We start from the raw sequence: 61,211 nt of genomic DNA, 5'->3' as shown, positions 1-61,211 counted from the left end.
CATAACCATGTCCATTCATAGGCTTGGAGGCTGCAATCTTCTTGTCAAAGCCAAATTCAATGTCCACTTCCTTAGTAGGCCGGAAGTCATGGTGGTTCTGATTCTGCTTCTGCTGCTTTTGCTGCTTGGAATGTTTCAGGCTGTGGCCGTGGCTCTTGCGGCCGCAAAGGCGTCCGAGGCAGCATGCGACGGCGGAAATGACTATGATTATGGCTAGAACAACAAACACTGAGCCAAATGAGCCATTTGAATGGTGAGGGGGTGACTCATATGTGTAAGTGGTTGGATACACTTGTTGGACAGGTTGTTGGAATTGCTGTGATTGTTGTTGCTGTGGCAGTGGTTGAACTTGTAAGGACATTTTGAATGTTTAGAACTTTAGAATTTGAGGGGTGACTGGTGATGGTGATGAGGGAATTGGTATATTAAGGGTTCAGCTCTTGTTCTTTGAGTGCAAACTAAGGTAGATTTTTTGGATTATTAACCTCCTCATGCACTCAAACTCAACTACTAGTTGCTAGCTAGTGTGGATTTGAAAATTTGACTAGTGTGTTTGATATATGTATAAGAGAGATATTCTTCTTTCTTTTCTTTTCTTTTTTATTTTTTTGAATTTGTAAAGGGAGCAGAGGGGGAACTTGCTTTAATAAAGAAGGCCAACAACAACTAAAGATATTCTTTTGTGATCTTTACTTGTTGTTTATTTTTTGCTTTGTAAGAAGAGAAAGAGAAAGTGAGATCTCTCTTTCTCTCTCTCTCTCTCTCTCTCACTAGGCCCCATGAATGTGCAGCTTTTGTTTACTGGAGGAGTGTTCTCGCTGACAATCATTGGAATGATGAGATAGTGCAGAGGGAAACAAGAAGAGCGAGCAAAGCATTTTGGAAGCTTTAATCATACAATATCACATATAGTATTAAATTAAATTTCTTTAGGTGGGTCATCATTCACGGATCAAAAGGGCCATCCATATTGTTTTCTTCATTGGGGCAGGGGATTGTTTTCTTGCTACAAATTAACAGGGTATATTATAATATTGAATTTTAATTGATTCATTTTTTTTCTGTTATTTAGTATAATATAGAATTTTATAATATTAAATTATTAATTAAAAAGAGAAGTGAATGTGGATAGCAACTATATTTTATTTATTCTTCAGTGGTTATTAACTTTTATTGCTGTTTAATGTTTGAAAATTATTGAAGACTATTTACAGTTTTACACTAACTGGATGCATTATGCAACATTATTTGTCATAATTTGAATAAACTACTATTTTTATTTTTAAAAATTCAAAACATTGATAAATTTATTTACAAATAAACAAAATTATTATTTTTATTCATAAAAAATAAATTTTTATTAATAAAATTATTTAAATTTTAAAAAATTATTTAAAATTTTAAAAATATTAATTTTATTTATTTATAGGTAAATTTATCGACATTTTAAATTTTCATAAATAAAAATAGTAATTTTCTCTCGTAAGTTCAACAAAAAATGTGGTTTAGCATGATCATGATGAAGTTCCAACTAAGCATAATAAGTAGACCCTGGTCAAGGATTACTCCGAAATCTGTGAAAGAAGGAACAGAGTGTGAGAGAGAGATACCATTTGTTTTATTAACATAGGGATTGGTGCAAAAGCATCAAAGCAATTCCAACAAACAAATACTAACAATTACAAGCGCTATCTTGTAAAGATAAATGGGGTCACCCTGTTCCCTTTAATTCTTTTTGACGGAGGGTGGTTCCCCTTGTTACTTTCACACAGATTCTGTGTACACTATATCGATATCGTGTACATTCAAATTTATATTTGTTAATTAATCATTTTCTAGATCAAAGTGCTTTTTAATTTAGGTGAACACTTACCTTATAATTAGAAAAGATGGCTAAATTCTCAAGGGTTTTTTATATAAATAAATAATAAAAATATATTATTTACCAAAATATGTACGTTCATAAATCGTTCCGAAAATACGCAGATCCAATTCAGAGAGGACAACCGTAAAATGGAGATCCACTCTAAATCGTGTCTGACGGCCACAAAATGGACCTAACACCTGTAACTCCCATGTCATTTTTGGCGTCTACGAAATGGAGGGCACCTAGTTGCCGGTGCTTGCGAAATAGCCATAACAGAAATCAATAAGGTTGAAATGGTCAAGCTACCATTGATTTTTTTTTTCTCCACGAAGGATTCTGTTTGGTGCTAAAGGCAATGCTTGTTGCTCGTAAACACCAACTTAAAACCATATCTTTCCACTACCAAAACACACTACATGGAATTTTCGACTAACCGAAGTTTTACAATGAACGCAAATAAACCTTAAAAATAAATATTACACATGTAAACAACATAGAAGCACATGACACCACTCTAATTTAATTGCAAAACATACACTTTAATGTTCAAATTATTATTTAGATAATTATCGAATGAATTAATTGTGATAATATGAAATTCATCCCTTCCGCTGCTATGGCCATTTCGCAGGCACCGGCAACTAGGTGCCCCCCATTTCGTGGATGCTGAAAATGATATGGGAGCTGAAGGTGTCAGGCCCATTTCGTAGCCGTTGGACACGGTTTGGAGTGGATCTCCACTTCGCGGTCGTCTTACCTGAGTTGGGCCTGCGTATTTCTAAAACGATTTCTATCCGCGCGTATTTTGATAAATAATGTATTTTTATTATTTATTTATATAAAAAAGCCAAATTCTCAAAGTAGTTTATGGGATTGAAACTATGTAGTAAAATTGTATTTTAGATTCTAATTATACTAATTATATTTCTAAAATTAAAAAAATTACACTATATTAATCTCTTATTCGTTTTTTTGTTAACGATGCACTGACGTAACTTGATGATGTGGATTTTTGGTGACATGTGTAACTTTTGGTTTGTCCACGTGTAACAGTATGATGATGTATCGGTCAGCGACACGTGACGTGTTAACGTAAATGGTTATGTCACGTGTCACAGTGCTATTTTGCTACGTGTCGGATTATGCCACGTCTCACAATATTATTTGTCCACGTGTCATCTACTATATCATCATTATATATGCACCAAATTGGTCCTTTAGTTTTGATCAAATAACTTATTTTAGTCGTTGAAATTGAATATCATATACTAAATTAGTCCCTTCATCAGTTTGTTCTCATTTTTTTGTAAATTTAAAATTCTTAATATTTTTTATACACTAATTTTAATTGTATTTTTTATTATATAATTTTTTATAATAAATTTTTCAATTAATAATTTTAACTTGTATCATTAGAACACATGTTAGCTAAATCCAAAATTTTATTATTGTTTTTTGTGTTTATTTGTAACTGTTTTAAAACTGTTCAAGTCATGGCTATAATAAGTGCTTATATTAATTAATAGTGTAGTATATGAAAAGGCCGCATAACTAAGTTATAGATAAAATAAATTATTATAATCGATAATATACATCTATTCTATTAATTTAGTGAGAAGTCAGTTATATGGGAAATCGAACATTCTTAAAACGGATGGGAATAGTAAATTTATAGTAGTTTAAAAATATTTTATCAAGTATTCTTAAAATATTTATTAAAGTGTTAAATATTAAAAAAATTTGTATTAAGAAATATTATTATACTTTTAACTTACACTCTTTACTAAATCAATATCAATATCTCATATAATTCTTTTAATAAAATATTATAAAAAAATTTGTATAATTAAAACTAAAATTTTTATAACATTTTATAAAAGTACTTTATATTTAAATAACTTGTGAAAAGATAAAATTAAAATTAGTGGATTCAAAGATATTAAAAATTTTAAATTTATAAAAAAAAGGACAAACTGATGAAGGGAGTAATTTGGTATACGACATTCAATTTTATGGACTAAAATGAGTCATTTGATGCAAAGTAAATGACCAATTTGGTGCATACGTAATGATGACATGGTGGAAGACACGTGAACAAATAACATTGTGACATGTGGCATAATTCGACACGTAGCAAAATAGCATTATGACACATGGCATAACCATTCACATCAGCATGCCACGTGTTGCCAACTGACACGTCGGCATATGGTTACAAGTGGCCAGACTATGAAGTGACATGTGTCACCAAAGGTCTACGTCATTAAGACATATGAGCGTGTCGTTAACTGAAAACGGGTCAATAATTAATATGGTGTGATTTTTTCAATTTCAAAGACGTAATTAGTGCAATTGAAATTTTAGGAACGATTTTAGTGCACGACGTCAATCTCAGATACCACTTTAAGAATTTTGCCTAAAAAAAATATATACTTAAACACTAAACACAGGATGTGGTTTAAGTATTAGTTTTTATTTTCAAAAGTATTATTTTTAAGAATATAATATTTTAGAATAAAATTATTTGACATATAATATTTTTATGTTTGATTTATAAAATTTAATATTTTAAACATTATATAATCATTTTAGAAATGAATAATTTATTATTTAGTTAGATTTAAATTTTTTAATTATATTCTGTAATATGTTAAAATTATTCTTAATTATTCAAATTAAAAGATTAATAACTAAAATTAAATATAAACCTAATTAAATATTATTATTTTTTTTACATTAATTTTTTTAATTTATAAAAATACCTCTAGGAATAAATTTACTAAAATATCTCTAATAACAAATATGTTTAATTAAAATCATTATTGATCCTATTTTTTTTTAATTTACTAAAATATTCTTAATTAACAAATATGTTTAATTAAAATTATTATCGATTCTAATTTTTTAAAATTTTCTAAAATATTTCTAATAACAAATATCTTTAATTAAGATTCACATTATCACAATTAAATTTACTAAAATATCTCTAATAACAAATATGTTTAATTAAAATTATTATCGATTCTAATTTTTTTAGATTTACTAAAATACTCCCAATAACAAATATCTTTAATTAAAATTCATATTATCACAATTAAATTTATTAAAATATCTCTAATCAAGATAGTGAACTCATAGTTTTTACCTCAACTCATTAAGCTAATTTAGAACTAGTAAAATATAAAAATATAGAAAAATTTGATAGCAAAAACTAATTTCATAGATAATAAAATAAATTTCAAATAAATTAAATTACCTATAGGATTATAAGTAATATATACCATAACAAATCAAAAGTCATAATTCAACACAAATTCACAACTCAACTCACGAATCAAAACACAAATTCACAACTCATAAGTTTATATGACACTAAAATGAAGTCAAGTAGCAAATAAACCAACCAAACTGCTAGAATGAACAACTAATTAACTAAAATCTAAACAAGTCATTTAATAATCATTCTATTCATCTGTTATAAAATTTTCACGAGTTTCACAAGCTTCCGCATTACCATCTTCATTATCAGGAGCAGGAGGAAGAGGTCCTTAAAGAAGTTCTTTAAACTCATCATCATCAAAGTAAGAAATTGCCAAAGGATCCTTAGAGGCACCAACAACTCTAATACCACTTGCTCCATTATTTAAATCAGGTTATGAAATTAGAGCATCTAAATCTTCTTCTTCTCCATCTTCGTCAGCAACAATCCACTCTTCATCAGAGTCCAACTCATCAAGACTATAGTCATAATTAAGACTTCTTCTAGTTTGTTTTTTCTTTACCAATTTTGAGTTTATCATCACAAACACAACATCATTAATGGTTTTAGCTTTCAAAAGGTTTTTTTTTTTTTGTAAATCTTTCGAAAGTATTAATCAAATCTTTCCCTCCAAAATTTAAAAGTTCTCTCATCTTCTCTCTCTCTTTCTCTATCTCTCTCATTGCTTCACTTACTTTATCTCTTTTATATATCATTATCAATGATTAATTACAAATTTTACAATCAAAATATACAATATCACATTTTCTAATTGTATTTAAATTAAATTAAAATTAAAATTAAAATATAGCTATATTATATATTATATTTATATATTACTAACTAATTTAATACTAAAATGTGTCACATGACATTCTCTTATTAAAATTTAAAGAAAATATTTTCCTCTGAAATTAGTAAACCTCCTTACATTCTCTTATCTACCACTCTTTTTTTCTATTTTTCTCTATCCTTCTCACTCTATATATAATTTATAATTTATATTTTATATTAATAATTTGACAGATTAAAATATGTCACTATATATTTTTTTATTATAATTAAAATAAAAAAATTTCTCAACTTCGAAAATTAACAAACTCCCTCTCCCATTCTTCTTCTTTATCTTTCTCTCTTTTCTCTCTTTCTCTATTTTTCTCTACCTTTTTGTTCTACAAAAATAAAATTAACAACATAATATAATTTAAATAAAAAATATTATTATCTGCATATTTTTTTATTTAATTTTAAATTTTTACTACTTATTTTTTTAATCTATATTTTCACTTCTTTTTCTTCAAATATTCATTACATATAATTTAGAAAAAATACTAATATTGTGATTAAAAGTTAGAATCAAGATTCAATTATTTTTTAAAAAAATATTTGAGTTAATTTTATAACTATCAATATAATTTTTTTATGCTAATATATAGTTATATTTTTATATATAGAGAGAAAAAATTATTATTTTTAAATAGCAAGAATAAAAATTAATTATTTCTATTTGTGCAACAAACTTAACACCTAATCAAATATAAAAGTATACACGTTAAATTCTTTTAACTTTTAGATAACGAATATTAAAATTAATTATAAGTAAAAAATTAAACTCTTTTATATGAAAATAATAACTAAAAATTTTATTATTTAATTTTTTTTATCTACAGAGACTCTGGTCTTCTTAGCCGACAGGAACTTTTATCCCTTACAACCTTTTTGTAAAAGTAGTTTAATGCTATAAATTTTTTGTGCCATAATCTATAATGTCAGAATCAACATAGTTTTAAAAAATTTATATTCCCGTAATATTATTACGGGTGAAAATACTAGTTTACTTAAAAGGTGACATGCACATGGAGTTTAATAGTACCTTAAACCACTTCCATCTAGGATCTATGCAGTCATCTGGGACTAGATCTGCCTTCGCAAATGAAATACTTTGGACACGTATAACTAGGGGTGGCAAACGGGCCTAAACCCGTCGGGCCGGCCCGCGTAACCTGCCAAAAAAGGCGGGCTGGGCTGGAAAATCGGGACCGCCAAAAAGCAAAAGCCCGCCTAACCCGCACCGCTTAAACCGCTGGTTTTGGCGGGCTTTGGCGGGGCGGGGCGGGCTTCCCCGCCGGGCTAAGGTTTTTATTAGTGAGGGGGTATTTTTGCAATTTTTTTGCCAAAACTTAACTTCCCCCAACCTAACTTACAAGAGTATGAAGATAAAAATTGAGTGTTTTGAATTATGTTTATGTTATTTTAGAGACAATATTTATAATTATGTTTTGGATTATATTTATTTTGCTTTGGAGAGAATATTTATACTTATATTTTGAATGAAAATTTGGTTTATAATTATATTTATTAGATATTTATAATTACAAAGACTTTAATGTTTGTGAATATAAAAAATATAATTTTTTATACCATTAGAAATTATAAATTTATTAATATGGTTGTAAAATTATATAATTACTTAGTAGTTAATAGTAAAAAAAAAAAAAGAGGAGCTTTGGCGGGCTTAGCCCGCCAGCCCGCCAGCCCGCAGTTAGGCGGGGCGGGTTAGGATTCTAGGACCGCCTCATTAGGCGGGGCGGGGCGGGCCAGCCCGCCAAAAGGCGGGCTTCTGGCGGGGCGGGGCGGGCTTCCCCGCTTGCCACCCCTACGTATAACCGAGCATAATACTTTGTGAAACTCATACTAATTGTTTCACCTGACCTATAAAACCTAACTTAGGGTCCGTTTGGAAAATTTTAAAAATAATTTTTTTGAACTTTTGACTTATGAAAAGTAGTAGTATTAATGTCTGATGCAATTAAATTAAAATGCAACTTTCTAAGAAGCTATTTAGGAGCTTATAAAGAAGTTAAAAAATGACTTATCTCATAATACTACTACTTTTTATCACGTTTCTATAAAATAAACACTTTTAGAATTAAAAACCCAAATACAAAATAACTTATTTATAAGCCACTTTTAATATAACTATTTATTGTTTAAACTATTTTTTCAAAAAGAACTTCATTAAGTTGTTTATCCAAATTGGGTCTTAAATGCTACGGTTTGTAGTATTATGGGCTAGAATTAGTAAAAGAGTTGCTACTTGTTCATCAATACAAACAAATTTATCTTCACTTAACCTAGCTTGAACTTGAAGTAACTCACATAATAATGCAAATGCATTGACAATGTTGACTAAGATCAAATCAAAATCAAATTCCTAATTTCTTTCATGAATCTTTTCTGTAAATAGAATTAACTATAATATCCTTTCCTTTTTAGTTTATCTTAATTTTACGGATTTTATGATTAGAAATCTTTCCTTTATTTTAGTCTAGTATTTTTTTTATTTTCTAGTTATTTCTATTTCAGTAATTCCTCTATAAAGAGGATGATTCCCTATACATTTGATATACATAATATTCAAACACTTTAAGTTAGTATCAGAGCAGGATCTCTACATTGTGCCTTTTATTTGTAGCTATAGCTGACAGTTTCTCAGTCATTAATCATGAACAGAAGGAGAATACCACTCTTACTCCATCAGATTTAAAACCTGAGCAACAGTTACTAGTTAGTAGTGACTCTCATTCAGTTCAGATCACCACATTTTGACTCAATTGGTCAAACTACTTAGGTGGTCTCAATCAATTCAGATGTACATCCGTAGAAAATGAAAGATTGGATATCTCACCGGTGAGCGAAGACAGCCTAACGTCACTGACCCACAATATAATGTGTGAGATACCGAAAATTCTATGGTGATGACATGGCTGGTGAACTCAATGGAGGAGGATATCAATAGTAACTATATGTACTATACCACTGTCAAAGAATTGTGGGATAGTGTCAAGGAGATGTATTCTAATCTTAGGAATAAATTTCAGATTTATGAACTTACTCTAAAAGCAAGAAAAATTCAACAAGAGAGTGACAATGTCACCAAATATTTTCACACAATGAAACGGATGTGGCAGGACCTTGACCACTTTAATAACTACAAATAGAATTCAAGTGCTGATACCAAATACCACCAATAAACAGTGAAAGAAGGGAGGATATTCCAATTTCTTGTAAGCCTTAATGTGGAGCTAGATGAAATTCGTGGCAAAATTATTGGAAGAGCAATCTTAATTACCCTCAATTGGAGAAGTATTTGCTGAAGTTAGAAGAGAGAAAACTCGTAAAACTGTGATGATGAAGAAAGGTAAGACTGAACAGACTTCTTTGAAGTCTAATGCACTCTTGGTGGCACTAGATGCACTTAAAAGTTCATCAACTCAGAAGCACCCCTCCAATCTTCGGTGTGACCACTGCAATAAACCTCGTCACACCAATAAACCTGCTGGAAGATTCATGAAAAACCAGCACATCTTAAAGGCAGCAAACCTGGTCCCAAAATACGTTCTACCTTAACTGCTCATGAGGCTAAAAATTCATCCTTAAGTAAGTAACAAGTTGAGCAGCTTATAGGGTTGTTAAATTTCAATTGTGTGTCTAGTACTCCTAGTGGTTCTTTGGTAATTGGTACAAATAAGTAATTTTAGTATTTTTGTCCCTTAACTGCACCTCAAACTTGAATGCACCATGAATTGTCGATTCAGGTGCATCTGACCATATGACCAGCCTCTCTCCTTTATTTAAAATTTATTCTCCTTGCTTTGAAAATGAGAAAATTAGAGTTGCTTATGGTAGTTTTTCATGTAACGACCCAATTCCCATTACGTCAAGATCATACTGGAAACCGAGTGTCACCAACTTACTTACCCAAAACTTTAACTATTTACTATTAAGCCTGTAATTGAATTAGCGCACTATCAAATTTTTTTGAAAAAGTTTTACTTTATAAAAAGTTTTGCGAGGACAGCTAATTAAACACACACCAGCCACAGTAAGGAATCAAAATAAAGCATACACAAGGCCAACATTATATATAAACATAACATATATCATAGATCATACATACATATAAAGGTGCTTGATGTTATGATTTTTGCTAGTAAAGAATTTTATAAAAATATAGTCGCATTGTGAGTATAGATTCTAAACCAACAGAAAATCCCTTCGTATAAACGTTTTGGTTGTCACAAGTAACAAAACCCAATAAATTTATAAACCAAAGTATTCAAACCTCGGGTCGTCTTCTCAAGGAATTGCAGGGAAGTATGTTCTCATTATTGGTTATGCAAAGGTATATTTTTTGGGTTTTAAAAAGGGTTGAAAAAGTAATTTAATTGACAAGAAAAATAAATAAATGACTAATAAATGAACTCTTGGCAAGATATGGAAAATTAGAAGTCCTATCCTAGTTATCCTTATCAGGTGTGATGAGAATTGGGTTTTAATCCCACTTAGTTAACCTTTACTAAAGCAAAGGAAAGTCAAGTGGACTAATTAGTTTTATCCTCAAGTCCTAGTCAATCCCTGTGGGAAGACTAGCTTTAGAGCGATCTAGATCAATTAGAATCTGCCAATTTCAACCACTGCTGAGTTTGACAACTCAAGAGTTACCAATTAATCAACCCAAGCTAAAAGGGAATAAAATTTACTTGAATGAAAATAATTTGGATAGAGCCCAAGCATCAATAACATAAATTAGAGAAAATAATCATAAGTTTGAAATACCTCAAATTATATTAATTAAGAAAATCCTAACATGAATGGCTCATAAGCCAAATAGGCAACATAAGTAGTACAAGTATTAAAGCATCTGGAAGTAAAAGAGAAATATAAAGTAAAAGGAATATTGAACATAATGAAGAGTCGAAATCCTAAATCCTTTAAGAGGGATCCTAATCCTAAATCCTAAGAGAGAGAGGAGAGAACCTCTCTCTCTAAAAACTACATCTAAAACCTAAATTTGTGAGTAATGATTGTCTGATTCATTCTGCTCCACTCCCAGCCTCTAATCTGTGTTTTCTGGGCCAAGAACTGGGTCAAAAACAGCCCAGAAATCACTCCCAGTACTTTCTAGTCCGTACAGGTCGTGACAAAGTGACGCGGAGGCGTCGTCGTCCACGCGTTTGCGTGGAATGAGATTCGCAGATGCGACACGTCCGCGTGGATCGCGCGTTCGCGTCACCTATCTATATGGCCACTATGACAAATTATATATCAAATCGAAGCCCCAGACGTTAGCTTTCCAATGCAAGTAGAACTGCATTATTTGGACCTCTATAGCTCAAGTTATGGCCGTTTGAGTGCGAAGAGGTCAGGTTAGACAGCTTAGCAATTTCTTCAACTTCTTGTATTCCTTCCACTTTTGCATGCTTCCTTTCCATCCTCTAAGCCATTCTTGCCCTGTAATCCCTGAAATCACTTAACACACATATCAAGGCATCGAATGATAATAAGAGAGGATTCAAATAAAAGAAAATAAAAGCCAAAGAAGCATGTTTTCAATCATAGCACAAAATCAGGAAGGAAAATGTAAACTCATGCAATTAGTATGAATAAGTGTACGAAAGATTGATAAAATCCACTCAATTTAGCACAATATAAACCATAAAATAGTGGTTTATCAGTGCTACCATATATATCATGAGTTAGCGTACAACCCTTCATATCTTGCTACTATATACATAATTAACACTTCGGGCCCTGGTCCATATAGGAAGCCCCTAAGCTGGCGCCTGAAACTAGCCTAGTCAGTATTTATAGCTCCTAATCTCTCGGTGGATCTATCCAAAAGTGAGAGATTAAACCAAAATTTCTACGCTACACTGTAGGCGCTACCCAAAATACGCTACCAACTCTTACTATCTCTGATCAATCATTGCAGCCAAAAGACGAGATCTCTATCACCTTCATATCCTTCGCTGGGTCCTCGTATGTATAGGGGTAATCTTAACTAGAATTCCTGTTTTCATCTGAAGGGGAAAGAGCATGGTAAGAACTGGGGAGTTCTTAGTAGAGTCGGGGTGGTTAGTTTAGTTTGTTTTAATACTATACCCAGTCAGCAGCAACAACCGAATCATGCATCAAATACAATAAATAAAGAACATAAAGAAAAAACCAACACAGCACATACACAATCACAGAAAATAGAATTTATAGAAGATATGCTCAAACAATCATGATGCATGTCTATCCCTAATGCAGGTAATGAGCTCATCTGTCGGTTTCGACCTGCTCCCGACTCAAATCAGCAACCTTTGTCTGAGTTTGGTTTCCAGTGCCATAACCTCTGTAAGCAACCTCTGTCTTATAGGTGCGACTCTCTTGAGTCGATGTATGCAAACATAACCTCTGTAAGCAACCTTGGTCTTACAGGTGAGGCTCTCTCTGGCCAATGTATGTATCGATAACCTCTGTAAGTAACCTCTATCTTACAGGTGCGACCATCTCCTAAATTGACTGATGTATCTCTAGAAGAAAATATTGGTGGACTCACCATCATATCTCTGCTCAATTTCAGCAGGTACATAATCATCTCAGCTCGTTCTCAAGGCCAAATAATACTTCTACTTATCCTCTTTTCGTTTCATTCTTCTTTCGTTCCTTTTATTCCTATTCTCTGCTCTCCTGTGGCAGAGGTTCTTTATATTCTTTTAATCTTTACTCTCTGCTCTTCTGTGGTAGAAATTTTTTAATATTTTTCTTTCTTTTTCTCTTATTTCTTCTTTTTTCTTTCTTATCGTTCATAATATAAATCATCCTCACATTATTCCCATTCCCTAAGTGTCTTAAATAAAATAATATCTTTTAAATAAAATACTAATGTATTATAATGATACAAATAATGCTAGTTTTAAGAATAAAAGAGTATTATTATTACTATTTTTATATCAAAACCTGCTTATTAACGTTCTATTCTTTAAGCTTTTACTTTTAACCCAGCATTATAAAAATTACTAATTTAATTTCGTATTTCCAAAAATAACCCTGATCTTTTGTCAAACTACAGTTTCATATTTAAAAATAATATTTAAGTTGGTGACAAGAAAATCTTGTGACCTTTCAAAATATATAATTGATTTTAAATCCATTTTTCGAGCTTTTTCGGTTACCGATTTTTTTCATAGCTTTTAATTTAATTCCTCGGCCATTAAATCTCGCCCATTTTATTCAAGCTAACACAACAACAGCCCCAAATCAATCTCATTATCACGGTTTGGGCAGCACAAACATAACCAAATCACAAGCTTAATCACATATAATAATATATCCACAAAATTCAATATAAAGTCAACCAATCTTCATCAATATTTAATCACAATAATCATTTACTTATCCAAATCAAATTTAATCAGTGAGAATTTACCGAAATACTACCTCCGTACAAAATTAAAATATTCGAAGTTCCGAAAAAGCTTTCTGATCGAGCTGCCGAAGAAGAAAACGTTTGGAATCGTCTGTGTCTCCTAAAACTCCAATTGGCCGATCCCAAGGGGTAGGGGAGCTACGTCACTGTCAACTTCCATCGATCAAAAGTGACACCAACACGTAGAGGAGGAGGATATGAACACTTTTACTGGATTAGATTTTTTATTAGTGTTACGGATTGCAAGAAATCAAAGTTGGAAGTTCGGTGGGGGTTACGGTTCTCTCTCTTTTTCTGTTACTCTCTTCTCGTCCTCACCGTTTGCATACAATGAATAATGAGGCTGAATGATGAAGATTGATATGAAGTGAATGATTAGGTGTCATGCCTAATTGATCTATGGTTATATATATATATATATATATATATATATATATATATATATATATATATATATATATATATATATATAGTTTTTCTTTCTTACCTTTTGTTTCTTTGATGAAACTGGCAATGAAACTAAGGATAATAATAAGGAAAAGTAGAGGAAATTAAGTTAGAATTGGCCAAGTTTTACTAACAAAAATTAATTATTAATTTTAAATTTTAAAATTAATAATTATTTATTTTTTTAAAAAAATTAGATCTAAATAATAAGCATTAATCATCACTTTGAATTATAAGGATTAGTAAAACATACCCTAATCCTGCATTCTTTTCTTCCTCGTCGCAATACCTCTCTGCGATCTCACTTTATCCCAACTTGAACTATTCTTCCGGTCGTCATTCCTTGTAATTGGCACCACTGCCAACCACTGTAGCGCCTCCCTCCCGATTCGCAGTGTTGCCAACCATCACAGAGCTGTTATCGTCGCGATTCGCCGCGCCGCTGACAACCACAACGCCCTCCTCATCACGATCTGCAGCCCGCCACCACCGCAGCGCCTCCCTCGAGATTCACAGCGACGTCGACCACCACAGATTCGTTCTTGTCGCGATTCGTGGCGCCACCAACCACCACAACACTCGTTGCGATTTGCAGCCCGCCACCACTACTGCAACCCTTTCACACGTCTGAAGGTCATAATAATAGTGATAGTAATGCTGCTGCTAAGACTCAAGAATTGGCCATTCTCAAACATGATCAATTGAATACACCGGTAAATTATTATTGTCGTTTGCAATCACTAATATATTTTAAATTTTTTATTATTTTTCATATCTATACTTAAATATTAAATTTTACCCATTCAGGTGTCAAACCCTGGTATTTTTACCATTAAATTATAGTTCATTTTGTATTATTATGGAGGAATAAAACATTGAATCGTTGTTCAAATTGTAATAAAAAAAATTAGAAGAGATGAGTCTTTACTGTGATAATGTTTGTAACATCATGTTTTTTCAGGATCTCAAAGTCTTAAAGTTGAAAATTAAAAAATGATTTTGAGGACGTATAATCATAAGAATGGTTTTCTGCATTTTTAGGATCCTGTTTCAAATGTGTTGGTCATGAAAGAAAATAAAAATGTTGTTTTTATAGTGGAATTTATCTTGTGGTTGCATATCAAACTTGTGAGTTTATATCAAACAAAGATCCAGATTGTCAAGAGTACGGGTGGTGAAGATAAGTGGTTCAAGTTGATAATTATTTTTTTTAGCTCTCAAATATAGTTGGTGCTTGATTACATAAGTTTATAACCTTCAAATATAATTTCCTTATCTGTATTAGTGGATCATATACTGGTAAGAAATTTATTCAAACTGTATTTCTATGATGTTTGCTTATGCTTATTTGTTAGTTTTAAAAGTGATGTATAAAATGGTTTAATCTGGGAACAAATTGTTGCACCGCAAGAATATATTATTAAGGCATGTGGCTCTTGTTGCATTAACTACAGTACTTTCATTGTAACTTGTGTCAAAACATTTTTGACACTATAACAAAGTACATTATTCAATTTTGGATTGATAGCATTTTGTAATTCAAAAAGGAACTGGAGGTTGTCCAATACACATATCTTTATCTCTAATTCCCAATTTTCTTTCATAAGAGTAGTCCTGTTATTGTAGGCTTGTAGCATAAGACTTGATGTAATTTATCAACTAGTGCACAATAAGATGTTTTGACTAGCGGATTATGGAGAAAAAAGATGTTTGTAGAAACTCTACACTTTCATATTAAAGATTCTCCTCATATACATATTCTTTAATTTCACGATGATCATTTGGATGGAATGGTTTTTTATGCAGGATTATGGATACCTCCACATCAGAGACAGATTACTCCGATACTTCCAATGCATTTGACAGAAGCATTTACTCCCAATGAGAAGTGCACAATCTTTTTCTGATGCATCTAATAATAGTTAGTCACTTTGAACTCACCTTGTGATTTTATCATTCTAGCACTGAGTAACATTTATTATTTACAGGTATGTATATAAAGAATACCCCGTTGTCATCAAACAACGTGGGCGGTCAAAATCATATAACCTTCAAGTTCATTGATAGATTACTTCGGCACTTCAAATTCATAACCTTCAAGTTTATTGATTTGTTTAGTTTCATGAACGGCGAACTTCGGGTTGTAATCAATTATCTTCAGATCATATGACAAATAATTATTTATTTTATTTTTATTTTTGTAGTCTTGATTAAAATAAAGTACTAAAGGTAGGGGAATGAATTCAAAGTTTAGATTAGGGTGCGTCAGAGCACATCTAAACCTTACCTGATTTTAAGTAGTTATGAAATTAATGACATATCCAAGCAAGTTTTAAACAGAAGACACATTCATTAAAGACATATCCATTAAAGACACATCTAACAGCAGACACATTCATTAAAAACACATCTATTAAAGACACACCCCTGTTGACGAAAATCATTTAATCAGAAGACACATCTATTAAAAACACTTCCAACAGAAGACACATTCATTAAAGACACATCCAAATAAGTTTTAAATAAAAGACACATCTAATAAAAGACACATCTATGAAAGACACATCTAAGTATTAACTGGTTAAAACAAAACAAGTGTTTAACAAAAGTAAAAAGATATCTTCCAAAGAAGCACTCCTTAACATATCAAGAAAATTAGATACCTCTACTGTCTTCATTTCTAACAACTTCTGCTTGTATGCTAATTAATCAAACAAAGCATCTTAAGAACCTATAAAAGAATAATTTAATGAAAAATAATGGCTCCACCAAGCTAGTACTATTTCTACCTAAATGAATTCAAAGTACACAAGGGAATGTTATGACATGCTAGTTCTTGTTCCGAAGAACATACAAGTTGGCTTTCGACAAGTTTTTTTAGCATCTCATCATTTATAAGATCAGGTGAGGCAAGGGTCTTATCAAGTCTTTCTCTATACTGCACAATCTTTTATTTCTTCTCCATCTTTGCATCTCCCAGAAAATTGGAACAATCCTTCTCTCAGGATTTCATGTCAAATCAACCATTTACAAGTTCTTACTTTGCTCCTAAATCAACAACAGAAGAAATTCACCAGAGTTATAAATAAAGACTAGCCATTCATGACTAATTCAACATCTCATCATAGTGAATTGGTGTTTAGTAATGATGGATTTTTAGTAAATTCAATTCTATGGTGTTTCTATTGTAGCATATAATCAATAAAAAGTCAATAAACTCATCATAGCATATAGCTAAAAAACCAAAAATATCAAGAGAAAAAACCAAAATAACTCTCCAAAAATATCTCTTAATGCTACAATTTTATATGAACAAAATCAAATCCAATTTTTAAATATCTCTTAATACACATACACTACTTTATACAAGAAAAAACCAGCAAAGCATTTAGACCAGTAACATAGAAAAATATGTTCAAATAAAAAACTCAAATATTTCTTTTTGCTTAATGACAACAAAGGAACAAAAGATCAAAGAACACACACACACACACACACACACACACACACACACACACACACACACACACACACACACACACACACACACACACACATATCAGTACAACATAAGAGCAAAGAACATATATATATATATATATGTCAGTACTTTGTAGTAAAAGACAAACACTAATACAACCTATTATTTTACTTATCCTATGTTTTACTTCTTTTCTGATTATTCCTCGACAAATCTTACATACAATATAATATTGTGAAAAAAGAAATATGTGAATCCTAAGAGTAAATTTTGATTTAGCATATACTTTCAAAAAATCAAACTACTTTTTTTTTTTTGCTTAATGAAAATAATCAAAGGTCCAAGGGTTACAACTAATAAATAATTCAACAGTACAAAACCAAAACTAATAAACAATTCAGCACACACCATCACTCTAAAAACACATATGTAGTAACATTCAATTGCTGCCATTACAACAAAAACATTCCCTTCCTTTTTCTTTTCCTTTTCTTTTTAAATCATCATTGCAAAACATCACTCCTAATATACAGTTGGCATTTTCAATACCAAATACACCTTTATCACATTCAAAATAAGTTTTATCCAACACATATAAACACAAGCAAATTAGTTTTTCATTCTTCCTTGTCTAACAGTAACCAAAATTCCAATGAACCGTGTTATATGAATGTAACACCCAATGAAATGCTCACATATGAAACTTGTAAAATTCTAGGTTTTTGAAAATAGTAAAGTAGCACTCATCTCTTATTGCAACGCTGACGCCGGAGGAAAGACAGGTTGCATGACGGGGCTCCGCCATGAAGCAAGGAGCGACGATGCGCTACGAGGCTAGGACCTGAGGTAAGGAACGGCGCTAGCTGGGGACTCACAAGTCGAAAAACAATGAGGCGCAGGTAGACTTCAGCCGCGGCGTGTATTGAGGTGCAGGGATAGGAGGCGCTGTCGGGGGGGGGCTATAGGCTTGACGGGAGGATGCGTCTTCACCGGGGGCATAATGGCAACATGCAATAGAGGCGGCGGCGCTCAGGCGTCTGTGTAGAGCAAATCAAGACGGTTGTTGTGTAACGGTCCGGCGACATTGACTATTGTTGACGCGGCGATTGTCGAAGATTGCATGGAGAAAAATTTGTGCGGCGCTGATGGTGGAGAGTTTTGGATGTGCTGCACATTAAAAAGGTGGTCAATTTAGGTTTACAATGGTAAATGAGTGACACCAAAATTGATTTAGGTTAATTTAGAATGTGATTTTTTTATTTTTATTGGGTTTTGGGGTTCAGCCCAACGAAAGTTGGCAGAAGTTGGCAAGACCCATGTTGGTAACGTAGCGGGATTCTAATAATAATAATTAATGATAACATGGTAAGAATAGTAATGTTAATATAATAATGTGAGTGGTAATAATAGTAATAATAATAGTAATGATAATAGCGTAATAATGATGATGATGATGATGATGATGATGATGATGATGATGATGATGATAATATATGTATATAAGGTTAAATTTATATGAGTTACTAATATAAATGACATTACTAACTTAGAAATTAAAAGATATTTGATAAAACTTTAGCAACTTTAAACTCATCAAAAAATACCGATAATTACTTATATCGACAAAAGTCGAATTTGATAATAATAATAATAACATTATTATCTAGACTCCATTATAATTAGGGCAAGTAAAATAAATAAATAAATAACATAATAATTAAATTATATTACCATTTATTTTACTTCGGGATTCGAAGTTAACTCGTCAAAATAAAACTAATCGCTTTAAAATATTATTTTAAGAAAAACTCGCGTTTGTACAAAAATTAGAGTTGTTACATTTTATCTATTGCTGAAAAAGGTACAATTAAATTGTCCAAAAATATTGACCTAAGAAATGTCCTACATATACCAAAGCTTTCTTGTAATCTTCTCTCTATTAGTAAAATATGCAAGGATTTCCAATTGTGTTGTGACATTCTTTGACACTCATGGTATTTTTCAGGATCGGACCTCAGAAAAGATGATTGACATTGCTAAGATGATGGATGGGCTCTATCATTTTGAGGATATTTCGGAGGATAAAGTAGCTCAAGGATTTAGTGGTATAAGTTTTGTGCCTATAAAGGACCAAATAATGCTCTGGCATAATAGACTAGGACACCTTAGTTTCCTATATTTCAAACATTTGTTTCCAAATTTGTTTAAGAATATTGATTGTTCCTTACCTAAATGTGAAAGTTGTATTTGTGCAAAGAATCATAGAGTTCTTTATTATCCTCAATCTTATCATGCATCTAGACATTTTCACTTAATTCATAGTGATGTATGGGGTCCATCAAAAATAACATCTCAATTTGAAAAACAATGGTTTGTAACATTTATCGATGACCACACACGACTATGTTGGATCTATCTTATGCATGAAAAATCTAAGGTTTCTAAAATTTTTCAGTATTTTTTCACAATGGTAGAAACACAATTTGACATAAAATGTTCAATATTAAGAAGTGATAATGGCACTGAATACTTTAATAAAAAAATCTTGGTGAATTTCTTCAAAAGAAAGGTATTCAACATTAATCTACATGTCCCAATACACCCAAATAAAATGGCATTAGAATAAACATCTTCTTGAAATAGCATGTGCCATTATGTTTGAGGGTAATGCTCCAAAGTATTTTAAGATCAAATCAAAATCAGATTCTTAATTTCTTTCATAAATCTTTTCTGTAAATAGAATTAATTATAATATCCTTTCCTTTTTAATTTAGCTTAATTTTAGAAATTTTATGATTAGAAATCTTTTCTTTATTTTAGGATAGTATTTTTTCTATTTTCTAGTTATTTCTATTTCAGTAATTCCTCTATAAAGAGGATGATTCCCTGTACATTTGATATACATAATATTCAAACACTTTAAGTGACACTTATTCTCAACTCCCATATGCAATTCATATCATCCCTCATCTCCCCAATGATCCGATCTAATGCATCTCGTCTTAATAGAATTATATTCGTCCTTAGCCCAAGCAAATGACGACCACTACTTTTCTTTTTATGTGCAAAAATAAAGTTAAAAAATCAATCAATAACATTGTGTCAAGTTGCATCTTCATCTGAATATAATAACTAACATTATCTAATTTTTTCATTACAGACATTTCTACTTACGAATAGCCAAATCTAAGGATAAGAGTTGTATTAGAATCTACCAAAAGTAAAATAAAAATAAGAATATAAAAAATAGTATCAATAGATTCAAAAACTATTTACAAGTTAAATTGACATGATTTTTTTCAGATAATATAACAAGAAAAACATGATAAAAGAATTACTTATTCAAAAAAAAAACATATATCTAAAAAAAATTAAGAGACTCCATGATAAAGATTACATATCCAAAAAATAAAGAAGAAATACAAATAAAAAATAAAATACTACTTGAAATAAAACATCTTAACTGAAGCAAAATTTCTTTGACAAATGTATAAAAGCTACCAAATCTACAAAGAAAAATGAAGAAAAATAATAGTTGCAAAAGCAAACACAAACAATAAACTCTACATACCTGTAGTTATGCGATGTCCAACCTCGGAATGAAAATAGTTGGAAGTTTCACCTCAGAAAAAATAAAAAAAAAATAAAAAGAGAGAAATGAAAATAGTTAGAAATGAAACGAAGAGGAAAAGGAAGAGAAAGAGGAAGAGGAGTAAGAAGAAGGAATGGCACCAGATTGGAGGAGCTTCTCTTCTTCTTTGTTGGTTGCACAGCTCCAGAATCAAAGAGACGATAAAGCTAGAGTTTTGATAAAGGAAGGAAAAGCTCTGGTATTTGCAAAATATATTACGGGTAAAGAAGGAAAAAAATCATTAAAATGATCTCCAAATCTCGTGTCCCCATATATCCCAAGTGGAGGCTTGTATAGAAATTTGACTAAGAGATATGTATAAAGACAAAACTAGCATCTGGTCCCTCGGGTGATAGTGGTTGTCATCTTTTTGTTTCGGCCATTAGTTCAGTTGGTCCCAGATGAGCTCCTTTCGATCCTATTCTTTTAGTGTCAATTTTGGTGTATCTTAGAATTTCATAATGAAATTAGAATTTTATGGTGGTGGACTGGTGGTTATTGTTGTTGTATGTGGTTTTTTGGCAATGGATTTGATGGTCTAACAACATTTAGACTATTAAATAGTCACAATAACAAAACATATTTTTTAACTTTTTAATAATTGTTAAATAGTCCTTATTTAATTTTATTTACAAATTAATCTTTCATCTATTATTCAATTTTAAAATTTATTTTTTATTTTATAAATTATTATTTTGTTATTCATCTATTTTATTTTTAGAATTCTATCTTCAATTTTATTTTGATTTAGATACCCTAATCTATCTTTTTCAATACTAAAATTAATAATTAGTGCATAATTTATCGTCAATTTGTTTTTCAATTACCCAATTCCACATTGTAACCGTTTATCAATCTCCTTAATTATCAATTTTTTTCATCGTTTTTATTCATCGTTTATCCATCTTGATTTTAAATTTTCTTTCATCATTATGCAATCTTCGCAGTTGCAGAAATCGCAATCTGTAGAGATAGAATCGATTTCTTCATTGTAGTAATCATTGGTTCAAAAAAGAGTCCTTTTTCATCTTACGTCATTTAGAAAACAACTGATTGTTTTGATATTAAATTGATTGGTTAGTTAATAAAATATTTTATTTTGCAATTCCTGATAAGACAATCGATTTTATTATTCATGAAATTGATTGAGTAATGAAAAAATATATTTTTTCTTTAAACCAATCAATTGATTAGTGAAAACATGTATTTTTAGTGAAAACATGTATTTTTCTTTAAAACAATCATTTCTTTTACCAAAACAATCGATTGTTTTATGATAAAAAATAAGCTTTGTGCAAGTCAATCGATTGTATGTATTGTTTCATTTGAGCGCTTGCTTTGTCAACCGTGATTACTTATTGAAAATTCCTTTTTCTTCTTATAATTCACTTATTTTTTTGTTTCTACTTTGTGTGGTCGTAAAATTTTTGTTTCTTTCATATTTTGGAATTAATATGCCTTTTTGATATGTCCTATTGTCCTCTTGGGTCTTTAATGATAAGAAATAGTTATACCTACAATCATTAACTCCGATAAGATTTCCTATTTAGATTTTACATAAACTTTAGTGATGATCTCACTCTTTAGTTAAATCATAAAACAAAAAACGTGAAAAAAATCATGGAAAGGCAATTTCATGAAAAATAAATTCTCAAGAATAGAAGTTTATTTTCAAAACTTGAAGATGTAGCACAAATTGAAGGATTGTCATGTTGTTCATAACACGCAGCGGAAGAAAAGAAGGTAATCATAAAGATCTATTTTGTACTTAAATTTATTCTAGAAATAATACATAGATCATATCTAAATACCTTTAAATGCTTTAGTAAAAATCACTTTCTCCTTCGATGGTACGAAGGCGTTATGCGTATCCACACCGAAACTAACATTTGCTGTCAATTTCTTGACCAATGAACATCTTATCTAAATTGAGAAACCTCTTGCAACTCTTTGCACGCCATAAAATTCTTCTCCAAGAATTAGGCTCACATACGTTTATGTGTGTAAATGTAAATGGATAAAACCCTTGTGTTTTATTCTCATCTCCTTTCTCTACTCTTGGCATACATATGTATAGCATGAGATTTTAAAATTGAAGTAATCTATTTTTACTAAGAACCTCAGAAGAACAAAGTATAATTTCTTCTATCTTTCTAACTCTTGGTTAACCTTTAGAATATGGTTTAATTGTCAAACTCTAACTTGTTACCATTATTATAATGAACTGTGAATGACCTAAGAAACTCATTTCTTCATTCATTCAATCTTCTTGGCCAAGGTTTTATTCATCTCAGTTCATTATAATCATAGAGCTCAAACTCTTTACCGAGACTTGACGGATTCTTTATTGACTAATCATTAATTCTACAAGTATTTAAATCATACCCAATATCCATTCAACTAGCACCCTAGGGTATTAGGTATCCGGAATCAAAGTATAATAAATACATTGTTAATTACTATGATAGTCGCATGTCAAAGAAAACTCTATTACTATGTTCATCTTGAGAATATCCTATTGACAAATATACGGTAATTATAACCATTAGGAATTCTCAAAGTGAGTCAGTTCAATGGTTATATCTCTATATGCACCATCTATATATATAATTTAATAAATGAGATCTATTAATCTTCATCCAATGAAGACCATTATATATATATATATATATATATATATATATATATATATATATATATATATATATATATATATATATATTGATCTTTCCGGATTATTAATGTCCTTTTTAATAATCCTATGATCAAGAACAATTTAGATTAAATTATAAAATATTTATCTCTCAAAATTATGATCACTATCACAATGATAAATCTCTAAATTTAATCAATGACCTTATTATATTAACATTTTAATATAATAACAATAACACATTATTTGACACGTGATTGATTGGATTGTGGTCATACTCCTTATTCCCAATAGAAATATCACAATAAGGGGTAGTTATCAGGCAGAGAGATGCTAATAGCATGAGTGAGCGAGTAGAAGTAGAAATGGGTCACATAGCCATCGTCTCATCAATCGTAATCTGAACTATGATTACGATCCCGATGATGATAACAATGCAATTCATTCACCTCTTAATCCCTTATCCACTACCGACATGGATGAATCTTCCTCCTTTGTGCCTTTTACCATCGTCAAATCCATTTGAGCTGCCACACTCATGATCATCACTTTTTGTGTGGCATCACATAAATCGATTGAATTAACAATAAACACGAATTTTTTAATTTTTACGGATTTAACGGATCAAGAGAAAAAAATCGTTCATTCACATTGCGAGAATATTTATGGAAATCACGACTAATGGAAGATCTATTCGTTGTTGTTTCATTGTTAATAAATATAAGTGATGAAAAATAAAATAATAATCATAAAATAAAAAATAGATTTTAGAATTAAATAATAGATGAAAGATTAATTTGTAAATAAAATCAAATAAGGACTGTTTAGTAATTATTAAAAAAATTCAAAAACATATTTTGTTACTAGGACCATTTAATTGTCCAAACATTATCAGACTATCAAATCATTTGCCTAGTTTTTTGGAATTGTTGAAGCTGAATACTAGATATTTGAAATGATATTTCTTTATGGAGCATGGTATTTCATTGTTGTAAATTTTTACTACACCTTGAAAATTATCATAGTTGAATTTGTTGTTACAAATTATCAATGACCCGAATTTGTTGTCCTAAGTTGAATTGTTGCTGAACATATCACTGAGAAAATTTTTGTTGTTGTTGGATAACATCATTGAGTTGAATTTTGTTACCGGATAACATCATTGTGTTAAGTTGAATTTGTTGTTGTGTTGCTTAAAAAATCACTTAGTTAAATCTTTTGTTGCTTAAATTTTTTTTTTTGCTTAATATGTTTGTAAAGACTTGCATTTTAAGTTTTAAGACATGATATTAATTTTATTTATATAATTTTATATTTTTTAATTATGACCAGGTTAACCGGATGAATCAATGATCTACGAGTTGAACCAGTAATCCAGTTGTATGATCGGGTCAATTATCAGTTTGGTTCTAATAACTAATTAGTTTTGTTATTTCATTGGTTGTTGCTCTTGCTATGTTGCGGCATATGAGTTATAAAATTCTTAATTTGGTATGTTAATTCTTGTTGATGTTATGTTACGAGCTTATTGATTTGGGAAGGTTGATACTACTGATGTGAAAATGACGTTATTACTGTGATAATGACCTTCGTTGATGGTTTTGAATTTTTACATGAGAGCATGTTTATGTGTTTATTCATGATTTTATATGTTATTTTAAGAAAATACAGATTCTTAACTAGCAGAAAATAAACTCTCAATGTGAATTGTGCAGCTCCCCAACAGGGACAAAACAAGAGTGTGAGTTGTTCCCAATCTCAGGTATATAATTTTCTCTCTTTTGTTCTACTATTCCTTGGGTATGCAAGGATCTCTTTCATGTGTTATCTTCATTATTGAAGAGGAGAAGAAAAGATGCCTCTAGGGCTGATTCTAGGTATAGGAAGAGCTTTTTGAAGAAAGATGTTGATATCCCTAAGTTAGCTATATGTAACATTAATTTAGAAAATTAGTTAGGTTAGCTATGCTCTGAATTAGCTGTAATATTAATTTAGCAAATTAGTTAGGTTAACTATGCTCTAGGTTAGCTTTACTATATAAACATCAATCTCCCACTCTTGACAGGTGAGGTTCATCATTTTAAATTTGTGTGCCAAATTCATTTCTCTCCAATATAAATTTCTTCTCTCTTTTCTCTAAGTTCGAGTCACAAGTTTCCCGAGTTTGAACATAGTGCGGTGAGCATCTTGTGGCTCCGTTCTTGTTGCTTCATCTTTCCATCCCCAATTCTTTCTTATCTTTTCTTAAACAACAATTGCACACAATCAAGAGCCTCCAATCGTGGTGAATCCAGGATCCAACAATGGAGACCCAAATTTAACCTTTTCAGTTTCTGATCTTCAAAATCTAGCTCGTTTGTTATCTCAAATATCCAACCTTCAAACGCATATGCCAAGAACTCACTTAAATTCTATCTCTGACCCATCAATCCCTTATTTCTTGCATTATGGAGAAAATCCTGGCATCTCCATTATTAACGTCATGTTAATCCTCATAATTACAACCTGTGGTCAAGAGCCATGATATTGGCTTTGAATAGAAAGAACAAACTCTGCTTCGTGGATGATAGTCTCCCAAAACCTCAAGAAAATGATCCCAATTTCATGGCTTGGGAGAAGTGCAATACTCATGTAGTGTCTTGGCTAACGTCTTCGATCGGTGAAGAAATTCTTCATAGTGTAATATGGAATGACAATGCTGCTGATATTTGGCGTGATCTCCAACATTGATACTCTCAGGGGTACGTGTTTAGAATTAGATGAACTTGAGCAAGAGTAGTTCTCCATCAAACAAGGTGGGTTGAGCTTTATTTCATACATCATTAAATTGAAAGCTGTATGGCAAGAATTAGACACATTTTGGCCAATTCCTCATTGCAATTGTGGAGAATCTTGCACTTGTGGACTCAACGTTGTTAGAAACTATAGAAAAGACAGCTACTTAGTTCGGTTTCTAAGGGGTCTCAATGAACAACATGTTATAGCAAGATCACAGATCATGTTAATGAAGCCACTCCCAACAATCAATGATGCATTTGCACTCTTGACCCAGCAAGAACAACAATTAAACACCCCCTGACATTCTTGACTCAAAAACAATTCTAGCTGCTCAATCCAGTTTTGACACCTCTCTTGGATTTCAGAATCTGGCTACTTGGGGACGAGGTAGAAGGGTTAGAGGGAGAGGTGACAGATTTGGAAGACCACCATCCAAAGCTTGCTTCTACTATCACAAGACTAGTCATCTTATAGACACATGCTATAAAAAGTATGCTTTTCCATTCCATCTCAACAACAACAACAACAACAACAACAACAACAACAACAACAACAACAACACATAAGCAATGAATGTGATGACCACTGCAAAACCTGATGAAAGTAGATGTCAAACCCTTGTTCCACAGCAAGATGGTAGTAATGCTGAGCTCTCTTTCACTCAAGATAAAAAAAACAAGCACTCGTAACTTTACTGCAACAATCCCCTTTTCAGTCTCTTAGTGCCACAATCAATTCTTCAGAGTCAGGTATTCTTACTCACACACTACACATGAGCACACACATATCACACCTCTTGTCATTAAAATCATTTTACTCCAACTCTTGGATACGTGATCCAGGAACCACTGATCATGTATGTCACACACTCACTGATTTTATCAGTTACAGTCATAGAAAACCAATTTTGGTAAAATTACCTAATGGTTATCATACTATCACTTCTATTTCAAGAACCATTCTTTTTTTAAAAGATTTTTATCTTACAAATATTGTATACATTTCTAATTTCAATTTCTACCTTGTGTCAATTTCTCAAATAACTCAAAACTTACATTGCAAAGCTTCTTTCACTGACAAGAGTTGTGAGATATAGGATTTAAGTACATGGAGGACGATTAGCACAGCTAAGGAAAATAGAGGATTGTACACTTTGACTATTCAACCAAACAGTTAAGTGGTTTAAAATTCTATCTCATCTCTCATTCAAAAATCACAAGTTCCATATACTACACATGATGGAGCATGCCACAATGATACTTCTCTTTCCAATAGCACAATAAGTTGCACTAGCAATATCAATAATTTGTCGCACCTTAGACTAGGTCATATACCAAAAGATACATTGCAATTAATGCATGACCTTTATCCATTTGTCGATTGTAAAGAATTTGCACAACCATGTGATTGATGCGTGAGCATTTTATACCCATTTTCTGCTTATTTTCTAGTTAAATTTAGTTAGAATTTAGTAAGTTTAATTATATTTTAGTGTTAAAATCTTCTTTGGATGATACTTTAAGTTTTTTTTTGGTGTTTTTATTATTTCAGGTAAAATTCGAACAAATTTGACAAAGTTTTGTGCAAAAAAAGGGAAAAAAGTGGATGTTGTTAACCTTAACCTCCTTGCACTCCAACGAGTATAACTTGAGCTACAAAGGTCCAATTAACGCGGTTCCAATGGCGTTGGAAAGCCAACTTTTAGAGCTTTCCAACGATAGATAATATTCTATAATTTTCTTCTGGAATCACTACCATGAAGGGCGCTAAATGCCGAGCTTGGTGTTTAGCGCTAAGGAAGATAGAACCAGTACCCAAGCCACTGCCAATTCTGGCGCTGAACGCCAATTCTAGGGCTAAACACCAGTAGTGCGGGTCAAAATCACCTAAGGAAACATCTTTAATCGGATTTAGCTTTTAATTATGATCTTATCTTTATCTTTGTTATTTTTATTTACAAACAAAATCTTTTAGATTTAGAATTTAATATTTTATTTTAGTTTCAAATCAAATTAGGTTAGTTATAAAAGAGAGATGATTCAACCTTTCAAGGGGCATCTCTCTTATAGGACTTGGATATTCTCTTCTACACTTTTTCAGAACCCTTGTTTTCTCTGTAAGTCATGAGCCATTAAACCTCTTTGGTTAAGGTTAGGAGCTTTGTTTATTTCTATGGATTACGACTATTGCTTTTCTATTTTAATTAATGTATTGATTCAGTTTCAAGGATTACTTTCGTTCTTTATTTTATGAATCTGGATGGAATGAGAGTATGACCCTTATTCTAAATGCGTTCTTATGACCCTTGGGAAAGGTCTCTCACCTAAACACAGCTTTAAATCAAATTCCTCCTAAATTGCTAATTACTTGGGCTAATCTGGATATGTGACATATAATCCATTTAGCTTTGGATAATTAGGGTTTTTGTAGCCATAAACTAGATTTGAACTTAACCCTTTAATCGGAATCAAGTGACCAAGAGATTGGCGGTTGATGAAGTTTAGAGGAGACTAAATCACTAAGAGACTAGGGTTTAGTCAATTACAGTTTGCCATGAAATGAATCTTGCATGATTAAAATAGTTGGTAAGAAAACTTAATCCAGAAAAGTAAACATCTTTGATACCTTAACTATTTCTCTAATTGATTTCTACACCATACACATTATTTTCTTCCTTTATTCTTGATTTATCGTTTAATGCTTTTGAAACCCACAAAACCAACTTTTCTGTCTGCTTAACTAAACCAATCAGCCGATCATTGTTGCTCAGTTCATCAGTCCTCATGGGATCGACCCTCACTCACATGAGGTATTACTTGGACGACCCGATGCATTTGCCGGTTCAATTGTGGATATTCTCAAAATCCGCACTAGTGATGTTTGTCATTTCTCTAAACAAAAGAAACTTTCCTTTTCTATAAGTTCTACTACATCTAATAAAATTTTTTATTTAGTGCATTTTGATACATGGGGCCAATTTCCATTCCTTTCACTAATGGTTTCAAATATTTTTTGACAATAGTTGAAGATAAGAGTAGATATACATGGGTACACTTTCTCAAACTGAAATATGAAGTTTCAAATTTGGTTAAAAATTTTGTTTTCTTGATAGAAACTGAATTCGGCAAAACAATAAAGGCCATTCGATCTGACAATGGTCTAGAATTTAATCTCAAATCTTTTTACCAATCTAAAGGTATCATTCATCAAATTTCATGTGCGAAAAATCTACAACAAAATGGCGTTATGGAGAGGAAGCACCAACACATTCTTAATATTGCTAGAGGTCTTATTTTCCAATCAAATCTTCACAAATGTCTCTAGCCTCATACAATAGACCATGTTGTGCACTTGATGAATAGAATACCTAGCATTAAACTTAAAAAGAACTCACCATTTAGCATTTATATGGAAGGGTACCTGACATTAACTCCTGAAAAGTGTTTGGCTTCCTTACTTTTGCTTGCACACTGACAGCAAATAGGAAGAAGCTCGACAGTAGAACCAGGAATTGTCTATTCCTCAAACTCAAACCAAACACTAAAGGATACATTTTGATTGATTTAACAAATAAAAAAGTTTTCATTCAAGGAACATTGTGTTTTATGAATCTAACCTTTTATCACAAAGAGCACGAACATTCCAATAGAGAAACCAAGGCGTTTGACTTCATCTTTGACTATTTTTGAAGAAATAGATCCTTTTATTGTTACATTTCATGCATCACATATATATCATGCACTAGACACTCTCACTCATAATCACACACAACAACATAGTTCATCATCTCATAATCAAACATTGGCACCTAATACACAGTCTGATCACACACTCACACTAAATTCCTCAAATTCACTAATTTAGCATACTTTGGTTCAAGCATCCTCATCTCCTCCTTCACAAACAGCACCATTACCTCATACACCAGTACACAACACTCACAATTGAATGAGAGACCATGCAAAACCACCACATTACTTAAAGGACTATCATTGCATGCAAACTTCATCTTCTAAAGCTACTGCCAATAGTCATTGCAGGTATCCAATTTCTGCTCACTTATCATATGATGCACCCTCACCATCTTAGAGACATTTTTTCCTCACCATATCATCCAACACTGAACCCAAGTCTTTTGAAGAAGTTGTGAAGAAAGATTGTTGGAAGAAAGCTATCAGTGATGAACTTTTAGCTCTTGAAAGTAATAGAACTTGGTCTCTCACAACCCTCTCTGTTGGAAAAAAGGTAATAGGTTGCAAATGGGTCTTCAAGACAAAGTACAAGTTTGATGACACCATCGAAAGACACAAAGCAAGACTTGTTACGAAAGGATTTACTCAAAATATGGATTTTAACTACTTCGATACATTCGGTCCTGTGGTTAAAATGACAACATTTAGACTCATCATGGCTCTTGCAACAGTAAAGGGCTGGCACCTCCACCAATTGAATGTCAATACAGCATTTTTACATAGCGATTTACTCGAAGAAGTCTATATGAAAGCACCACTAGGTTTACAAGTCCCTTCCAATACTGTTTGCAAACTAAAAAGGTCTCTTTATGGACTCAAACAAGCGAGTAAACAGTGAAATTTGAAGCTCAACTCTGTCCTCACAACAACAGGCTATGTGCAGTCTAAGCATGACTAATGTACATTGACGATATCATCATGGCTGGGGATGACATGCAAGAAATTAACAACTTGAAGACACTTTCTTGACAAGAAATTTACCATCAAGGACCTTGGCCAACTCAAGTTCTTTCTTGGCATGGAAATTGCTCAAAATGGCAAGGGAGTTGCTCTTTATCAACGGAAATATACCTTTGATCTCGTCAAAGATTTTGGTATGTTAGAATCTAAACCTGTTTTCACTCTCATGTGCTGCACCTCTCAACTTACAAAGACTTCAGGTACTAGACTCGAAGACGCAACCAAGTATAGGCAACTCATTGGGTGCCTCATCTACCTTACTAACACACGTCCGGACATCTCTTTTGCGGTCAGCAAACTTAGTTAATATCTAAATTGTCCTACTAATGATCATGATAGAGCTAACATGCATATTTTTCGTTACTTCAAAGGCTCCTCAGCAGCTGGTCTTTTCTTCAGCGGCGACTCTGACATCTCTCTATCTGGCTACACAGATTTTGACTGGACAACCTGTGCCGATACACATCGCCCTATCTGTGGTCAATGCTTCTTTTTTGGCACTTTTCTCATCTCTTGGAAGAGCAAGAAACAAGCCATGGTGACCCGCTTTTCATCCGAGGCCAAATACAAGGCAATAGCACTTGGTTCTATTGAAGGACAATGGCTTCTCTATCTCCTCAAGGACCTCAATGTCAACCATCCAAAGTCTTTCACAATGTACTGCGACAATCACTCCGCACTCCATGTCGCCGCCAACCCCGTCTTTCATAAGCGAACAAAACATATAAAAGTGAATTGCCATATCATAAGGGAAAAGGTTCAAGCTGGGATACTCAAGCTACCGCTAATCTCTTGAGCTCACCAAACAGTTGATCTATTCACCAAAGCTTTACCTCTGAAACCCTTCAAGCAGATGTATTCTAAGCTTGGATTAGTGAATTTTCACTATCCAGCTTGAGGGGGGATATTGATACCCCTAAACTAGCTATATGTAACATTAATTTAGCACACTAATTAGGTTATCTATGCTCTAAGTTAGCTTTATGAAGTAAACATCAATCTCATACTCTTTACAGGTGAGGTTCATCATTTTAAATTTGTCTGCCAAATTCATTTCTCTCCAATTTGAATTTCTTATCTCTTTTCTCTGAGTTCGAGTCACAAGTTCCCCGAGTTTGAACAGAAGAGGACTTCTTCATTGGATATTCTATCATCAAAACGTGCTCCACAAGGTTACTACAAGCCTACAAGGCCAAGAACTGCAAGCCTACTCGTTTCCATACCCGTAAAGGTACAGTTGACTTTAAAATTTTCTTAATTTTGTCATGGATATCAGAATTGGCAATATGGGTTCCTGCTCTCTGAATCCCTTTTGATTTATTCTTCATTTCAATTGTCATTGTTTGTTCTTTTAAAAAAGTTATGAATTAGAAGACCCAGATTCGTGTTTTTTTTCTTAATCCTTTCACTCTCCTCAGTCTCATAAGAATTGTTATACCTTCTCTTTGCTATTATTGTTTGTTTATACAATTTGGAAGCTTCTTAATTCTTGTGAAATGAATGAATTAAATGTTTATTTCGTGTGAATTTTTTTCCTTTCTTTGATGTTGATATATAACTTGGGAACCTTTTTTCAATTTATATCATAATTTCATGTTTCTGTCTTTGATTTGCTGATGGCTGCTTGCTGTGAAATAATGCTCAATTCTTCACATGATAGTTTGAGGGATTGTAGTTTACTCAGCTGCCAGCTCAGTCAGTTAGAATTAGAAGTAGTTAGAAGCTGTTTAGTTAGTTATACTAGATGAATAGTTAGACTTAGCTAAGTGTAACTCATACATGTATATTAGCATACCCTGGTACTACAGTGACTGTGCATTGATTCATTTCATCGATTTTACCTTTCTTGTCACTCTTAGCTTTCTTCCTCTCTCGTTCTCTAACTTTATCACTATTAATGTTGCAAGTGTAAGGAGTGCATGAAGTTAGTCACACATCAAAGAAAACAAAAAAGAGTGAAGATTTTATAAGATGAGATTTTTAGTATTGCAAGTGTGAGGAGTGTTGAAATTAGTCTCACATCAGAGAAAGTAAGGAAGAGTGAGGAGTTTATAAGATGAGAGACCCATTTACTTGACACTTTAAGGTTTTGAGTTAGATGTGGTGTCATCTCATCTTATGTTCTCTCCCTTGATTCCTCCCGGGTGAGAGCTCCCCACGGTGATATGCGTATTAGTATCCATCAATTTTTTTTCATAAATATATTCATTTTTTCCTTTTTGCCTGTCAAGTTGAATGCAAATTTGCACTTTGTTGCAGGTGGGTATGTGGTGGTGCAAGAAAAATTTGCCTTCCATTTGTTTAGATCATAGTTATCAGAACTGAACCGGTGATCGAACCAGTGAGGTTACTGGGTCACTGGGTTACTGGTTCAACCGGTAGGTCACTGGTCGAACCGGTTAACTCGGTATAATTAAATAATTATGTAAAATTTAATTATTTTTTATTATAAGTACTTTTATTTTATTTTTATAAAAATAATTATCATTTTTAAATTTTAATACTTTATTAATTAATTTATATTTATTATATTATTATATTATTATAAATAAAAACTTACATACAGTTAATTTTCATGTGAAGTTGATATTTAAAAATAGTTAGATATTTGACAAGTTTAACTAAATATCATCTAATGATTTTCAACTATCAACTTCATATGAAGGCAACTGCAGGTGAGTCTTTATCTATTATTATATACTACAAGTATTTATTAAAAAAATAATATTAATAGATATCATATAATCATGAAAAAATAATTTCTGATTAATAATTTTTTTGTTTATCTTTTTAATATATATATTTTAATAAAATTTATAGTTAAATAAAATATAATTGATTTAAAAATGAGAGACTTTAAATTAAAATTAATTGAATATAAGTATAATAAAAAGTTACTATATGTATTATAATTTGGATACATATTACTAAGAAGTATTGTAGCTTGGTGGCATAAATGTCCTTCTTGCAACCTTGGTGTAAGGAGTTCAAACCCATTGCAACTTTGGTGGCATAAATGTCCTTCCTTGGAGAGCATGGTGGACTTGCAGAGCCATTTTGGAAAATTTTCCAAAAAACGCATGGTGGACTTGTAGAACCCAGATGCGTCGTAGCTTTGCCTTGGAAAATTTTCCAAAAAACGCATGGTGGACTTGTAGAACCCAGATGCGTCGTAGCTTTGCCTTCGGTTGGGACTGAGCGGTTCGATCTGGATCGATTTTCACCGATTTTGGCCGGTTCGTTCTAGGTTCAACCGGTTCATTCCGGTTCTCGACCTTAAACGATCCTACTCTTAGACCGAATCGATATAAGATTCGATTTTTCGGTTGAACCGGCCGATCCGGTCCAGTTCTGAAAACTATGGTTTAGATAGTACACAAATTTGCTTAAAAACTGCCCACAAGTCAAGACATGTCTCGCGTCTCTATTTTAAAGTATACAAGTTATCTTAGAATTTGTCTCGACACAGGGACAACATGAAGCTTTTGTCAAGACATGCATTTGTCCCCACCATTTTTTTATCCACCTCTGTTTTTTATGACAAGAACCAAATGCTACTTAAATATAAGTATGGTTTATAAAGGGGTTAGTAAAAGCTCTACAGTGCCTGTTAGTGTTATCCTTCTAATAAATCAAGGATAAGTGCAAAGTTTTGTATAGTATTTGGTTTGATCCTTAGCGATCAAAATAATTTTTTTATTTTATTTTGTCCCTTTTTTTAAATCAATTTCAAAAATTTGACAGTTTCATGATCCGCAAAGATGGATGAGAGAGCGAGCGCCGCCATATTTATCCAAGGCTACATTTGCTGCTTCCAAGGTTTTTGTCATTACTAACCTTTCTAGCTGATTTATTATGACTTATTTGGATGCTGAGAATGTGATCAAATTAATAACAAGAATTAGAATGCACTGTTGCTGTTAGAAACAAATTAAAGTTGGTTAAATTTCACTCATTCAACCTTTTAAATTTGAGTTGTTTGAGGCTTAGTGATTCTCAACTATTTTGAGGTGTTGTGTACCTTTGGTGAATATTATAAATCATGCAAACAAAACTTTCAACTTCAGTGTTCTGACTCCTTTTTTTACAGTTGAATGATTCAAGATGGGATTCAGATTATGAGAAACTGTGAAAGCCTCCACCAAATCATGGCTTTCTGCCCTGCACTAAGCCTACTCCTAATTATACAAGTAAGAATTCTAAATTTTTGTTGCAACTTTTCAAGTATAATTTTCTTTGGTAACTCCTTGACAAGTTGAATGTTTATCCAGCTTATCCTGAATAGCGAGGTTACAAATGGAGGTCTCAACCAAATGCATACCGGGGTCTGATTTCTATCTCGAGTTAGCTCTCGTATACAAATATTTGATATTTGATTGTATATAAAGTCTATATCCATTGTTTTGGACTAGTTTTTAAATTTTAATGTTAAAAGTTTGTTTCCTTCGCTGTAGATATGTGATATGGTCGCTGTAGCTCGCACCATAAACGCCACTCATGTAATTCCGGAACTTGACAAGAAATCATTTTGGCAGGACGATAGTTAGCTGATCAACTTCTATTATGTTTCAGTTAAAAGTTCTCTCTATTTTTTGGATTCTGTTTATAATTAGATTTTATAGTCCCTTTTTTGTTTGCAATTTTTCTGATATCTTTGATGAAGAGTGGTTCATTAATTCTTTAGCTAATGATGTAAAAATCATTAAGAAGCTACCTAAAAATCTAGTTCATGCCACCAAAATGGAATGTGTTTAGTTTAGCATTTAGAGTATTAAAATAAAGCTCGTTTAGTTTTTTTGAAAGCTTTACTTTTTCGTTAGATTTTTTTTCTCTAAATGTAAACTTTATTCTACTATTTACCTACGTTTACCGAAAGCTACCATTTCTAGTTTTTGCGTTCAACTTGTCACATTGAACTGAAATTTATTTCTATGTACCAACTGTGTTCTGTTATCTATAAGATGAATTTTGTTGTTTTTTTTATAATATTGTTTCTTCAATATTTTCTCATGCATATTATTATTTTTTATAAAATTCTTATTATTTTTTGTTTATATAAATTTTTTTACTGTTATTTTTATTTTTTTATATGAAATATTTTTTTTTACTTTAAATTATGATTCTATCAATTCTATTAGAGTATTAAAGAGTACTCAGAATACTAAAAAAATATTAAAATTTATTTAAATATCTAAAATAAAATTATAAAATAACATAAAATAATTATTTAAATTCATGTCATTTTCTATAATTTTTCATCTGAGAGTGATTTTAAATAATGTAATTCAAACAATATTTAGTTTAATATACTCAATTTTAAATAAAAATTACCAAACATAAACCACGCTAACTTATTTTTAATCAAAATTAATTTTGCAAAATCAATTTTATACAAACTTTCGTCCATTTATAAACGGTAATCCAAACACACACATGGTGATTCAATTCAAAAGCTGGTCTGGTATGGATTACTATGAAAATGAGATTGCTTTCATGTGAGATCTTTACAAAGTATGTATTGGTTTAAATCTATTGATATTTACTACTTAAAATTTATGTGAATATTTTACTTACCTTGATTCCTAATATATTGTGCAATCAACCTGTTATTGACAAATTCATTAGGTTATTCGGAACTTCCAAAACTGATTCTCGGTGGCCAAATAACAAACTACCTTCGGATATTCAGAAGCTTCGCTGCCGAACTTGTTTTGAAGCTCTTCGTTTCTCTTCTCGAATTGAACAAATGGGGAAGGTATATAAGTAGATCCTAAACTCCAGTTGACTTTTATGTTGCTCTGTCCATTTCTTTGAAATAGTTTTTCTGCTTATTTGTAGATTTTGGTGGAGAGGATGAGATCATTTGGTCCTTATATTTAGGCTATGAGAAGGACATGGTTGCATTTAGTGTTGGCTGGTTGAACATATCATTTATCTACAGCGAAGCTGAATGGTATGGATTCCTCAAAATGATTATATAACATTATATAAATCTCATGTCTTTCTATGATTCGTGATGTTTGAAGAAATTTGTAGAAAGCGCACTGCATATTGGAAGAGGAAGTACATTAATCCTATTGAAGAAAGGTCAAAAGGACTTTGCCCCTTAACTCCAAAAGAAGTTGGAATTTTTATTACTGCTCTAGGATACCCTTCAAGTACTCCAATATACATTTCTACTGGGGAAATATATGGTGGTGAGTCGCATATGACTGAACAAGGTAAAGAATTATAACACTATGTTGCTCTATGGTTGTGATATATGAAGTCTAGAGAGGTTTTACAGTTTTAATATATTTATCATCGTGGTTTTTTCAGTCGTGGAAGGTCAATTTCTCCATATAGGTAAGGTTGTGTCTTCACTAGCAGATCATATTTTGCATTTTTTCAGTTGATGTTATCGTATCTGGTTCATCCATGACAATTTCCTTCTGATTATTTATCATTGCTTTTATCAGGAAAGTTGTTGTTCGTCTCTTTGATAAACTAGTAAATGGAAAAATGACTGAGGGGATAAATGTATCAAATAAAATTATTGATCTTCACAAAAAAAAAAAGTATAAGCCATTCAAACATAGTTAAAGTAATCTTATTTATGGTTCTTTCGGTTGTTAGATAAGTTCCTCTTTATTGCGCGCCATACATTATTGTTTTATTGGATCCCGCTAGGGAGACAATGGACTATTTGTACAATGTGTGTTAGGTACCAGACAAATGACACAGCAAAATATAGAGATGAAAAATTAAAAATTTGTATAAAATATGGAAATAATTGAATAATTTTCTTTGAGAATTACAACTTCTCTCTATCACAAGGAGACTACAATAACACTCTCTCTTGACAAAAGGAGAACACACTTCTCTCTATCAAATATAGGAGAAAACTACTCAAAGAAATCTTATGTTATTCTATCTGGATGACTTGATTGAAATGAATTAAAGAAAAACTCAATTTATAGGTGAGTCTCTTCAATATGAACCATCCATCAATTAGAGGTATATAATTCTTTTCTTTTTCAACCATTAAAATCCTAAGGTTATAAACTAGGATTGTTTATTACCTTTCATTTTATTTAGTTATTATTTATTTATTTATTTATTTTCTAAAATTAGCTTTACTAATTTTCACAATCTCCCACTTAAAGCTAATTTTGATAAATTTTCAAAATTCATGTTGCTTATGTATTCCATAGGCCGTATGAGGATCTACACCATTCAAACTTTTCTGCGTTGATTGGTTTTGTCATGGCATCTGCTAGGTTGTCTTTAGTGTGAATCTTCTGCATATCAACACTTCCTTCTTCTACTACTTCCCGAACAAAGTGATATTGTACTCCAATGTGTTTTGTTCTTGAATGAAAGGCAGGATTCCTTGCAATGTGCAAGGCACTCTGACTGTCACAATACACAGAAATCTTCTGTTGTTTGTGCCCGAGTTCTTCTATCAACCTTTGGATCCAAATAGCTTCCTTGCATGCTTGTGTAGCTGCCATATATTCAGCTTCTGTAGTAGATAAAGCCACAACAGTCTGTAATTTAGATAGCCAGCTTACAGCTCCTCCTGCAAGTGTAAACACATAGCCTGTAGTAGATTTTCGTTTATCAAGATCACCTGCAAAGTCTGAATCGACATATCCATTGACAATGAATTCTGATCCTCCAAACCATAATGCAACATTCGAGGTTCCTTTGATGTATCTCAAGATCCTCTTAACAACATTCCAATGCTCTTTACCTGGATCTGCCATAAATCGACTTACTACCGCAACTGCTTGAGCAATATCTGGTCTTGTACAGATCATGGCATACATAAGGCTTCCCACCGCTGATGCATACGGTACTCGAGACATTTCCATCCTCTCTGCTTCACTACTAGGGCACATACTTGAGGATAATTTGAAATTCATAGGAAGTGGGGTTGAAATTGGCTTACATTCTTGCATATTGAAGCGTTGCAAGATCTTCTTCAAATAATTCTTTTGCGATAGCCAAATCTTCCTATCTTTTTTTGTCTCGGTGAATTTGCATCCCTAAAATCTTGTTTGCTGGTCCCAAGTCTTTCATATCAAACTCCCTAGCCAACTGTGCCTTCAATTCTTGGATTTGATCTTTGTTGGGACCTACCACCAACATGTCATCCACATACAACAGCAGAATGATGAAATCATTATCACCAGACCTCTTGTAATAAGTACAATGATCTGAACTAAGTCTGTTGTATCCAAGGCTAATAATGAAAGAATCAAATCTCTTGTACCAACACCTTGGCGCCTGCTTTAGACCGTACAGAGATTTAGTTAACCTGCAAACCAAGTTTTCTTTTCCTTGTTCTTCAAAACCTTCTGGTTGGAGCATATATATCTCTTCTTCAAGTTCTCCATGAAGAAAAGCAGTCTTTACATCTAATTGCTCTAGATGTAAATCAAATGCAGCACACATAGCCAAAACTACTCTAATAGTAGTTAGTCTCACCACCGGAGAAAATATTTCATTGAAGTCAATACCTTCTTTCTGAGCATATCACTTGACAACCAATCTTGCACGATATCGTTCCACCTGATCATTACTATCTCGTTTGATCTTGTAAACCCATTTGTTACCAATGGCTTTCCGACCTGCTGGAAGTTCAACAAGTTTCCAGGTATGGTTCCTATGTAATGCCTCAATTTCTTCTTGCATTGCTGTCATCCACATAGAAGCATCTGGATTGCGCATAGCCTCCATAAAAGTTGTTGGCTCTCCATCTTCTGTCAAAAGACAATATGCATCATGGTTTGTCAAAACATAATTTGAGTGCCATGATGGTGTTCTTCTTTGTCGAGTGGATCGACGAACTTCTATGTCATTGGCCTCTGCTTCTTGTTCTTCGTGCTGTGGTTCTGCTTCAGAAAGATCACCTTCTCTGCATTTTTCATCTATTTGAACAGTGGTTATCTCTTTAATAGTGCTGTCATTTTCTTGTTCTTTTTGCAATTCATCTTCTGCAAATATCACATCTCTACTGACAACTACCTTGCGGGCAGTGGGATCCCACAGGCGATACCCCTTAACTCCGTCAGTATAACCCAAGAATATACATTTTCTAGACTTTGGGTCCAGCTTTGTTCTTTCCTGGGAATTGTACATTACGTACACAGGACAACCAAATATATGTAAAGAAGAATAATTAGGTGGCTTACCTTGCCACATCTCCATTGGTGTCTTCAACCCAATTGCAGTTGATGGTGACCGATTTATCACATAACAGGCAGTTTTAATAGCTTCTGCCCAAAAAGACTTAGCTAAACCTGTAGTTTGCAACATAGCTCGTGCTCTTTCTAGGAGAGTCCGATTCATTCGCTCTGCTACACCATTTTGCTGAGGCGTATATGCAACTGTGAATTGCCGTTGAATACCTGCTTGCTTGCAAAATGTTAGAAAATCGCCATCGACATATTCTCCTCCATTATCTGTCCTTAAACACTTGATTTTCTTTCCAGATTCAAGTTCTAACTTTGCTTTAAACTCTTTGAACATCGCAAACACGTCTGACTTCTTCTTGATCGGGTACACCCATAGCCTCCTAGAGTAATCATCAATAAATGATACAAGATATTTTGCTCCTCCTAGGGACATCTCCGGTGATTCCCACACATCAGAATGAATCAACTCCAATATGTGCTTGCTCCGAGCAGTTGATCTACCAAACGTCAATCTATGTTGTTTGCTTGTAACGCAGTGCTTACAAAACGGTAAGTTTACCGATTTGAGCCCGGGAATGAGATTACGTTCTACAAGAATCTTCAAACCTCGTTCTGACATGTGGCCTAGTTTGCAATGCCATATCATCGTCATTTCTTCTTGGCTTGTTGAAGCAACTGATGCCTCTACTTCTTGCAAAGTATCTCCCACAAGCATATATAGATTTGCTGCAATCTTTTCTGCTTTTATTACCACAAGAGCTCCTTTAACAACTTTCAAGATCCCACCTTCAATATGGGTCTTGCAGCCAAGTTCATCCAGTTGCCCAATCGACAACAAGTTCTTCTTCAAGCCCTTCACATGTCTTACCCCTTGAAGTGAACGAATAGAACCATCAAACATTTTTATTTTGACAGTACCTATTCCAACAATTTCTAAGGCATGATCGTTTCCCATAAACACAGATCCTTCTAAGACAGGTTCATATGTACAAAACCAATCATGATGAGGAGTCATGTGCCATGTTGCTCCTGAATCAACAATCCAAACATCAGTGAGCTGTTTGCTGCCTTTAGAACCAATTGTTGCTTCGCCATACAGGATTTCTCCATCATCAGAGGTACTCGCAACACATCCTTGAGAACTTGATCCTTCTGTAACCTTCTCTATACTCTTCTTATTCCAACAATCTTTCTTGAAGTGCCCTCTCTTACCACAATTGTAGCATTTGATCTGCTTCTTACTTTGTGACTTTGGTCTACTTTGACTCCCACTGAAACCACGCTCCATTGATCTCCCTCTTGTCATCAACAAAGCCTCTGCTTGTTTTGAGCTCTCTAATCTATCTTTCTTATTCTTGCGCCTAGATTCTTCTTCAAGAACCGCAGCAGCCATGTCATCAAAAGAAAGATAATCAGTCAAAACATTATTAGTTAAGTTAATGATTAGCTGATCATATGAATCTGGTAGACTTTGAAGTAAGAGCTCTGCACGTTCATTTTCCGCTATGGTATATTCCAACGATGAGAGTTGGGAAAATAGCGTATTTAGATTGTTGATGTGATCCGTTGCCGATGTGGACTCACTCATTCGAAGAGTATAAAGTCTTCTCTTCAAGAATATCTTGTTGTGAAGTGACTTGACTTCATATAATTTTGTGAGAGCATTCCAAATTTCCTTTGCTGTCTTTTTCTCTGCTACACTTGATAAAACTGAGTCAGCTAGTGCCAAGTGTAAGTTTGCAACAGCATTGTTGTCCATCTCCTTCCATTTTTCATCTGTAATTCCAGTGGGTCTACCTTCAATTGCTGTCACGCAATTGTCTTTTCTCATAATGGCTTTTATCTTCAATTTCCATATGGAAAAATTACTCCCACTGAATTTCGGAATTTCATACTTTGCTGCCATTTTTTTTTTTTAGACGGTAACTCGCAGCGGAAAAAAAAAATCTTAATCAGCAACCTTTGGCTCTGATACCACTGTTAGGTACCAGACAAATGACACAGCAAAATATAGAGATGAAAAATTAAAAATTTGTATAAAATATGGAAATAATTGAATAATTTTCTTTGAGAATTACAACTTCTCTCTATCACAAGGAGACTACAATAACACTCTCTCTTGACAAAAGGAGAACACACTTCTCTCTATCAAATATAGGAGAAAACTACTCAAAGAAATCTTATGTTATTCTATCTGGATGACTTGATTGAAATGAATTAAAGAAAAACTCAATTTATAGGTGAGTCTCTTCAATATGAACCATCCATCAATTAGAGGTATATAATTCTTTTCTTTTTCAACCATTAAAATCCTAAGGTTATAAACTAGGATTGTTTATTACCTTTCATTTTATTTAGTTATTATTTATTTATTTATTTATTTTCTAAAATTAGCTTTACTAATTTTCACAATGTGTACAATGGCTATTGATTATGAAATGAACATCCCCTATACTATTTAGAATAACCATCCGAGTACAAGGGATAAGGATCGAACTCTTAACCTTTCGGATCTAGCGTTCTAATACCATGTCATGATACCACTCATCCCAAAAACTTCAGCTGATGGAAAAATGTAACACTAATGATTATATCTCTAATACTCCATAAATCTCCATTGTACACATTGTATAAATATTTCATTGGCTCCTCATACTTTCCCTTATTGGTTTTGATCCCATCCGCTTAAGTTTGGCATCTATTGAGTTCATCAGTTTGTGACTAAGATAAAAACTAGTAGATCTCAAGACTCATTGGTAAGAAGTCTCCAACTTGGGGTTAGGTGGGAATATTATCAGCTTGTCATCTATGTTGTCTAGCATCTATAACAATTGTCTTTAACTTTTCAGCACATGACAAATGAGTCATGACTATATCCACACGATGCTTGTTTGAGCGTTATTAAGTTTATAAAAAAAATTATTTTTTAGCATATTTAATAAATTTTTAATAGTAAAAAAAACACTAAAAAAATAAAAAAATATATTTAAAAAATTATAATTTATATTTTTTATTAAAAATTTTTTTTAAAAAAATATTTTTTATATAATAAATAAAACATAAAAATATTTTTATATTGTTATGTCTAAAATTCTAAATATAATTAATAAATAAAAATATTTTTTATGAGATATCTAAAAATAAAATTATTTTTATTTTTTTATAAAATTTTAAAAAATAAATAATTCAAAAAAATATCTTTTCTTAAAACTCACTCAAATTAGTCTCTCAAGTTAAGATTATGATTATGACATGCTGATCAAGGGAATAATCTTTATTTATTGTGATTTTTGTTTGCTTGTTGATTGATATGGTGTTGGACAGGCAAGGCTTCTTAAGGAAGAAGAAAGGGTCCATTTCAGGAAAAAAAAAAAGGGTTGGACAGGTTTCGATCTGAAGAGGCATTTTATTCGAATCCTTTACCTGATTGTATATGTCAAACACCAAGTGCAAATGCTTCTCACTTTGTTAGGTAGGGTTAGATAGATACATACATGATACATCATCCTTCAAACATGTTTTAGGCGTGTGGTAGCAAAGTGTATATAATCCTTATCATTAAGGAGGAAAGATGGGAAGGGAAAGAAAATTTTGAACAAATAAAAATTAGAGCCAGATGAATACAAAATTTAGGAAGTTCTAGAATATATTGATGGTGGCATTCATTTATTCATTGATTCGTTAAGTTAAACAAATAATTTTTTGTGAGAGAGATCCTTCATTCATAATCTATATCTGCATTATGAATAATGCCGCACTCTCTCTATGATTATGAAACATGTTTTATTTGGTATATTAAATGAGTCGATATTAAATGTAGATAAATTTAGATTATTGATTCATAAATTGATTTGATTATATATAGTTGTAATTATATATTTTTTTATAACTATTTATATGTCTATATATTATGTATTTTATATTTAAATTTATAATAACAATTTAATTTTGATACATTATTAATATAAAATATTTTACATAATCGTTTCACCATATTTATTTTTTTGAATAATCATTTATATAGTTATTTTTTTATACACGCCGAATAGCGGCGATTTTTTTAAGGATTTGCGGCGGTTTTTAACCGCCGCGAAACAGAATTCCAGCGGTTTGCTAAGTGCCGTCTATTAGGGGATGGTAATATGATTTTGCGGCGGTTCGTTAGAACCGCCGGCACAACCGCCACGAATCAAATAACAGATGTTGCGGCGGTTGCAAAACCGCCGCTATTTGGTAGTGGATTTTAAAAAAATCTGCGACGGTTTTAAAACCGCCGCAAATTTATGTGGATTTTTTTTAAAAAATACGGCAGTTTAAAACGGCCGCAAGTTCATACAAGAGCTTTGAGAAAAAAGCTAATTAACTACTCAAATGGTTTATACCATTTCTCTTTACTATAACATATTTTCTTTACATAAGATTTATTAAACTTGAGATATTAACATAAAGAAACACTAAATAAACAATAGATAGATTACACCAGCCCAATCCCATCCCCTTTCCTTGATTCCTTCAAAGCTCTAGTTAGCATATACTGCGAGAGCAGTTGTCACCTGCCAATTATATAAAAAAATTTAGTTACAGTAGAAGAAAATCAAGCCAACACATATCATGAATTTCAGAAACATGAATTTGGTTACTATTTAACATCACTCCCCACAAATACTAATTCAAAATAACATCAATTTATGAATTCAAGTCTTCCTAAAATTATTCTAGTTCTCTATTAAACAAGAAAAGTAAGAAACTTGTAATAAAACAACAACATACCCTTAACTAAGCCATATTTTAGTAAAGCATCAATTATTGCAGTGTAAGAAATTTTGAAGTCAGATCATTTGCCTCTCCAAAACCCTGAATTTTACATAGAGAAACTGAGAAAGTTGCAGTCCAAGGTATTACCATTTTCCACTGATTCAAGCACCTGAAATGCTTCATCAATTTTTTAGGCCTCACCTAAACTCTAAGCCATAACATTTAACAGAAAGTTAAAGAAACGAAAATAACATAAAATTTTGGCAAATATCAGAGAAAATAGCAGTAATCTCATGCTGAGCTCATTCTTAAAACAATTAAAATATCAGACTAAGCACTTAAGTATGGCTTCATCATAATCCCTGATCATGTACTCTATTGATGAAACTGTGTTTAACTGAACAATTAGAGAATGCATGGCAGTAAAGTAACAAAGGATCAAGAGGGATAATCTTTGTACCTATTATACAACAGTAAGGCATCACCTACTGTCTCAGCGACTTTATTCCGTACCTTTCGAACACACACATGAACCGAAGGCACAGTAGAACATATTTATTTTATTTAGTATATAAATATTAAATGATAACTTAAACTATCCACAATTTTGCTATAAACAATCACCTGAACTCAGGGGCGCAGGTAGGTATAAACAAAGGGGGGCAATGGCCCCCCCCCCCCCCAAAATTTTAGCTTTTATTCAAAAAAAAAAAAAGTCTGATCCCCTTTTTTTATTTCTCAGCCCCCCCTCTCTTTTTGTTTTATCTTTTCCAATCCCCCTCCCCCTCTCACTTTTAATTTCTACAAAACCCAGCCCAATAGCCCTTCTGCCCATTCCCTATCCCTTTTCTATTTTCCAATCCTTATCTCTTTTTTATTTCCCAACGTATAATCACTAATCAGTTTCCCAATCCCCTTTTTCTATTTTTCAACATACAACCGGTCTCTTCCTCTCCCTCTCTTCCCACCTTGGCTTTCAAAAAATTTAGGTAACAATTTTTTCTATTCTTCTTCTTCTTTATCTCTTTAATCTTCTTATCTTTTACAATTTTACCTTTTTAACTCTTTTTTTTGTTTTTTGCAGATTAAAAAAAAGAGTAGTTTAACAAGTGATTTTTCACTCCTCTTTCTCAAAAAAGGTTCTATTTTTATTCTTTTTTATATATTTAGTTATTTACTTAATTAGTTAATTTATTATTATTTGTTAATTAAGTTTATGTTATTATATGTTAGTTTGTATATTTAGTTTTTTTATTAGTTAACTATTTAATTACAATTTTATATTATTTATACTAAGATGTTAGTATTATTGTTCTGAATTTTAATATTTTATTTTAAATTGAAATATAATTTTTATATTTTATAAAGATTTAGACTGTAATTTATACTTTTTGATAAATATATTTTAAATTATAGGAACTTATTTGGCCATTTGAATTATGAGTAAGTTCAAAACCATTGATACATTTTTTAAAAGAAAAGATCAAGAGAATGAAGATGCTTCTACTATTACTACTCCAATACTTGAGGGGTCATCAAATTTCATTACTTCAAGTTCTTCATTGAATAGCTCAAAGCGTCCACGACTTCTTCCAAATCAACTGGATGTTTTTCGTTTGGAAAGAGATCCTGGAATGCGACCAATGATTTGGAAGTTTCCTCCAAATAAAAGAGATGAAATCCGTCGGGCTTATATTAAAGTTGGGCCAAATCAGCCAATTCTTGATAATTATCCATTTTCTGGTGATAAAAGTCATCGTCGCTTTCAAGCTTCATGGTTTAAATTGTTCCCATCTTGGTTAGAATATTCTATAGAAGATGATGCTATATATTGTTTTCCGTGCTTTCTTTTTGCTAAGGAACCTTCAATCAATACGGGTTCAAATGCTTTTATTGAGAATGGTTTCAGGAATTGGAAGAAAGTAAATAGTGGAAAAGAATGTGCTCTTTTGAATCACATTGGCAAAGGTCCTAACTCATTCCATCATAAGGCGCTGAAATCATGTGATGATTTGATGAAACAATCACAACATATTGACAGACTTCTTCATAAGCAAACATCAGAAGAGATTGAAAAGAATCGAATTCGACTAGGAGCATCTATAGATTGCATTAGATGGTTGACATTTCAAGGTTGTGCATACAGAGGACATGATGAAAGCCAAAGTTCAAGCAACAGAGGTAACTTTTTGGAAATGTTAAAATTTTTGGGATCTTACAATGAAAGAGTGAAACAGAATGTTTTGGAAAATGCTCCAAAAAATGCTAAGTATACTTCAAATGATGTCCAAAAAGAAATTCTACATATTCTTGCTACTAAGGTGAGAAATTCAATTAGAGAAGAGATTGGAGATGCCAAATTTTGTATTATTGTTGATGAAGCTAGAGATGAATCTAAAAAGGAGCAAATGGCCATTGTTTTGAGATTTGTTACTCTAGATGGTTTTGTTAAAGAGAGATTTTTTGATCTTGTGCATGTCACTGATACTTGTGCAACAACTTTAAAGAAAGAATTGATTTCTGTCCTTTCTCATTATAATCTCCAAGTTGAAAATATTAGGGGTCAAGGGTATGATGGTGCTAGCAACATGCGGGGTGAGTGGAATGGTTTGCAAGCTTTGTTTCTTAAAGATTCTCCACAAGCATACTATGTGCATTGTTTTGCTCATAGGTTACAATTAGCATTGGTGGCAGCTTCAAGAGAGGTACTTCAAATTCATGAATTTTTTACTCAATTAAACTCTATTGTCACTATTGTTAGTGCTTCTTCAAAAAGACATGATCAATTAAAAGAAGCTCAAGCAATTGAAAATGCAAACTTGGTTGCTCAAAATGAATTAGAAACAGGCAAAGGTGCGAATCAAATAAGCACTTTACAAAGAGCTGGGGATACTCGATGGAGCTCTCACTTTAATTCTATTTGCAGTTTGGTAAAAATGTTTACTGCTACCAATATTGTTCTCAATAATATCATTGAAGACGGGACAACTTATGCACAAAGAGGTGAGGCTTATGGTGTTAGTAAAATATTATTGTCATTTGAATTTGTTTTCACTTTGCACTTGATGAAAGAGATTATGGGAATCACTAATGTCCTTTGCCAAGCACTGCAACAACAATCTCAAGATATTCTTAATGCAATGCATATTGTTTCTACATCAAAGTTACTTCTTCAACAATTAAGAGATGGTGGATGGTGCAATTTTTTTGCAAATGTTAAAGATTTTTGTGAAAAACATGAAATTGAAGTCCCTAATATGAGTGCACAATATGTTTTTGGAAGAGGTCGATCTCGTCAACCAAGTGTGACAGTTGAGCATCATTATCGAATAGATGTATTCTTGGAAACAATTGACTCTCAAATACAAGAGTTGAATAGTAGATTTAATGAGCAAACAATAGAGCTTTTGACTTTGAGTTGTGCTTTGGATCCTAAGGACAATTTCAAATCTTTCAATATTGAAGAAATCAGCAAGTTAGCAGAGAAGTTTTATCCCCTTGACTTTCCTTCTAATGAGCTAAATATTTTGAAATCTCAGTTGCAACATTATCAGCATGATATACCAAATCATTTGAAAGGCATTGGTACACTTTCTGAATTGTGCAACAAGTTGCAAGAAACGGGAAAATCAAGAACTTATCACATGGTTGATAGATTAATACGTCTTGTTTTGACTCTACCAGTGTCTACAGCAACAACAGAAAGAGCTTTTTCAGCAATGAAAATTGTTAAGACAAGACTCCGAAGTAAGATGGCTGATGAATTTCTTGCAGACAATTTGGTCATCTATATAGAAAAAGAATTAGCAGCTATTTTTGACACAAATTCAATTATAGATGATTTTGAAAATAGAAAAAAACGTCGAATAGCCTTTTCATGATACAAAACTGTAAGTAGTAATTTTTATATATTATTGTCTTATTTTGATTGAGATTATATATATATATATTTTTTTAATTTTATCAATAGAAATAGTAATATAAATTATAACACCGCCCCTCCTAAATAGTTAGCCTAGCTCCGCCCCTGCCTGAACTTGATCAATTGGCCTAGCCTCTAGATCCCAATTACGATGGATAACAATTCCATTGTCACACTTGTTTATGAAGTGTGCACTTCCACTTATATCATACAGATTAGGAGGACCACCAGTCCAATTATGAAACTATTAGATTACATGAGAAATGAGATATGAATATCATAGAGTGATATGGTAGTAACAAGTGAATACAAATAATTAAAAAAAGCAAGAAAAGAAAAAGAAAAAAAAGTTGAAGTTGTATGTTGATTATTACTAACCTGCCTGGGATGTGCAACAAACCAAACATGGCATCCATGAAACTGGGCAAAACGTTTGATTAAGGTAAGCATCTGACTTACATATTCAGTTTCAGTCCTGCAAGTTGCAACAGAAAATCAACAGCAATTAGATATTCTCCGATTGGACAACATTGAGGTACAAGAGAAAGAATGATCAGAGTAACAAAGCAAGGGGAGACATTGGTTTTATTCACGTCAGAAATAAGCATGTATCATGTCTGATAGTGCTCATTAAAAGTGAGATTTGGGCATAAATTTTAGTCCAGCAGACATCAATTCATAGTGCCCAGTCTCAGATAATAAAAAGAAAATATTGCCCAGTCTCTGTTTCTTAGTCTTCTGGTCCAGTAAACTTCAGTCTCATTGCTTTGCTATGTATTCGCTCAAATAGAAAACATATGGCTCGTTATATGGCAGTCCCATGCTGCCCCAGTTCAACATCCGGCAGTCCCATATAACCATGGTTCAAACTCCAGCAGTTTTGTATGGTCCTTAATAAATTTTCGGCAGTCAGTATCGCCCCATTTTCTAGCTAGTTATCTTGTCTTGTTACTTAGCTTTATAGATTATAGATTATATATATATAAAGCGAATCCGTCATCAACCACAATAAAAACACTATCGAATCTTTATAATAGGAAAAATAAATCTAATTGATTCAGCAGGAGGAAAGAAAATTAGCAAGGACAATGTGGATCGAAGCACAATGAAGCAAAGTAGGATCAAAGAACTGAAAAGCAGATCTATGGGAGAAAAGGGGAAATTGAACCTGGTTATACAAGCTGTAGAGGAGAAGAGCGGTGGACTTGGCAAACTTGGAGGTGAGAGCTTTGGTTGGAGAGTTTGATCCCTCAAACCCAAAATACGACGCTGCAGAATAGAATTTACCTGGATATTGCAGACTCGAGCTTCCTCTCATCATTGCCATCTGATTCTTCAATTTACAACTACAATCAATTAAGCTGCTGCTGCTTCTTCTTCGCGGGAGGGACGGACGCGCTGTTTTGTTTTATCACTTTTTTTTTGCCTTTGCTCTTCAATAACTGGAACAAAAAGGAAACAAAAGCTAGACTTACATGTATAAATTTTTTTCACAACACAGAAAAAGGTTTTCCGTTAGAGGAAACAATCAAATTGTGCCCCCATAAATAACATTTTCTCCCCATTACAAGCAAGTGAAACAATAATGCAAAACACCTTTACACACATTATTTGCACCATGTAATAATGCATAAATTAGAGAAGTACTATAAAAAGTTAATTCAAAACCTTTGGATGGTACAACAGCTTGGGGATTCAAAATCAGCCCCTCCCCGCATTATGTCTCTGACTGCTAAATCAATTGAGGAGAGCTTGGGCTTAAACAAAGAAAATAATCCATCACCAGTGTTTGAAGAATTAGAAATGATATAAGGGCAAATAAGAGATGAAACAGTAAAGAACGAACCATACACAATCAATTCCTATAGGGTGCAAAGATCAACCAACCAAACCAAAATTGATATGAACATCAGGCAATAAATACCACGAGAATCCTTAGACACATGCAGTTTTGAAGATGATCTATGGCTGCCTCGATCCATTCCTTTCTTAGGCAAATTAGATACATTATCACTGTTGAATCCTCCATCAGATGTTAGCGCTGAACTCCGATCAAACTAGAAAATCCTAAACCAAAATAGAAAAATCAGAAGGCACAGCATCAGCTCAATAGAAATATATGCATATACTATTCATATATGGCTACAATATAAAATTTTATCAAACTACTCTATTCCTCTTTTAACTTGAATTGCTTTAATAACCTAATTTGAAATTTAATTCTTCCTTTCAATAGAATCTGAGTTTTTCTCTCATTGTTCCATATAGTGAAATAAACTTAGAAAGAAAGTTAGGGGAATAGTGGAACAAAATAGAAGCAGAACAGTTTCAAAAAAGGAAGAAGCAGAGTTACCAGTGAATCTGTCCTGGTTTCGGCGACGGTTGTAACTGGTGGCGGCGTGTGCGATGGCGACCTCCTCTGCCTATTCGGCTCCTCCCAGCAGCAGCTCTATCAATGACAGCAACAGCAAACCCTAATGGCGACGGGAACAGGGTGCGACGGCAAGGACCTTGACCCCAATCGACGGCAGCGGCGGCAGTAGAGCAGGATGGTGCGAGAACGGACCTCCTCCTTCTCCCATGCGTTCATCGTCTTCTACTTCTCTTTCACTCTTCGTCGTTCTTCTCCTTCGTGAGCACGCGCACTCCCTCTCTTCGCGAACTCTCTCTCTCTCTCTTCGGCTTCAGTGGCGACGACGGCAAGCTTAGTGGTGGCGGCGGTGGCAAGATGCGATGGTGAAGACCCGCGTTGAGGACGACGACGGCGCTGGCTTCGCGGTGAGCAGATGCGATCTCCCTCTCTCTTCGCGGTTCTTTCTCTTGCAGTTCTGGCTTTCCGACGGCACGGCAACGCGACGGCGGCGGCGAACCTAGCAGCGCCGGCCCGGCTCCTTCCTCCCTTCCCTCTTCTTCTCCGTTTTTCCCTCTTTTCTCTTTAGGTTTCTCTCTTTCTTTTTTATGCTGTTGCTGAGTGTTGTTGTGTTTTTGGGAAGGAGGAGATTGAAATATTGTCAAAAAAAAGGTAAATTAGCTTCGGTTCTTAAAAATTTGTGGCAAAATAGAGCAATCTGGAGCGGTTGGGGAGAACGGCCGGCAATTTGGGCCGGCAATAAGGTTATTAGATGCGGACCTTCAAACCGCATGAAGAACGGCAGCAGATCCCTCGAACAGCAGCGCTCTGAAAAAGGGGCTGGTGTTTTAGCGCAGCTAACACCCGGTTCTCTTGTAGTGAAATATATTAATAACTAATTGTAATGACTGATTATAGTGTACAAATAAGTACCAAATTTGAATCCTATCGTATAATATACAATGGTAAAAGGCCACACCCAAAATGAAGTACGAAAATAGAGGAGGCTATAATAGAGATGCATATGATCCAATCCAAGATCCAACCTTAAATATGACTCGGTATTTTATCGGATTTGTCTTTTTTACGATGTATTCTTTCGGACCATGTTTTAGGTAGATCAGATCGAATATGAAATCATGTTCCAAAACTAAAACAATATATTTTTGTAAAAGAGCAATGCTAAGGGGCCAGTAATTTTTGTGATTGTTAGCCATCAACTAGCCATCAATGATGATTTGATGGTGTGAGATTGATGTGAGATTTCATCCAATGGCTCACCTTCCTCTGCTAGTTACATGCTGGCCAAAATTCAATAAAACTGCTGGTCTCCTAGACTTTTCCTTTGTAAAATTAGTAATGAAATGTGATACTTTTATGCTTTAATTAAATTTTTTATATTATATATTATTTTTGTTTCATAATAATTTATTTTGGTATAAATATTATGCAATATATGCTATTTAATATTTAAGCATAAGATTTTACTACGATTTATGAGAACACATTTTGTTTGTATTTTTTCATAATTAATTTGATGATTAAATCTATTTAACATAATTAAATATTTTTAAACTAGAATTTAATATTGTCACCTTGATTTATGTTTTTTTCTTTTTGGTAAATTATCATCCATTAATAGTTAAATTAGCCCTTCAAATTTTACTCAATAGCCAAATTAATTCCAAATTTTACACAAAATGAAATTGGTCTTCCAAATCACTTCGGGAAAGGAGGAACGCAACCGATGTTGATAAATTTGGAGACTAATTTGATTTAATAAAAATTTGAAGAACGAATTTAACCAATGAGTAAAATTTGAGGATAATTTAAAAATAGCATACGATAAATAAGTAACATTAATTAAAGAACATTGATATCAACTCCCATAAATTTGTTTCTCAGTATATATGACTCATTCTAATAAGTACTACCTCCTTGTTAATTAAACAAATCTTAATTTTCTATTTATTATATTTTATATTAATTTTAATGAGATAAAATATTATTGTTGTGTATTATATTTTATATCAACTAGTGTATGTTTTCGTTCCCGTGTCTCATAAAATTATATAATTTTTTTATTAATTTTAAATAAAAAATATACATAGTAATTATTATTGTAAATATTTTACAATTTAAAAATATTAAAAATAATTAATATTTATTTTAATCAATTTAAATTTATTGAATAGTCATTTCATTTGTCCGTTTAAGCAAATATTTAGAATTTGAATCTCGCCTTGTGTATATCACAATCCATTAGTTAGCGACAGACCCTTAATAAATAGAGCATTAATATGTGGTGGATTAATTCTCGACTTGCCAAGTTAGGAAATCCATAGAAAAAAATTGTATTTGTCTTTAAAATAGATTAATTTTTCATTAATAAAAATACTTATGAATTTTTGTCTTTGTTGAAATTTACTTGGGACAATTTTATTTATTGCTATCGTATTCATTCTTGAAATTAAAATAATATGATCAACATTATTACTTGTTAAAACTTCACATTTTATGAAATAATTTTTAAATTTTCAAATTCATAAACTTATGTTATTACAAAAGTTATTAGATTGATTAATATTTTTTGATAATATGGTGTATCGAAACACCATCGTTGAGTATTAGTTAGTGTGAAAAGAAACCGATAACAACTTTTGTTATTCAATATATAATTTATTCTATTGAAAAATAAATTAATATGGTAATGAGGACTCAGAGGAGCGTGAGAAACCCACTTTCCATCCCTCATTTCTATTTAAAAAAATGACCCCGTTCTTTCTCCGTCATTGCAAGTTCCTGTTTAATTACCCCTTAGAGAACGTAGATCTCTTCGGGTATCTACGAATATTCTTTGAAAATTTTTAAAAAAATTAACACAAAAAGACATAATATAATAAATCATAAAATAATCAATTCAATAGAATTCAACATAATTTATAACATATTCGTTATGAAAAATAATATTTCAAAAGGAGAAAACATAAAAAAATAATCCAACATAATAACATAACATAATTTTTTAGGACGATACTGAGCGACATAGTGACAAACTTGATGAGAGGTAGAGAAAGTGAGTTAGAGAGAGAGGATCAAGGCTGAGAATGAGTCTGGAAGAAAAAGAAAAAATTTGAATTGGAGGCAGAAATTAGGATTACTAAATTCAAGAAATGGATTTACGTATATATAAATTAGGATAAATTAATAATTTCATATTCGCGTATATTTAATAAGTTTCATGGGGCGGGTACTTATGTCCATTCCCTTATTAGGAGTGGAAAACGGGAAAGTCTGTCTTGTCTCGCCAAAAACCCGCCCCGCCTAGTAAGACGGTCCTAAATTTTCTCCCCGTCCGTCTAATGGTAGGCTGGCGGGATCTCCTTTTTTTTATAAGCCATTAAATATTAAACAATATATATAATTTCACAACAATTTCAATAAATTTATAATTTCTAAAAATATAAAAAAATTATAATTTTTAAATTCATGTACATTAACGTCTTTATAATTATAAATATGTAATAAATATAATTATAAATACTATTTTTTTAAACAAAATAATAAAACCAGCATTGTCCAAAGCAAAACAAATATTATCTAAAATATAACTTAAAACTTTTTCAATTATCATCTTCATCAATTTGTAGATCAATAACATCATAGAAATTTGTAAAAAAAATAGCTCTACCAAAATAAAAGCTTGGCCCAGCAGAAAAGCCTGTCCCGTCCCGCCGAAGCCCGCCAAATTCCGTAGATTAGGCGGTGCAGGGTAGGCGGGATTTTTAAGTTTAGTGGCCATAAATTTCCAGCCCAACCCGCATTTTTTGGCGGGTTATACGACCAGCTCGACAAATTTCGACCTGTTTGCTACCCCTAGTCCCCATTCATTTTCGCATGGCAGGTCGTGAGGATTTCAGGGGCCCCATCTAGCTCCAAAATGCGAGTAATCCCTGCAAATACCCGTTTCGGCTGTTTTTGTGATAATCCTTATTGCTAGCATTCATTGGTTCGTGACGTGGAGCTATTCTAGCCACTCAATAAATTCTTAGATAATCAAAGTTTAGGTTATATCATTTTTATAAAGTTACATGTATCCTTGTTATAACAATATTAATAAAAGATAAATGGATAAACACTAAATTATTGTTTGGATATAAGATAACAAATAAGAGGAAAGAAAATAGAAAGAAAAGTATATTTTTTTGTGTGCTGTTTAGATGAAAAAAATGAATGAAAAGAAAATAGAGGAAAAAATTTCTTTTGCTTGAATGGAAGGAAAAGTAAGAAGAGAAAAAAATTATAATAGAGAAAAATTATATTAATGTTTTTATATATTATATATAAATTATATTTCAAATGGTAACTCTGTATTTTTATCCATGTTTGCACTTTTGAATCAGTTTTCTTCGCAACTTTAAAGAGAAAAAATTTACGTGAGCTTCATATACACTTTTATGTTTTTCATTCAATTTCTTTGTTGAACCAAATAATGAAAAATTGATTTTTCCATCCATTTTCTTCCATAGCATGTTATTTCTCTACAAATTCTTCTAATCTAAACAATGCATAAATATGTCACATTTTTTTATATATATAACAATAACTAATATCACATATTAGGCTAATTTATGTTGATAAATCAAAGTCACCCTAAAATTACCTGAATCCCCTAAATCCAATAACGTTGCCTAGTTGTCTCTATTTAAATCGAATTTAATAAATTTGAATATGGATAATAATTAATAAATCTAATTTATATTTAATAATTTACCTCTAACTTATGGTAAAAATGTAAGATATGATGCCAAAAAAAAAAAACTAAAGCATCATAAATTTTTTACTAACAAAAAAAATTTTTGTTTTTTATTTTTTGGACACGTATCTATCTTTTTAAGTTATACATTTTGATTTATATAAATTAATGATAATTAAATGTAAAAGAAATACTAATTAATAAAGGAATAAATTTAAGATAAACATGTTCTAAACAAATTGAAATAAAATAAAGACTTTTAATTATGATCATTAATTATAATTATATATATTTACTTCAAGATTTATACTTCGAAAATACAGTATATTAATATTTTGTATTTTTATTTTTTAATTTTATACTATCACAAACATTAGTTGCTCTCCAATAATGACAATACTTTTAAAAAAATAAACATAACTAAATTATCTTAAAATTATATAATAATTTTTAACATAACAAAAAAAATATATAATTACCTAAAATATAATATTTATGTAATAACTGAAATTTAATTGTCAATATAAAGTAATATATAATATCATTTCATAATCAAATAAGTGTTTAATCGAAGAATTTAATATTTATATAATAATATGACAAAATAAATTAAAGTTTGAGTTTAATCATAGCAAACGTTCAAGTTTAAATTTTTATAAATTAATTTATTTGTGTTAAAGTGAATTGCGCAATAAAAAATTCATAAAAATTTCATATATTGAAGTAGACAATAATTTATTTGTAAATACAAAAAGTGTATTGAATAAGTAAGAAATTATTTTATTTTAATTTGGTCCATAATTCACATGATTTGAATTTAGCTCAATATATATGATTTGATTTGATTTGATTATTAGTTGAAAGTATCTCAGTTGCCTATTTTATTCATAGATTTATTATTTTAATGACTAATAAATTAATCAAATTAATTAATTAGTACACACAATAAATTTGGGTTAATAAATTTTAAAAAATAAATTAAAAATACTAACAGAATATTAAAATAAATAAATTATAAAATACTACCAATCAAATTGATATAAATTACAATAAATTATATAATATTTAAATATTTTATCAAATTAATTAGTTGATATAGTTAATTTATCGTAATAACTTATAGTTAATGAGTTAAAAGAAATAAATCGAAAAATATTCTTAGAAGCATGCTACGTCAGGTTCATCATTAAGTACAAAAATTCGATTTTTATATAATAAAATAGATAAATTTAAATGCGTAATATTATTCTTATTAAAATTATCTAATTATATTTATGCAACTTAAACTTTTAGAGAAGATTATTACTGACATCTTATTGGTCAAAAAACTTATTAATGACTCTAGAGTCTAGATAACTTGATGTGAATTTTTTTTATATTCTACATTAAGTTTAGATAAAAAAATTAGTTTTGACATATAATTGAAAACTTAAAATGCAATTAATAAAAAAATTTTATCTATAATTATTAATAAGATATAATCTAAATATAATAAAAAATAAATCATATAAATAGAGATTTTGTATAATAGGTAGAGTTAAATTCAAGAATAACGATGTTTTTTAATTAATTTTTTTAATTTATTCAATAATAATAATAATAATAATAATAATAATAATAATAATAATAATAATAATAATAATAATAATATATTTGTCTAACTTAATTTAATTTTCTCGTAGACAATTTCTAATATATTTTATATTCATCTACATTTAAAAAAAAGAAAAAAAATGAAGGATATATAATCTTTAACACGGTGCTCTTTTAGATATTTAGAAATCTGGAAAAAAAAAACCTTGAAAAACCAAATAGCCACCTAACTTTTCTTGCCCTCAATTCTATGATCTCACTCCCAAAACCTCAGGAGAGTAGAATATTGCTTGACTTGCTTTCGAATGCAATAGAGAAGAATATGCAACTTCCATCTCGTCGCCGTTATTCCACCTGTCCAAGCACTACTGTTGTCGTGTCTGCTTTGTCGCCGTGTGCGTTGTTATGCGTCATCCAATTTAATGAATTTAATTAGAATAAATAATAAATTATTTATTTTATTTTAGATTTCATAAATGAAAAAATTAATTCACTGATATAATGAATTACAATTAACGTAGTCTAATTAATTAAGTAATATAAATTTTAATAAATTATATTAATATTTAAATATCCAATCAAATCAATTAGTTAATATAATTAAGTCATTATAATAAATTGTATTTAATGAGTTAAAATAATTAAATCGAGAAACACTCTCTGGAGTATGCTATGTCAGCTCTATCATTAAGTGCAGAAACTCAATATTTATATAATAAAATAAATAAATAGAATAAATAAGTAAGTAAGTATTTGCACTATTATACTTCTTGTTCTACATGATGACTTAAGATATTTGTTTTGTATGTTAAATAATATAAATAATATTTTGTATCTTATATTCATTAAATATTGATATTAAGATGAGAAAATTATGTAATAAATTTTATAAATAGTAATTATAAAAAATAAATAATTATTTATTATATATAATAATTCTTGGTATACATAGGATCAGATCATGTATATATTAAGATATCGATTTTAATTATGTGAGTAATTATTGTTATTTTTAATTTTTTATTATATTAGTAAATAATATTTAAAACTAAAAGAAAAAATAACTAAAAATAAAATTTTCTTAATTTGAATAAAAACTCTCTTATAAATATAGTAAAAATATAAGATGTGATATAGAAAAAAAGTTAAAGCGACATAAATTTTTACTAAAAATAAAAATATTTTTTTGTTCATTTTTTTTAGACACGTAACTATTTTATTCAAGGTATAAATTTTAATTGATATTTTATAAAAAAAAGCAATCAATACAAAAATAAAACTTAAATAAGGCAAATATGTTCTGAACAAAATTAGAATAAAATAAAAACTCCAATTATAACTTTTAATCATAATCATATATATTTATTTTAAGATTTATACTTCGAAAATTCAAAATATTAATATTTTGTATTTTTTATTTTTTTCAATTTTAAACTATTATAAATATTTGTTGTTCTCTAATAATAGTAATCTTTTTAAAAGAATAAACATAATTAAATAATTTTAAAAATATATAATAATTTTTAAAATAACAAAAAATGTACAATTACCTAAAATATATTATTTTTACGTAGCAATTGAAATTTAATTGCTAATATAAAAATTATATATAATTGTTTAATCAAAGAATTTAATATTTATATAATATAAAAAATAAATTAAAATTTGAGCTTAATCATAGTAATCGCTCAAGTTTAAATTTTTATAAATCAAATGTAGAAGAACTAAATCATAATCCGTTTTTGCCAAACAAAAGAGCCTGGAGGCGTATCTCCCGATGGTCAACTGAAGGCGACTTCACCCTTGGCCTTTGTCCCGAAGAATCACTCAAAGAAATGCTTTTTATGCCACACCCTGGCTCTCCGAACCAAGCTAGATAGTCTCCTATCACTAGGCTCACCAACCGACCACAGAGGCGGGATGAGCCTTAGGATCAGTTGATAAAGGATCTGATTCTCATTCACCCAAAGCTAGGCATCAAAATTTCTTTCCGATCCGGACTCTTTCTTTGTAAGAAAGAGTTGAACATAGTGAGACTAAGCTGGCTTCTATCCCAACAGCGAGTAAGGACCCAAGGCAAGGTGACGAAGGTAAGAGGGAAAGTGCGTTATTCTTGCGGGGACCTTTTTTGTTCTTATCATATCGGTGATAGCACTGAAGCAGCTCACGACGTCAGATTTCCACAAGGGAATCCCTTAACGTACGGATTATCATTTTTTTCTCGAAGTAACTTATACAATGAAAAATTCCTAACGCATTATTGATACTCAAATAATTAGAAATAATATATTAATAAATAAAAAGTATTATTAAAAGTTAAATATACAGATAAAAAATTATAACTTACAAAAATATCTCTAAAATTTATTACATAAATATTAAAAGTCATGTATTTATATAAATTAAATTATATTAAATTGTAAGATATTTAGATATTTAATTAAATTTAAAAATAAATGATATGCTAATTCAAATAATTTAGATTGAAGATAAAATATATATATATAATCATATTATATCATATAACATAACATTTCTATAAGTTTCTTTTATAAGAGATTTAATACAAAAATATTTATCATCATCTGTTTAACGTAACAATTTAAATTTAGGAGAATTGTTCCAAAAAATACATTTTTTGAATTATTTATTGTTAATATCAGGTCAATTTCATAACATTCAATAATAACATAAATGATTATATCTGAACCACAAAGTTAACCTAAAATAAAATAAAGAAATTGATGAGAACAAAATATTAAGACAAAAAATGATTAGAAGCATAAAAATAGAGAAAAAAATATAAAATTTAAATAATGTCAAAATGAATCTAATATATAAAGATGTGAATTGTAAAAATAGAGGGATACATATATAAAGAAGAATTGCATGCACGCATAAACGTTTTTTTTTTTCACTATATCATAATTTGCTCCGGCTATACGATGAATTCAGCGGTAGTCAGCAGCTCCAAAAATTTGCATCGGTACACCTCGAACACATGACCTGATTTCTTAAGCTGCAAGTATGCCGAGCACATTGTCGTCCAATTCCATCAGCAACGGGTAATGCCTAAATTAAGACATTTTCGAGTTATAAACAAACAATCAACGAAATACTATTTATCCATACCTTCTCATTTATCCATAAAAGAAATTTTACGTAAAAAAAGAAGAAGAAAAGAAGAGTTAAAATAGTAAGAACGATAAAAATGATGATTCTTATCATTTTGTTTGGCCGTCTATATATAGAAGACCAGAAAATCATCATTATCTAACAAAATTAATTTGTATTTATTGCATTTAATTTGAATAAGCAAGAAATTATCATACTATGACATGATTTCAATTTGACTTAATACATATAATTTAATTTGATTTAATAATTAGTTAAAAATATCTCAATTGCTTATTTTATTTATATATTTATTGTTTTAATTATTAATAATTTAATCAAATCAATTAATTAATATACATAATTTATACCGAATTTGATTTAATAAATTAAAAAATACTACCAAAATATTAAAAGAAATAAATTAGAAAATACTATTAAAACAAATTGATAT

At 31.4% G+C, this 61,211-nt stretch overlaps 1 protein-coding gene and 1 long non-coding RNA gene across 2 annotated transcripts; both read left to right on the top strand.

The window, feature by feature from the left end:
• Positions 1–34,695: 34,695 nt before the first annotated feature.
• Positions 34,696–35,706, top strand: LOC140184677 (uncharacterized). Its single transcript, XR_011881978.1, has 4 exons — positions 34,696–34,904; positions 35,176–35,275; positions 35,357–35,410; positions 35,540–35,706. It is a non-coding gene; the product is annotated as an uncharacterized lncRNA (long non-coding RNA).
• Positions 35,707–46,461: 10,755 nt separating this feature from the next.
• Positions 46,462–48,892, top strand: LOC112803396 (uncharacterized). The gene is made up of 2 exons (XM_025846894.1): positions 46,462–48,769; positions 48,876–48,892. The coding sequence occupies exons 1-2, from the start codon at positions 46,462–46,464 to the stop codon at positions 48,890–48,892; spliced, it is 2,325 nt and encodes a 774-aa protein (XP_025702679.1).
• Positions 48,893–61,211: the final 12,319 nt, after the last annotated feature.

The sequence above is a fragment of the Arachis hypogaea genome, chromosome 5 (assembly GCF_003086295.3).
Source record: "Arachis hypogaea cultivar Tifrunner chromosome 5, arahy.Tifrunner.gnm2.J5K5, whole genome shotgun sequence".
Lineage (NCBI taxonomy): Eukaryota > Viridiplantae > Streptophyta > Magnoliopsida > Fabales > Fabaceae > Arachis > Arachis hypogaea.
Note: the sequence above shows the minus strand (reverse complement) of the source record. Positions and strands in the feature narration are given on the sequence as shown.

Bases quoted from the DNA above. Each gene is read 5' to 3' on its own strand.
- LOC112803396 (XM_025846894.1), top strand. From the start codon at position 46,462: ATGAGTAAGTTCAAAACCATTGATACATTTTTTAAAAGAAAAGATCAA.